The following is a 72,089-nucleotide window of genomic DNA, read 5'->3' as shown; positions in this document are numbered from 1 at the left end:
ACTATTTCATTCAATCCTCACCACAACCCTGGGAGGTAGGTGCTATTATCATCTCCACTTTATAGGTGAAGAAACTGAGGCAAATAAGGTTGATTGACTTACCCACAGTCACACAGCTAGTAAATGTCTGAAACTGGATTGGAACTCAAGGAGATGAGTCTTCCTGACTCCAGGCCCAGCACTCTATCCACTATACCATGGAGCTGCCCCTCTGAGGGGTGATACCCTCAGCTTAAAGTGTCCCCTAGCCCTAGGCCTCCTGCCCTGCAGCATGCCCAGCCATGGTTCCTCAGTCTTTTCTCCTTTCCATGTGTTAGCATGAGGGTCTACAGCACGTGCTATATATCTAACACAAGACCAGGAATAGACACAATAATTATCTGCAAGTATTTGAAGGACTGTCACATGGAAGAGGGATTAGATTTATTTTGTTTGTCCCCAAAGAACAGAAGCAGGAGCAAAGGGAGGTTGTCACAAAGAGACTACTTTAGGCTTAGGGCAAAGGGATAGAGGTTTATAGCTGGCAGGGACCTTCAGAGGCCATCTACATCCTTCCAACCTCCTCATTTTACAGATGAGGAAACTGAGGTCTAGATGGGTTAGATGACCTGCCCAAGGTCAAGCAGGGAGTAAGTGGCCAGATTGGGACTGACTTCAAGTCCAGTACATACGCTCTCCACTGTGCCGCACTGGGAAAACTTCTGAACAATTCAAGTTATCCAGATGCAGCCTGGGTGATCTGGAGAGCCGGCGGTCTCTCCCTCATTCGAGGTTTTCCAGCAAAGACTAGATGACTGGCCATTTATGGGAGATGGTATAGGGGGGTTGGACAAGACAGACAATGAGGGACCTTTCAATGTGGACGTCCTGTGATTCCGCCAATCAGGAGACCTCTGTTCTAAGCCAAGCTCTGCCGCTAACAGGCTGTAGGTGATTGGGTCACTGCCTCTCTCTGGGCCTCGTGTGTTTGTGTGTCTATGTATGTGAGAGACAGAGAGAGAAAGAGAAAGAGACAGAGAGAAAGAGGGAGACAGAGAATCCGCAAAGCTCAAGCCAAACGGTCTCAAGTCTGGCATCTGTTCTTTTGCAATGATTGAGGAAACAATAGGGTCTTCAGCAGATGAAGCTGGTCATTATTATTGGTGACCTACTATGCGCAAGGTAGGCAGCTAGATAGCACAGTGGACAGAGTGCCAGGCGTGAAGTCAGGAAGACCTGCGTTCAAATGTGGCCTCAGACACTAACTGTGTGACCCTGGACAGGTCACTTAACTTTCTTTGCCTCAGTTTTCTCATCTGTAAAATGAGCTGCAAAAGGCAATGACAAACCATTCCAGCTTCTTCGCCAACAAAACCCCAAATTGGGGTCAGGAAGAGTTGGACACAACTGAAATGACTAAACAACAACTATTTTAAGCTATAATCCGCATTAACATTTTGGAGATACATTGTATAACACAAAGTGCTTTATGAATATCATCTCATCTGATCTTCTCAACAATTCCATGTAAGTACTATTATTATCCCCATTTTATAGGTGAGGGAAGTGAGGCTGACAGAGGTTAAGTTCCTTGCCCAAAGTATCTGAGGTTGAATTTGAGCTCAGTTCTTCCTCACTCCAGATCCACTACTCCATCTCCCTCCTCTCTCTCTCTTCTCTCTCTCTCTCTCTTCTTCTCTCTCTCTCTCTCTCTGTCTCTCTCTCTCTCTGTGTCTCTCTCTGTCTCTCTCTCTCTGTCTCTCTCCCTCTCTCCCTCTCTCCCTCCTTCCCTTCCTCCCTCCCTATGCCATCTAAGAGGTACACCTTTATCACCCTCATTTTGCCATAAACATCTCCAGGGAAAATAACACAGAGCATCATGCGATGACTATTTTCCTGGGTCCAGACTAGAAGGAGCATTTTTAGTCCTGTCCTCTTTAAGAAAAAAAGTATTATGAACAATTCTGAATGATGCAATCAAATTTACTTTATAGCTATTTATGTTCAAATAAATGAAACATCCCATAAAATAGAATTCCGGCTAGTCACTTGTTCCTTCTCTAAGACTCCATTGGGATTTTTTGTCTATTCTTTCTCATCCATTTTTTCTATGATATGGTTTTAGTTACTATACTAACTGTCCCTTCGTTTCACTTTTACCTCTCTTTATTATTTCACTAAGAGTTTTAAATATTTCCTATTCGATTACATGAATAATGTATTTAGGCTTTGTTACACGAGTTACTATGTAACTGCAAGCTAGAGAATGCAACCATCTCTGTCTGAAGACTTGAGAACGACTATCCCCAAGGGTTAGTGGAGAGGCCCATGATGGGACTGAGGAGGCTGCCACGGAGAATGTGTTATGGGCATCTGGAGTTTTTCTACATGGAGGACACAGGACAGAGTCTTGATGAGGTATAAGGAAAATGCCTGAGAGAGATTGGTGGGAACATTCTGTAACTGATTCTGGTCTGAAGGGGATGGAGAGGAGGGACATTAAGCTTTCAATTTAGCTCTGTTCCTACATAGCATTTGTCCCTCCTAGTTTATGTCCAGATACAGCAAGACTGTTGGATAAATCCCACCACTGTTTCTGGAGTCTTAAAGATCCCTCCTGGAGATCACTGCTTGCTCCCCAGGACATCAATGCTTCCTTGGGTAAGACCTGGCATTTTCCTAATTGAGAAATGTCAAAGGATATGAATAGATCTTTTTCAGTGGAAGAAATCCAAACTCTCAATAGACACAAGCAAAAATATTCTAAATCACTAATACTTATAGAAATGCAATTTAAAAACTGAGGTTCTACTTCACATTCATCAGATTAGCAAAGTTGACAGAAAAGGAAAATGACAAATGCTGGAGAGGCTAGGGACAGCCAGGTACATTAATGTATTATTGGTGGAGCTGTGCAAATTAGAACAATACCCAAAACATTATTAAATTCTATATACCCTTTGACCTAGCGATAACACTACGAGGTCTGGTAGTCATCTAACCTTTGCCGGAAAACCTCCAATGAGGGAACCACCAGGTCTCCAGGTCACCCATTGTACCACAATGAGAATTTTTTAAAAAGAGGAAAAGAATCTATATGTACAAAATATTTATAGCAACTCTTTTTGTGGCATCAAAGTATTGGAAACTGAGGGGATGTCCATCAGTTGGGGAATGGCTGAACGTGTATATGAATGCAAGGAAATGAGAGAGGGGATGGTTTCAGAGAAACCCAGAAAAATTTGTGTGAACTGATGCACAGATAATTGAGCAAGACCAGGAGAACAATTTATATGATAACAACAAAACTGTAAAACAAACTACTTTGAAAGACTTAGGAACTCTGATCAACACAATTACCAACCACAGTTCCAGAGGACTCATGATGAAACATGTTACCCGCCACCTGACTGAGAGGTGATAGACTTAGAGTATAGATTGAGACATGATTTTTTTTGGACATGGCCAGTGGGGAAATTTGTTTTGCTTAACTATACACATTTGTAACTGGCATTTTGTTTTTCTTTCTGTCTCAGTGGAGGAGAGGGAAAGAAGGTGGGTCTTGCATGTTGTCTGCCCCATTTGACTGTGAGAGCCTCATGGGCAGACTATCTTTTGCCTTTCTTTGTATTCTCAGTGCTTAGCATAGTGCCTGGCACATAACAGGGACTAATAAATGTTTATTGACTGACTTACTGATTTTCCTCACAATTCTGTAAGGTAGGTAGCATGAGTATTATATATTCCATTTTACAGATGATAAAACAGAGGCTCGAAGAGTAAGTGACATCCTCAAGGTGACCCAAACAGCATCAAAGCTGAGACTCAAATCTAGCTCTACCGACTACAAATCTATAGGCTATACATATAATTAAGTTGATAGACTATAAACTCCTAGAGGCAGGTACTGCTTACTTTAAAATTATTTTTATTTTTGCATCTTCAGTCTTTGGCCCATAGCAGATGCTTAATAAATATTTGTTGAGGCAGTTTGGTGGCATGGTGAAGATAGAATGCGGGATGTGGAGGCAGGAAGACCTGAGTTCAAATCATGACTCAAACATTTACTAGCTATGTGACCATGAGTAAGTGACTCGACTTATCTGTGTCTCAATTTATTCATCTATAAAATGATACAATTGGACTCAGTTGTCTTTCAAGGTGCTTTCTGGTTCTAATTTCTGTTCCTTTGATCGCCATGTCCCTTCTCTGATCCAGACACTACAAATTATCAAAGAAATCCTAACTCTCTCAGAACATTGGTTGATGTCCTGGGCAATCTGACGCCACCCCACGATCCCAGTGTTATCTCACTCTATTCCCTTCACGCATCCTATGATGATAAATATTTGTCGAATTGAATTAGTCCTTGAAGCACAGTCTTTTTATCCTCCAGGCCTTGATGGTGGGCTTTAATTCAATCCAACCAACATTTATCAAGAGTCTACTGTGTACAAAGCAACTACAGAACCACAATGGACTATTTTATTTTTTATTTTTTTATTTTTTGGGTAGGGCAATTGGGGTAAAGTGATTTGCCCAAGGTTACACAGGTAGTAAGTGCGTCAAGTGTCTGAGGCCGGATTTGAACTCAGGTCCTCCTGACTCCAGGGCTGGTGCTCTACTCACTGGGCCACCTACCTGCCCCCAACAGTGGACTATTAACCATGGATTCCCCATCTCTGCCACGTCCTAACTCTAGAATGGCCCCCACTTGGATTGCTAACATTAAAATATCATCCTCAGGTTTGCAGGGCCCTTGACATATGGTATCTCGTCTGATCTTCTATAACTTATTGAAATTCTAAACATCCCCAGGCTCCAGTTGGAATGCTTCTCCCTCCAATTCTGCTAGGCAGTAATGATCCTTCTTTCCTCAGACCTCATATAACACTTTGTATTATACACTTATACACTCATGTTCTGTTCCATGTCATGGTTAGGGACATATGTCTCTTACAATATTTCCCCTATTAGACTCTAAGTTTTTATTGTTCAATTTTTTTTCAGTCGTGTCTGACTGTTTGTGACCCTGTTTGGGGTTTTCCTGGAAGAGACACTGGAGTGCTTTGCCATTTCCTTCTCTAGCTCATTTTACATATGAGGAAACTGAGGCAAACAGGGTTAAGTGACTTGCCTAAGGTCACACAGCTAGTAAATGTCTGAGGATGGATTTGAACTCAGGAAGATGAGTCTTCTGGACTTCAGGCCCAATACTCTGTGCACTATGACACCCCCCTAGCTTCCCCACTAGACTCTATGTACCTGGGGCCATGTATTAAGCTTGGTTCCTCCTTGTATCTTCCCCACAGTGCTCTGGATGCACTCCAGTGCATCAGGGACCCATGACTTCATTGGTGTGGGTGCACTCCCACTGATCCATCCTTTAGTCAGTGCTGGCATGAGAATTACTCTTGCTGAAAAAGAATTGTCCTCTGTCCAACTGTTGTAGGGATGAGCCCATCCAAATTCTCAAGTCTGGTCCTTGGAGCACACACACACACACACACACACACACACACACACACACACAATCTGTTGCTGTACTCTCAAAGGCTTTTTTAGCTTTGAAGAGCTGCTGGCACGGCCACTCTGCTGTCATAGCTTTGGAGGGCCAAGGTCACCTCCATGTGACAAGGAGGCCCTGGGAGGCTTCCTATTTCCATCTCAGGAAGCAATCTGGAGAAGAATATTGGTTTGGAGACAGAAGATCACAGATTCAGAGCAGGAAAGGATCTGAAAGACCCTCTAGTCCTACTCCCTGATTTCATAAGAGGGCCAGAGGAGAGAACAAGCATTTATTAAGTACCTCCTACGTGAGAGGCACAGGGCTAAGGGCTTTCCAAATATCTCATTTGATCCTCACAATAGAGGCCCAGAGAAGATGTCGCTTGCTCAAAGTCACATAGCTACTGAGTAGAAGAACTCACATTTGAACCCAGGGCCTTAGAGTACAAATTCGACATGCTTTCCAATGTATCAGGTCCTGGATTTGAGTCCAGGCTCAACACCTACAGGGCAGCTAGATGGTGTATTGGATAGACCCCTGGGCCTGAAATCAGGAAGACCTGAATTCAAATCTGGCCTCAGATACTTACTGGCTGTGTGACCCTGGGCAAGTCACTTAACCCTGTTTGCCTCAGTTTCCTCATCTGTCAAATGAGGTGGAGAAGGAAAGGGCCAACCACTCCAGTATCTTTGTCGAGAAAACCCCAAATGGGGTCACAGAGAGCTGGCATGACTGAAACAACTCAACAACAACAATCCGATACCTACCCACTGTGCGACTTTGGATAAGTCAAATGAAATGAGATGCCATGTGTCAATCAACCATCTCTTGTGAATTGCTTGCTTTGTGCTAGGCATTACACTGAAAAGTGATTTTGCAAATCTTAAAAGGCTATTAAAATGGTCGTTTTCATTTATTATTATTATCTTTTTTTACTTACTTATTCTGGCCCTCAGTTTCCTCATCTGAAAAAAATCAGATGATCTCCACTATCTCTTCAGGGTCTCCATGGTCGCACGGAGAAGGATTTTTAGCAGATCCTCTCTATACGATAGAAGCAGCTAGGTGCCTCAGTGGATAGAACACTGGGCTTGAAGTCAGGAGGATCTGAGTTCAAATGTGAGCTCAGACACTTGCTAGCTGTGTGACCCTGGGCAAGTCACTTCACCCTGTTTGCCTCAGTTTCCTCATCTGTAAAATGAGCTGGAGAAGGCAATGGTAAACCACTCAGTATCTTTGCCAAGAAAACTCCATGGACAGGATGGTCCACAGTTTCACAAAGAATCAGGCATGACTAAATGACTGAACAATGACCACCATGTGTGATAGATACCTGATAATGTTTATTGAATTTGCTCCAGAGGATGTAAGATGTACAATATGAAAACTGTAAGGCCAATTCGTTCCAGTTCACCAGCTATTAAGGGCCTACTATGTTCCCTGTGGTTTGGCAAGGCTGCCCAGGGTTCCTGGCAGTGGGGCATGCAGATGCCTGGTAGTTCCTGGCTCGGGCTCTGTCTAGCTGAATCACGGCCCTCAGCAGCCCCATCTCCTACCGAGCAGTACTAGAAGGCTGCTGACACTCATCAACACCCTCTCTTTAAAGGGTTTTAATTAACTTCCTGTTTCAATGGTGAAATAATGAGTTTTAAGCACCACATGATTCCAGTAAAGAGGTCAAACTAGCAGCAAGGATGTCAAAATAAATTAAGTTAGGAATTAGGAAGGGTTCCAAGGGAAGGGAAAAAAAATCATTAAAATAATCCTACTCTGAAAAATGGCTCTCTCTCTGCTCCTGCTTAGGACAATCTGGCGCTCACCCCAGCAGAGCTGGCTCCTTCCTTGCCTGTCCCTGCTGGAGCAGGTGGATGATATGGCGGGCTTGGCTTGGAGCAACTCCTGAATTCCAAGATCAGCTCTTCGGGGGTGACCTAATTTTAACTGGCCACAATCACGATGAGGAACAATGCCTGCCTTTAAATGGCTTTCATGGCATTGAGGAAAGGTACCAGTAATGCCCCTTGACCTCCAAGATCAAATATGAATTCCTTAACTTAGTGTTCAAGGCCCCCGGCAATCAGGTCCCAACTTCCTTTTTGGTCTCATCTTCTGCTTGGCCAAACACACCCTAAATGTTAGGCAATCTTAGTTTTGTTCTCTGCACAGAGAGTGCTAATGCCTCCCTCCATTTTCTTACTCATGCCTTCCAGTTCCTCTAGACCTAATCAGCTTCTCCCCATCCTTCAAGGCGTATCCCAGCTCTCATCTCAGCGCCACACTAGGCAGAGATATCTTCAGCCTACACACTCCTTGACCGTGCCATTCATAGAATGCAGACTACTAAGAACTTGATGGTTTTCTGACACTTATTGCATTGTGTGACTAGTTAGTGTGTCACCAAGCATCTATTAAGTACTTACAGTGTACCAGGCAATGTGCTAAGTGTTTACACAAAAAAAGAGACAAAAACCAAGGCCTGCCTTCAAGGAGCTTACGTTCTAAGGACATAGGTCAGTCACATGGCCTCATAACTCATCTGCTAATCTGGCTTCTGACCCTGTGTGACCTTGGATGAGGCACATCATTTTTCTGGCTCTCAGTTTCCTCGTTTGTCAAGTGAGTAATGTCCCAGTTTGATAGGGTATTCTAGAAGAAAAAGTGAGCTAAATACAGAAGGACTCTGAAACCATTTTATTTTATTTTTTTATAAATAAATTTATTTTTTATTTTTAGTTTATAACACTCAGTTCCACAATTTTTTGTGTTCCAAATTTTCTCTTCCTCCCTCTTCTCCCCCCTCGCCCCCCAAGACAGCATGTAATCCAATGTAGGTTCTACATATACCTTCACACTGAACTTACCGCAACCATTTTAAGAGTACTGTGTGAATGTGAATGTGACCTCCATAGAAGTCCTTCTCCAACGCCTCATTATAGAGTTCTTGAAGGCTATACCAAAAGAACAAAATCCCTGCTATGTGGGTTCTATCAAACTGGAAAAGGTCAGAATATAGTCCCAGTAATTGACTGTTGCCCAAGGACCAGCCTATGTACAGAGACAGAGACATCATTGGAAAGTCAGGGACCAGCTGGTAAACTCTTTGTCCACAACTATGCAAGAGCAGAAAAGAATACAAAAAGACCTTTGTTTCCTTGCACATACAAGGCATTGTTCTGATTCCTAAATGGTAAAGACACAGCAAGGTCACTTTTCCAAAAGGTCAGAGAATCAGAGGGCCAGGTGAACCCTTGTTGGTTCACATTGCTCTCCCTTCAGGCAAATCTACCCTTAAATTGTTCTGTACAGAGCTTTTCTCACAAAGTTCTGGAAACAGAGTTTTCTTTTGGTGTAGTGGATAGAGCATTGAGCCTAGAGTTAGGGAGACTTGAGTTCCAATCCAGCTTCAGACATTTACTTAGCTGTGTGACCTTGGGCAAGTCACTTAACCTCTGTTTGCCTCAATTTCCTCATCTGTAAAATGGGAATAATGATAGTACCTCCCTCCCAGAGTTGTTGTGGGGATCAAATGAGAGAATAATCATAAAATGCTTGGCACAAAGTAAGCGCGACATACACGTTAGCAATTGTTATTAGGTAGTCTGTTCTCTAGCAGTCCTCTTGGCCAGAAAGATTTTCTCAACAACCTACTAAAATCTTTTGCTGCGGTTCTCATCTAATTCAATTCAATTCAACTAGTATCTATAATGTGCCTACTATGTGCCAGGTAGGATGCTGGGTGCTGGCAAGACCTCGACAAAGAGCCGACTCACAGCCTGTCCTCGAGGAGCTTATATTCTACAGTTAACTTGCTCATGATCTTTCTAGTTTGTTAAAGGATTTTCAACAACCCAAGCGTTGGCTGTTGTGGAATCACTGCGTGATCAATAAGAAATTCAACCCCAAACTGTGATGTTGGCTGACCCTTCAACTATCTTACTTGTGTCGAGCGGGCTGAAAGTTGGACTGGATGACTTGGAAGTTCTCCTCCAGCCCTTGGATTCCAGACTTCTCTATTCTATAAGCTCAGTTTAGAAGTGCTGAGATCTATTTCTTTATACACCGGTAGATAGGAAAATCACAGTAAAAGAAATGGAAATATCCAGTGATTTTTCTAGATCTACCAGTCTACCAATCCATTGACAATTTTGTTTTTGGAGGTGGGAAGGCAGGGCAATTGGGGTTAAGTGACTTACCCAAGGTCATACAGCCAGTAACTATGTCAAGCGTCTGAGGCTAGATTTGAACTCAGGTCCTCTTGACTCCAGGGCCAGTGCTCTACTCACTGCACCACCGAGTTGAAGGCACTGTGCTAGATGATGGGGATACAGTGACAAAAGTGAAAGTCTCTTTCCCTGGAACTTGTGTTGTTATGTCAACCAAATCCTAGAACAGCCAATGGATCCTCTCGCTTTGCATGGAGATATTTGAGGTTGAGATGACATAGATGGAGGACAATTGTGGATTTTGCTTTAGAAGGAGTTTAAGTGTGGGATTAAATGAAAATGGGCTATATATGGTCCTATCCAAAGGCAGGAAGATGGACTAGACAAATCTGTCAAAGACATCATTTAGGGTTAATGACGTGTTTCTAATGAAACCCACATTTTCTGGCCTTTTAATACTTACAAAATACTTTCCTCTTAAAAAGCATGTGGGGTGGGTCATGCAAGTCTTATTAGACCCATTTAACAGACTAGGAAGCTGAAGGTCAAGAGGAATAAATGATTTGCCCAGGGTCAGAACCAGGATTTGAGTTTTTATCCTCTAGATGCCTGGATGAGTGGCCTTTTCACTGTGTCTCCATGCTTAGGCCTGAAAAGGGCATGTATCTTTGCCCAAATCTTTTTTTGGGGGGAGGGGGAGGCAATGATTAGGTAGAGATAAGTGCCCTGAAAGGGACCTTAGAACATGAAGTGTGGGGTCTGGAAGGGGCCTTAGAACGTAAAGTATCAGGTCTGGAAGGGGCCTTAGAACATGAAGTGTCGGGTCTGGAAGGGGCCTTAGAACATAAAATGCCAGAGCAGTAGAAACTTCAGAATGTTTAAATGATGGTGCTGGAAAAAGCCCTTAGAACATGGAGACTTTAGAACCTGGAATAGGTAAGCTGAATGGTAGCTTTAATGTAGTATATAAGACCTGGAAGAGACGTTAGAACCAAGAACATCAGAGCAGAAAGGGATTATAAAACCTAGAATGCTAGGACTGGAAAGGATCTTAGAACAAACACTATCAGAACTGAAAGGGGTCGCAGATATTGCTTTTTCCAACCCCACCTCATTTTACAGAGGAGGAAGGTAAAGCCCAGAGCAGTCAGAGGACCTACCCAAGGAGACTCGGCTGGCTAGGAACCAAGGCCTGATGAGAACCCAACTCTCCTGTGGCCCAGGAAAGTGCTTTATACAATGCCTCCCTGGGCCAGTGTTTTAAGCTCCCCTTGCTGATGGACTGAGTGAATGGAATTCTCCCTTCATCTAAGCTAACCATACCGCTGTTCTCAGAGACCAGAGCCCATCCCCAAAGCTCAGTCCTGTGGTCTGTCTACAATTTCCACTTTGGGTAGACTGGAGCACACACTATGCGAAAGTGCCCATGGCCTTGGGAAGGTTCACCACAAGGCCAGAGGGGCTGAGGTTAATGAAATAGTAATAGGTGACTTGCTTGTTCTATCTAGGGCAGAGACTCTGGAATGGGAGTGTATGCAGGGATTCCTAAAAGGGGGAAATCAGCAGTGGAGTTAGACTGGGGGGGGCAGGGATAGGATGGTGTGGTAGGCATTGGTGAAATCTTAGAATGCTAGAGTTCAAAAGGAAATATAGGAGCAGGAAGGGTCTTCAGAGGTCATCTGGTCCAATCCCCCTCTTTTTACAGGTGAGAAAACTGAGGCTGAGACTTCCCCAAAGTTGTACAGAGACTTAGTCAATAAGCATTTATTACATACCTACAGTATCCCAGGCCCTAGGCTAAGCACTGGGGATAAAGAAAAGCAAAAGACCATTATTTTCCTTGGGTCTGAGCCAGACCTAAAACCCAGGTTTCATGACTCCCATTTTCTTCCTTAGTAAAATGACAATTGAAAGGCCTTCAGGGTAGACTTCATGATAAATCCGTATCATTAGTAAATATTTAGCAGGCACCTCCCCCCTCAATTGGCAAAGGAATAATCTAAATATCTAATATAACTAAATAAATATTTATAAATAAATTTATTATTTATATATAAAATATATATATTTGTAAATACACAATATAACTAAACCACCAAATAAATAAATGAAGGAATAAACTAAATAATAAATAAAATAAAGGAATAAGCACACAGAAAGGAATTTCTCCAACGAGCAGGTGGCCAAAACAGGACCAGGACCTGGGATCCTGTCTTCCATTCCCGGGCTCCTCCCTGACGCCCGGGCTGTCTCTCAGAGTGAGCTTGAGAGGACATTCATTCCAGGCATACTCGAAATAGTAACAGCAAACATTGTTGTGTTTCAATTATTTTGCTGATACATTGTAACCACCCCCCACTGCAAAGGCTAGAGTCTTTCATCACTGGGCTGTTGCCCACATACAACAGTGCTCCGGTGAAAGTGACTGTCCCCTGCAACATCATTTTACCTAGTACTACGTTTGCCTGGAAACAATTAATGATGTTGTGGCCTGGGTCATTCCGAACTAACTTATGGTGCAGTTCTTTGGCATCCTTTAGGAGAGGCAGGGGAAAGAGTAATGGGTTGGGAGACATGGGAAATGGGTTTGAATCCCGGCCTCTGCCGTTCCTACCTCTGTGACCTTGAATCACAAGTCTACTGGGAGAGACTACATGAAAAGAACCAGCAACCACAAGATACGACAGGCTATGCTGGCAATAATAAAGACAGGAAAAGCATTAAGGGGAATGAGGAAAGACTTCTTGGAGAAAGTGGGCTTTTTGGTGGAACCTGAAGGAAGTCTAGAGGTGGAGATAATGATGGTGATGGAAAGAAATACAGGCATGGGGGGCAGTGTGCGTGCGTGCGTGCGTGTGTGTGTGTGTGTGATATACACAATATCTTTAGAGCTGAAAAACAATTTAAAATGCATTATGTCTTTTTATTTTTACAGCAGCCTTATGAGATTGGAATTAGAGATGGCATGACTCTTGCAACCATTGGAGAAATCAACAACACCGTTGGTGGTCCTGTCCCCAAGTGTTTCTGACCATGTGGAGGCTGCAACAGATCCTATAAGATGAATTTTCCAAAAGGACCCAGTCATAGAAATGATCCTTTTCATCGTGACAATTACGCAATACAAAGAGCTGGTGTCTGAACTCGGGTCCTTCTGGCTTCAACCTGAGTGGACTATACACTTCTTGGGGCTTCAATTTATTCATTTATGAAATGAGGCTTTTGGGATAGAATATGGATTTAGAGTAGGAAGGGATTTTAGAAGTTATCCAGTTCAGCCCTCTTGTTTCACAAATGTGGAAACTGAGGCTTCAGTTAAATGACTTGTCCATAGTCACACAGCTATTAAGAATCAGAAGAATGATTTGAACCCAGATCTTCCTGAATACAACACTGAATCCAATGACTTGGGCAAGGTCACACAGCTTTTTAAGGCCCAAACCTTAGAACATGAAGTGTCAGGTCTGTCATCTGCAGTCAAGTACTGTTTGAAGCAATAGTATGTTGATATAAGGAATACTGGATTTGGAATAAGAGGGGCAGCTAGATGGTTCAGTGGATAGAGCACCAGGCCTGGAGAAGACCTGAGTTCAAATCCAGTCTCAGACACTTACTAGCTGTGTGACCCTGGACAAGTTATTTAACCCTGTTTGCCTCAGTTTCCTTATCTGTAAAATGAGCTGGAGAAGGAAATGGCAAACCCCAAATTGGGTGACTTGAAACAACTGAACCAAAAAAATGTTGACATAAAGAGCACTGGATTTGGACTCAGAGGGACTGGATTTAACTCCAGCTCATCCAATTACTAGCTGATTGATTTTGGGTGAGTCATTTCAACTCTCTGAGTCTCAGTTTCCTCTTCTGTAAAAGGGGAAAATAATATTTGCACCACACATTTCACAGGGCTGTTGAGAGGCTTAAGTGAAAATGGACATGAAGCACCTCTTAGGCAATAAAGTGCCAAGCCTTTTATTATTTTCATCCTCATGGTACCAGGTCTGTAACATGCGGGTTCCTCCTGGGGTACAGAGTTTTCTATCATGAAATGAGAAACTGTAGGATCATAGGATAGGGAACTGGCAGGAACTAGAGGTCATCTGCTCCAGTTCCTCTCATTTTACAGATAAGAAAGCTGAGATCTAGAGAGGGAAAAGGACTTACTCAAGGTCACTCAGGCAGTAATTAGCAGAGCTGGGATATAAATCCTCTTCTGACTCCCAAGGTCCAGCGGTTTCCACTGATACCCTGCTGCCTGCCAGCCTGAAGAGGATGGCACACTACTAAGATGTTCCCAGTGGAGCTGCTAACACATGCCTTCACTTCTCCTCCCATCCCAACCTCAGACAAGCTGATCAGACAGCATGTCTGACTTTGGAATTGCTCACAGTGAATTCCAGGGACTGATCGGGCTGTCTAGATCCCAACTCAGATCAGTTAGTTCCAGGCAGAGGGAAGGCCATGACCCCACATCCTGCAGCCTTTCTTCTTCCTAGTTCCCTCATGGGAATATTGGTAACTGGATCAGAGAATATTTTGCTCATGGAAATCAGTTACCTCCCCCGAGACTGGGAAGCTGACTTTCACAGCTTATCATGTGGAGAGATGGGTCAGTAGTATCCATTGCTCATGCTCAGGTCAGGCAGGAGGCCTGCTATTTGAATTGATACTTGGTAGCTATCCTCCATTATATAAAGCAAAGGACCTCTAGAGATCATCTAGTTCTCTAGCTTCCAGACAGGCAAGTATAATAATCCCCATTCTACAGATAAGGCAACCAAAGCAATGGAACTAAATGATTTCATTCTACTCAATGGAGAGGCAATGTGAGTGCAACAAGAACACTGACTTAGGAGTGAGAGGATGTTACCAGTGTAACTTTGGGGCAGCTAGGTGGCACAGCAGATAGAGATGAGGCCTGGAGTCAGGAAGACCTGAGTTCAAATGTGACCTGAGACACTTAATAGCTGTGTGACCCTAGGCGAGTCTGTTTGCCTTAGTTTCCTAATCTGTCAAATGAGCTGGAGAAGGAAATGGCAAACCACTCCAGTATCTTTGCCAAGAAAACCTGAAACGGGGTCACAAAGAGTCAGACACAACTGAAAAAAGACCGAACAACAAAAAATGTAACCTTGGCCAACTGACTTAACTTGGTGTCCTTTTCCTCATCAGTAAAACAGGGTTGGATGAGATGCCCTAAAAGAGCCCCACCTAATATTATGATCTTTAACATTAGGAAGTGCATTCCCCTCCCCACACTGAATCTCTGGCTTCCTCCAAAGTCTCTAGTTCAGTTGGCACCTCCTAGAGCTGGCTTCTTCTGTTCCATCCCTTCTCCCACCCTCACTCCCATTACTTTGTATTTACTAGGCACTGGATCCCTCCCAGTAAAATGTAAGCTCTCTGAGGGGAAGGACCCTTTCATTTTTTGTCTCCATCTCCCCAGGGCTTGGGTAGAACAGATTGTTGCACATAGTAGCTACCTAAGACATGTAGGGTTTCAGTTTCCTCATCTATACAGGGTGGAGCTTGAACTTAATGCTCATTAAGGTCTAGTCTGTTCTGATAATGCTATCAATATGCTGGTAAAGTTTTTTTTTAAGTCATTTTATCCTTCAGGCTGATAGAGCACACTATCTACCCACAGCCTTCCGGGAGCTCCAGAGAAAGGCTCAGGGCCTTTCCAGTCAGGGAGGTCATTGTCATGCATTCCCCAAGGATGCTGGGGAAGAGAAAATCATCCAGGACTGAATATCATGAGGAAAGGCCATGGGGGTGCAGTGAAGAAAGTCCTCAGCTGAGAGTCAAGAGACAGGGCTGTAGTGTGGAGCTTCCATTTCTGGGGGTCTGAAAAGAATTTTTAAACATGTATCATCTCATTTGATTCTCACAATAACCCAGGGAAGCAGATGCCATTATTATCCCCGTTTTATAAATGAGGAAACCAAGGGGGCATCTCAGTGGTACAGTGAGTAGAGCACCGGCCCTGGAGTCGGGAGGACCTGAGTTCAAATCCGACCTCAGACACTTGACACACTTACTAGCTGTGTGACCTTGGGTGAGTCACTTAACCCCAATTGCCCTGCCTTCCCCCCTCCAAAAAAAAAGAGGAAACCAAGGCTGAGAGCCTCAGGTCATATGGCTGATAAGTGTTTGAGGCAGGATTCAAACACAGGTCTTTCTGTTTCCATGTCCAGCTCTCTGTTGCCTATACCAACCTGCCTTTGAGACTTCGAAGTGACCAATCTTGCAGAGGTCTCCAGGGGTTTAGTAAGCTGGGGTTGATGACAACTACCTTTCAACAATAATTGGTTTCACCTGTAACCCTGGGTATTTAATCTGTATACATTTAAAACCATTCCAAGAAGGGCTCCACAGCCTTCACCAGGTGCTAAAGGGTCTGTAACATACACAAGGTAAAGAACCCCCTGACCCAGTCCAATTGCCATAGTTTGTGGTGGAGAGTCCAAGGTCTAGAGAGATGACATGATCAGGGTCACATAGCTGGTAAGGAGCCTGGATACAAGCCCAGTTTCCTGAATCTAAACTCAGTGGTCTTCCCACAATACCACAGTACTCCTTGGGTTCTAGAGCTGATCTTGCTCTTTGTTAACTGGGTGACCCTGGGGCAAGCACCTTCACCTCTTGGGACTCAGTTTTCCAATCTGCAAAGTGGAGATAAAAAGAATAATGCCAGGGTTATTACAATGATCAGATAAGATAAAGCACATGAAATAGCACTTTGAAAAATATAAAATAATAATAGTAATAACTAACCATTATTAAACTAAATACAGTGCGTATTCTGTGCCAGACACTGTGCTTAACACTTTTTACAATGATTATCTCATTTGATCCTTACAACCACCTTGGGAGGTAGAAGCTATAAAATGCAAGGAATTATTATTATTAATATTTTGTCCTGGGACCCATTCCATTCTTCCCAGAGAAACATTCCAAAGCAGATTAAGAAGCAGTTTTTATGGAAAGAGCCCCAGATGTGTAGTCAGGGGGGACCTGGATTTGAATCCAAATTCTGTTACTCATGACCTAAGATCACAGGTCCACCGAGAGATTGTAAGACATCTCAGAGCTCAAAAGGACCTTAGAAATTGGCCACTTCAAGCCTTTCCCTTGCGAGAGGAAACTGAGGCACAGGGTGGCAGGATTCAGATGTTTCCAAGGCCAGCTCTCTATCGCCCATACCAAATTGCCTCTCAGACTTGGAGGTGACCATAGAGATCCCGTAAAGGTCTCCAGGGGTAAACCAGGGTTCATGATAATTACTTTTCAATATAATTAGTTTCATCTGTAACCCGGGGTATTTAATTTCTTACCATTCCAAGAAGGGCTCCACAGCCTTCACCAGGGTGCTAAAGGGGTCCAGAACCCCATGACCCTGTTCGATTACCATAGTTCATAGAGAAATCCAAAACCTAGAGAAATGAGGTGATCAAGGACTCATAGACCAAGTCCTTCCAGGGAGCAAAGAACCGCTGAGATTCGATCCAGAGTCATCGGGGAAAATCATTAGATTTTCCCAGGCCTTAGACTGGGACTAGAGGACCTCTCAGGCCTCTCTCTGCTCTAAAATCTTCCTTTCCCTCTGGAGCAGGGGGCTCCCTTCTGGAGCCCGGCTGTGGGCAGCCTGGCTTTGGGGAGGCAGGTTGGCCCAAGGACTGAATCGGGGGCTCGGTGTGGGGCTTTGAACTGCGTGCAGTGTGTGGTGCGGGATTGGTGGTTTCTCCCCATCCTTCTTTTCCTAACCGCCCCCCCCCCCCCCCCCGCTCAAGTCACCCCCTTCTCCCCCCACCCCTTGCCTGTTCAAGTCCTGTTTGCAGAGAGATTGTTATAATGTAACAGAATAAATAGACTGTTTTCCCGAGGAATGAATTAGATACCTGCAGTGCAGAGATAATATGCAAGCAGCCCGGTTCCCATTGTGCGCCGGTGACACCTTTTTTATAGAGCTGTGTACATTTGTATTAGTGCCAATTAATCTGCAGTGATATTATGGGGGTGTGTGTGAAAGAGGGAGGGAGCCAGGGGTGGGCAGGGCTGTGCCTCCTGGATGTGGAGGTAGCCTGAGGCAGAGAGGAGGGGGCAGGTGGGAGGGGGGTCTGGAGCCCAGGCTGGGCTGAGGACCAAAGGATGACTTTAAGGCTGAATTATAGAGGGTTAGGGAGCGAGACCCATGGTTCCTGTGGGAGGGAAGGCACTCCAAGTTGTAAGGCTGGTTTCTGGGCAATCATGGAAGACCATCTCTATGGGGCTCTATAATTCTAAGATATTTGATGATGATGATAAATTTACAAAGTGCTTTATGTATATTATCTCATTTGATGCTCACAACAACCTTATGAGGTAGGTGCAATTCTCCCCATTTTACAGATAAGGAAATGGAGGCAGACTGAGATTAAGTGACTTGTCCAGGGTCACACAGCTAGTAGATGTCTGAAGCAGGATTTAAACCCAGGTTTTCCTGACTTAAAACCCTGCATTCTGAACATTGTCAGTATTCAAAGACCTGGGGAGAATCTTAGAGGTCTTCCCATTTAACCGTCTCTCTTAACTGAGGAGGAAACTGAGGCAGTGAGGTAGCTGAATCAGAGGCGGAGATTCCAGGTCTGCCTGGGGAGGTTTGGAGCATCTCTCAGTGACTGGGCCCAATGGGAAAGGCCCTTAAGATGTGTTTTAAGGATCCCCCCTTTTTCTTTCTTTGTATCTCCAACACAGAACTTGGCACACAAACACAGTAAGTGCCCAATAAATGCTTGTTGGCTGACCCACTGTGTTTGTGTGAAAATGCCCTGTGTTCCTGCATGCCCTGCCCCCCCCCCCCCCCCCGCCCCGGCCTCTCCACTTAGGGGCAATGGTTGTTTTTATTTTTGTTTTTGCAAGCAGACTGTCAGGGAGGGAGTGAGCAGTATCCAGGAGAAGGAGGGAGGCTCAGGGTGCTGGAGCCTCAGGCAGCCCAGCTGAGGCGTTCTGGGGCCAATGCTGCCACCTGCCGCCCAGGCTGACTGGGGACAGGACAGGAGATTGCTTGCCCTGTGGGGTTTGGTTTTTTGGTTTTTTTAGTCCAGCCTGGAAGAAGAGATACTTGATCGAGGCCCTATGGGCACTATACGGAATATATTGCTGACCAGTTTGTTGTGTGCGTCATAGGCATGAGGTAGAGGGCTATGGTGGCACTGGCCTTGGGGTCAGAAGACCTGGGTTCGAATCAGCCCTCAGATATCTACTAGCTTCCTGTCCTCAGTTTCTTCATATGTAAAAAGGAGGAAGGTTGGACTTAGTGACTTGTAAGGTCATTTTCAACTCTAAATGGACGTTATAACCCAATGTCCTGAGTTTGATGCTCACTGCCTCTGTGACCTGGTCAAGTCACTCCTTTTGTTTTTTTTTTTAAATAATTAAAAGAATTCAGTTCCAAATTCTCTCTCTCTCTCTACCCCCTCACCCACCTATTGAGAAGGCAAGAGATACATTACTCATAGTGCATATAAGGTCAGGGGAAATGTAGTGCCAAGTCATTTTTCATCACTCGCTGAACCTCCATTGATAAAATGGAATGGCAAAGTTTTCATAATATATAGAGGTATTGTGTCATAAAGGCTAGCCAGGCAGGAAAGTCCCTAGACCCACCTCTAATACACACTGGCTATGTGACCTTGGGTAAGTCACTTAACTCCCATCTATTTCTTCCCCTCCCCAGAGGGCTAAGACTATAAATTACAGAGCAGGTGATCTGCACTGGTGGAGGGAGTTTCCTTAGTGGGAGTTCCAATGAAATCACAGGTTCAGCAAAAATGATCATGATAATGGATAATACTAATACTTTCAATCTTTCCTTTGGGAGCTCTTGTGAGGAAAATGCTTTGTAAATCTTAAAAGACTAAAGAAATGCATTATTAAAGCATTTCATTTACAAAGTCATCGGTGGAGGAAAAGCAAACTGTATGTCACAGAGACCTTCTGTTTCATGTGCAAATCTCTTTTTCTGCTTTGTTATGCATATGTAAGTGCCCATTTTATTTGCTGTTTGTTAAGCTAAAAATGAACTTAAGAATTTTCTTTGGGGGGTTGAACCTAGGGATATTTTTCAATTAATAGTAATTTTTAAAAAGCCATAGGCATGTGCAGAGGTGGGCCCTGTGTTTGGGCGCATTCTGAGGCATGCATTATACCACTGGTCCCTTCTCTTTCTCCTTGGAAAGGCTGACACCCTATGTAGCCCTAAACTGAAAACACTCTAGAAGCATGATTGTGTGGTTCTTGGGCAAGAGGGGGTTAACATCTGGAGTGAAGGAGACCCACTATGCTTCCTTCCTACCCTAGGTGCAGAATTCTCCTCTCAGGGAATCCCAGGCTATTCCTTCAGGTACCAGAGATTTCATTGATAAGGACCTTTCCTCTCCCACTATAGGCCTGACTGAGTAGACGGTCTTGGAAAGCTGCTTTGGCCATCAGCCCGTGACGTGCCTCGTGAAATTTAATTTGGCTGGGCCTCCGTCCCCAAGCCTTTCCAGCTTGGGAACACCTGCTAGACCTGTACTCACTTCCACATCATGATGAGGCTTTGGAGGAAGGCTATCTTGTAGACCAGCCAACTCTAATAGGATTTATAAGTCATATAGTTTATACTCTTCCAGATAGAATATTCTATGTTATGTTACAGCATAACTATAACTAGCAATTCTTAAAATTCTGGTTAAGTGAGGGGTGAGTAGTGGTAGCTGAGGTGAGGAAGGGAAAATGGAAGAAAACGAGCATTTGTGAAGGAATAGGTACTTTACAAATATCTCATTTGATTTTCATGATGAACCTGGGAGGTAGATGGTATTATTATCCCCATTTTACAGTTGTGGGGACTGAGGCAGAGGTGAAGTGACTAGCATAAGGCCACACAGCTAGTCAAGTGTCTAAGGTTAGACTTGAACTCTGGTCTTCCTGACTGCAGGCCCATCACTCTATTCACTGCACCAGTTAGTTCAGGAACAGAAAAGGAATGTTAAGGCGGTAGACCTACCCTAAGGGGTAGCAGACTGGGTCACAGTCTAGCTTCCTGGATGTGAGGCTGGATTACTGTCGAAAAAAGAGCCTGCTGTGCCTACCCCAACTTCCCCAAGTTAGTGCCTGCGGACAAAGTCCTTGCTGCTCCGCTGTAGTTAGAATTCTGATTCTATAAAACTACACCCAATTCTTCCCCCATCTCTTTTTTTTCCTTTTTTTAGAGGGGGGAAGGCAGGGCAATTGGGGTTGAATGACTTGCCCAAGGTCACACAGCTAGTAAGTGTGTCAAGTGTCTGAGGCTGGATTTGAATTCAGGTCCTCTTGACTACAGGGCTGGTGCTCACTGCGCCACCTAGCTGCCCCTTTCCCCCTGTCTCTTAACCAAATTCTCAGGGTTCCATGTGCTGGGCTTTCTGAGTAGGCAAGACCTGATCTAAGGCTCCCTAAGCTACTGAGAAAAAGAGCCAAAAAAGTCCCAGTGCCTTCTTTGCCTTTCCAGACCCCAGATATGTGTTTTCATCAGCACCTTTGGGACCCAGCACCCTTTCACTGTTGTGTAAGCCACAGTGACTGGTAAAGGTGGGAATTTCCAACTTTTAGTCTTTACTTTGTATGTTTAGTTAGTTGTTTGCCTTTGTTGATTTTTAAGTTTAAATAATAATTTAAAATTTATTCTTGTTCAGTTGTGTCTGACTCTTCGTGACCTCATTTGGGGTTTTCTTGGCTGGAGTGGTTTGCCATTTCCTTCTCCCCCTTATTTTACAGATAAGAAAATTGATGCAAACAAGGTTAAGTGACTTACCTAGGGTCATACAGCAAGTGTCTGAGGCTGGATTTGAACTCAGGTCTTCCTGACTTCAGGAAGCTGCCAAGCTGAAGGTAAGAAGTTCTACAATGGAATCTTAAGGAGGTATTGGGGACTAGGTAAATGGATGAAACATTTTTGGGGGAGTCAGGAGTTCCTTCTGGTATATCTGACATTATACCACATGTCCTGAATTTCTCTAGGGACGGAGAATAATGATGTAGGGAATGTAGTTAGCCAGATGGATGGTCTATAGCCAGAAAGCAGCAAAGTGGATGACCAGCGGATCAGACCCTCAACGATAGGGAGTCAAGGCCATTTGGGGTTGTAGAAAAAAACAGGGGGCGTGCATGCGTGTGTGCATGCATGTGTCCTATGGTCAAGTGACTAGAGATACCAGCTAGGGCTGTTCCAGGGCAGTATTGAGAAGGGAGGCCAAAGAATTAACATCCAAAGGGCCGGGCCCAGGAGACCAGAGGTCTTGTGGAAGAACCGATCCAAACAGCCATCCTTGGGCTACTGCTGCTTCTTAAGTTGAGGTGCCCAGCCACACCTAACTCCTCAGACCTGTTCTGTCTGGTGGACTACAAAGACTTAGCTTAAAGCAGCAGTTCTTAAAGCGTGGTCCAGGGACCCCTGGGAGCCCCTGAGACCCCGTCAAGGTGGTCCTAAAGTTTGAAATTATTTCCATAATAATTCTAAAATGTTTTCATAGCTAACATAGCAAATATTGATACACCATGCAGTAATATTGATAATGTTATCTGATAAATATTGTAACAATATTGATGGATCACATAAACAAAAATTCTTGGGGAGGGGGTCCTTAATAATTTTTAAGAGTGTAAAGGGGTCCTGAGATCAAAAAGTAGGAGAACTACTGGATTAAAGGGTCATCATCGACTCCATCACCAACATAAACTCCTCTGCATGTAAAGACAGCGACAACAACAACTAACATTTTTATGCTGTCTGCTGTGTGTCAGGCACTGGGCCATGTGCTTTACAATTCTTATCTCTCATTGGATCCTCATAGCAGCCTTGGGAGGTGGTAATAACGATAAATAGTAATAGTAATCATTAACATTTATGTAACACCTACTGTGTGCTAAGCACATAGTAAGCACCTTACGATTTTTTTTCACATGATACGACAATACTGGGAGATGAGTGTTAAATACTATGCTAAATCCTTTCACATACTCTTGACATTATAATGTCTCTGTAATCCCATTAGATGCAGCTAGGTGCTCTAAGGCAGAAGCCAGGAAGACAAGAGTTCAAATCCAGCCTCAAACACTTACTGGCTGTACCTGGATGAGTCACTTAACCTTTGTCTGCCTCAGTTTCTGTCAAATGGAGATGATCACAGCATCCACCTCTGAGGGTTGCTGTGAGGCTCAGGTGAGAGGATACTTGTAAACTACTTAGTGCAGTGCCTGGCACATAGTAGGTATTTAATAAATGTTTGTTCGCTCCCCTTCCCACTCCTTTACCCAGTGAAGCATATAACCCCATCATGTTTTTTCATACTGTGCAATTTTTTCCCCCAAGGCTTTTCTTAAAGCTGATCCTGCCTAGAGAAACTGCTCAATTAACTAGAGGTTTCTTCTGGCTCCATGGATAGACTGCTAGACTTGGAGTCAGGGAGACTCGAGTTCGAATTCCGGCTCAGACACTTTTTAAGCTATGTGATCTCAGACAAGTCGCATAACCTCTCTGGGTCTTGGCTTCCTTTTTCTCTAAAATCTCTCCCAGCCCTAACTCTTTGGTCCTATGACCAACTTTATGGACATGTTATTTTATAATTTATAACATTCTTAGTTCATTTTAACCCAATGTAACGAAGTATTATCATCCCCATTTTACAGAGAGAACACTGAAGTCAGAGCAGAAAAATGATTTTCTCACCACAATGATTCTGGTGGCTTGGCTAACATCTAGCCAGGACATCTCCCTTTTCCGAGAGGGGGAAGCACCTTCTTTGCCTATTGGGAATTATATAAATATTAACTATTTGGATGGGCTGGGCAAGGGGGAATGTTGTCACACATGTGAAATTCCATGGAGCTGTACGCTTTAGGGGGTGTAGGCCTGCTGAAGCAGGCCTTGGTAGCCCTGCAGAGAAGGCTGATTTTCCTGGTGGGTACAAGGAGGCTGAGCCTCCTACCGTCTGTGGGCTGGACCAGGGCAGAAGAGACATGTTGCTATCTTACACAACTGTTTTCAGGACGCAACTCCTTGTATGTTGTGTCTGCCTGACGAGATTGCCAGATATTTTGCCTCCTCCACAAAGCTGACTACTGGGGTTGTTTGTCCAAATCAAACCGAGTCAAACCAACCCCACCCACTCTGTTCTCCTCCAGTGGGGCAAAGGACAGAGGTGCGCAGAGCAGCTGAGCTCTCTCAGCCTGGCTGCCATGATTTGAATAGGAACAGCTCACATTCATATAGCACTTTGTTATGAAAACACTTTATAAACACTTAATCATTTCAGCCTCACCTCGACCTTGGGTGCTTTTGTTTATTCCCATATTGCAGATGAAAAAACCAAGACTCAGAGGAATTAAGCCAAGGACTGAAGCACAAGTGGGTAGCTAGGTGGCACCATAGTGCATAGAACACTGGGTTGTTGTTGTTTGTCCTTCGTTCTTGAAGAGGACCGTGACATAAGGAAGGTGATGCCATGACTTGCAAAGGAATTGGATTGAAGTGAGGGAGGGCTGTGCAAAGTCACCAGCCTCACTTTCTCCTCTGGAGCCATTTGGGTCCAGTGGCAAGATATAGATCAGGATGGCTGGAGATGGCCCTGTAGAGCATTGGGTCTGGATTCAGAAATACTCATCTTCATGAGTTCAAACCTGGCTCAGACACTTACTAGTTTTGTGACCCTGGCCAAGTCACTTCACCCTGTTTGCCTCAGTTTCTTCATCTGTCAAATGAGCTGGAGAAGGAGATGGCAAACCATTCCAGCATTTTTGCCGAGAAAACCCCAAATGGGGTCCCAAAGAATCAGACACGATTGAAAACTCAGCAACAACACAGCTTAGATTCGAAAGCAGACCTTTCTTCACTCCATGTCCAATGGCTGCAGACCTTTCTTCACTCCATGTCCAGTGGCTGCAGACCTTTCTTCACTCCATGTCCAATGGCTGCAGACCTTTCTTCACTCCATGTCCAATGGCTGCAGACCTTTCTTCACTCCATGTCCAATGGCTGCAGACCTTTCTTCACTCCATGTCCAATGGCTGATTTACACTACGCAACACTCTCCCAGCCCCGGGAAGGCCCCTTCCATGCCCTATGACATTTTCCTTAAGGTTGACACAATGCTGTCTCCATGATATCCTTGTGCAGTAGGCAGAGACAGGGACTGCACTTGGGTTCTCATGGGTGTTGTTGACCATTGTAGGCTGGCAATTTAGAGTCTTAATTGCCTAGACTACAACTAGCAACTCTTTTTTGGGGGGGAGGGCAGGGGAATTGGGGTTAAGTGACTTGCCCAAGGTCACACAGCTAGTACATGTGTCAAGTGTCTGAGGCCGGATTTGAACTCAAGGTCCTCCTGACTCCAGGGCCGGTGCTCTACTCACTGCGCCACCTATCTGTCCCCAGCTAGCAACTCTTGACTGAAACCTCAGTCTTCATTTTGTCCTCTTCAAATCCCTGACAAATCAAGGTGACAGCCAGCTCATTTGGTGACCTAATTCCCTCCTGCTTCTAGTCCTGCCACTAATTAGCTGCCTGTCTAATTTGGAGCACAGCACTTTCCCCTCTAACTTTCAGTTACCTCACTTCTAAAACAACTGGTTTAGACTCAGTGATCTCCAACATTCCTTCTGGCTTGACATGCTGTGTGCATGGTGTTTCCCAATTTTTTTTGTTTGTTTTTCCTTGAACCCTTTTCAACAATGACAAAAAATGTGTTGTGAACCCCCAAGGTAACTGAATGCACTACTCATGTCATTCTGTGCTTATTGAATGCTTAAGGCACTAGTAAAGAATTTTGGGAGGAATCCCTTATGGGAACCACCGTTCTAAGATCCCTTCCAGCTCTAAAGCTCCCTTCCAGCTCTGACATTCTTTTTGGAAGACCACACAATCAACATTTTCCACTCCATTAAGATTACAATAGCTGGAATGTATCAGGTCTTTTCTCAAGGATCACCATCTTCCTCTCCTCCTCAACTCCTGCCCTAAGACTAGGGAGCTTCCATATCCACATAGATGCTCCTTCAGTCTCCCTAGCCTCCTGTTTCCTCAACTTCCTTAAGTCTCATGACCTATTCCTTACCTTTACCTCAGCCACACATAGGGATGGTCACACACTTGGTCTAGTACAGCTGACAAATGTTCTGCTTCCCTAACCAGAAACTCTAACGTTCCCCATATTTGGCCTCCTATCATGCATCTTCTTCCTATGTTCTTCACGCTCCCTGATGTCTCCCGTTCCCTTCACCAACATGTCCTCAGATCATCGCCTCTGCTCTGATTTCACTTTGCTCCTCCAACCTCGACCCAGTATTTAGCCATTTCAATTCAGTGCCGGCTTCTGCTCTGGAATTCCTTGACCCCTTGTCATTGGGCTCCATCAGAAGGTAAGCTTCACGGGAGCAGGGATCGTCTTTCTTTCTGCTTGTACATGTATACTTTGTGCACGGTGCCTGGCACAAAGTAAGCTCTTAATCAATTCTTCTTCACTTGATTTGTTGTAGCATATCTCTTCTCTTGCAAGATCTAGATTGGTCTCAACATCTTTCTTCTCCCCTGAGGAAGTCCCGCAATGGTGCCGACTGGGTGTGTTACAGATTCATGCTATCCAGTCTCAAATGGGTCCTCACTACAGCAAGGCAGTTTTTTTGTCCCTCCCTAATTTATTCCCTATCTCATTCCCCACATCTTCTCTTCCTTTCTGAAGGAACCCTTCCCCTCCCCACCCCTACCTCCTCTTCTTCCTCCTCTCAGCTGAGGACCTTACCTCTTACTTTATTGGAAATTGAGGCCATTCAATGTGAACTCCCTAGTTTCCCTTTCTCTTCATCTCAACACCCCTTGACGTCCTCCCCAACCCTCTCCTCTTCCCCCCGAGTCTCTGACAAAGAGCCCAGTCCTTCTTGCCAAGGCCAACCTTTCTATATGAGCACTGGCCCCATCCCCTCTTCCTCGCAGATCGCATCTTCAGGTTACCAATGATGTTTTAATGGCCGAATCTTCTTGGTCCAAATCCTTTTTTCCCCATCTGTTGTATCTGACACTGTTGCCCACCTTCTCCTACTGGATACTCTCTCTTCTCTGCGTTTTCATAACATAGCTTTCTCCTTGTTCATCTCCTAGCTGTCTAGTGACTCCTCAGTCTGCTTTGCTGGCTCATTGTCATAATTCCTCCTAATTGTGGTTGTTCACAAGATTCTGTCCCTACTCTTATCTTTCGCCACTCTCAGTGGCTTCATCAGCTCCTGTGGATTTAGCTATCGTCACTCTGAAGATGACTTCCAGATCTCTACTTCCAGCCCCTGTCTCTCAGTTTCAATCCTGGATCATCAACTGCCTATTGGATATTTCAAACTGGATGTCTTAAACTCAACATTATAAAATTAACCCGTTATTGTTCTCCCTAAACCTTCCTGCCTTCCAAACTTCCCTATTGCCATTGAAGGCATCACCATCCTTCTAGGGCTTCAGGTCTGGAATCTCAGCATTATCCTGCATTCCTTGCTCCCCATAGCTAACCTGGCTGTTTCTACCTTCACATCTCCCATTGGACACATTCTCTACACTCACAAAGCTACTACTTTAGTTCAGGGCCTCATCTCTTCACCTAGATTCTTGCAACAACTTCCTAACTGGTCTCTCTGCCTCAAGTCTGTCCCTACTCCAGCTTATCCTATACATGGTCAAAGTAATTTTCCTCTGACCACGGGACTCCACTTACTCAACCAACTCCAGGGGCTTTTTGTTGCCTTCGTGATAAAATATAAACTTCTCTGTTTAGCTTTTAAGGCTCCACACAATCTGGTCCCAACTGAACTTTCCAGCCTTATTATACCCCCTCTGGTACTCTTTGAACCCACCAAACTGGTTTTCTTTCTGCTCTTTACAAATTACTTTCCAACTCTGGTCTCTGTATCTTTGCATTGGCCACCTCTCATTCCTGGAAGGTACCTACCCTTCCTTCCCTTCCCTTCAGAGTCCCCTCTGCCCTTAAAATCCAGCTCAAGAGTCATCTGCAAGAACCCTTTCCTGAGCCCTCTTTCCTCCACCCCAACCAATAGCTAATGCCCCACCTCCCAGACTACCTATATTTAACGATTGTGTATGCATATGTATTTATTAACCTTAGGCTCCATGTATTTTATATGTACTTGTCTCCAGCATTAGAATACAATCTCATTGTGAGCAGGCATTGTTACATTTTTTGTATCTCTAGCACCTAGCATATTGCTTGACCTATAGTAAGTGCTTAAGAAACATTTGTTGATTGAACTTGATAGCACTTTTCAGTGTGAGTCCTTTGGAATTGTCATTAACACTGTCTTCTAAGGTCTCTCCTAGCTCTGATCTTTAATGTTCTAAGGCAGAAGTTCCCAAACTTATTTGACCTATCCCCCACTTTTAAAAAATTACTCAGAGCCTCCTTTCTTTAACCCTTTAATGTTTTTTTAAAAATTTGCCTCATTTAAAAAATAAAATATTTTTTAAAAACATGTTGCATCTTAAATTTAATAATTTATTATAAATTTGTGTTTTTTTCCTGGCGTTGAAATTTTGATGACACAATACTGCATCATGTAACCATGTAGTATTGTATTATAAAGAAGTTGTCATGCACACATATTTCTGCCATGCATGCTGGACTTCCTGACAGTTCACGACAGGCTTGCCTGCCAACACTTGCTTGTTAAGACCTGTTGGTGGATTTGACAACTGATTGGTTATAACTTGAGTTTTCTGTGTTTATTTGGAAAATAACATAATCACTATGACTTTAACTCTGTTGCACAGCAGATGAAACATGTACGAATGAGTTTTCAAAATTTTCTTCTTTTCTTATGCTTCCACTGTCCCTTCATTTTTATTCAATGCTCCCCAGTTGCACATGAGGCTACTATCACTCCTCTGCATCATTCCAGTGCCCCCCCACCCAGGGGCCGTATCACCCACTTTGACAGCCTCTCTATAATCTAAGGTCTCTTTCAGCTCTGATCTTTTATGTTGTTTTAAGAACCGCCCCCGTTCAGACATTGGTGTTCTAAGGTCCCTCCTCGCTCTAACATTTTCTCTCCTAACATCTCTCCAAGCTCTGCCATTCTGTATTCTAAGGGCCCTCCCAGCTCTAACCATTTATGTTCTAAGGTTCCTCCAAGATCTGACATTCTGTGTTCTAAGATCCCTCCCCATTCTAACATTCTCCTTTCTCTCATTGCTCTCAGCTCTGACCTTTTGTGTTCTAAGGGCCTCTCAGTTTAGACTGTGAATCTTTGATTCTATAACCTAGGCTGATGGAAAACCCCATCCAAGGACTTGTTGTCAGGTCATGGGGGTTTTCACAGGGGCATCCAGAGGGCACAGAGTGAGAGGGACTGGGCCAGCCTCAAGCTCTGTTTCTTGTCCTTGCAAGAGTAATGCCCCTCTCTGCTGTCTGACATATCCTGCCACAATTTTGCCTTAAATTAAGCCATACTAATGACTTTCCATCAGCTTTATTTCCTCTGTGCAACACTCTAGGAGGTTACCCACCTACTGCAAGCGCTTTAAGCCTCCAGAAACAAAAGAGGGGGAACAACGATTCTATCGATTCATCAAATTAATTTGGTGGTTTTACTTACAAGCCCCCAAGTGGTAGGGATTCGAGCAGGGAGACCGAAAGCTCTCATGTTGACAGCATTGGAATGTTGTGATTGCTACGGTAATTAGAGACTATTACACAGTACCATGGTACCAGACTCCTGGCATTTCTCTTCTGTACTCTTGTAAGCAAAAGAATACCAGATCTAGGGGGCAAAGACCTGGGCCTTGAATCTCGGTTCTGATGCTTCTTGGCTGTGTGACCTTGGGCAAGTCACTTCCTTGACCCTCAATTTCTTTATCTATAAAATGGGAATTAAAATATTCACACCATCTATCTCACAAAGTTGTTGTGGGAAAAGTCCTGTAGAAGCGGGAGTTATTATTATGTCCCAAGCTCAAGAAGGAGAAGGCGACGTTGTCCTCTGAACCAAGAAAGCTCATAGGGCAAGAAAGCTTATCTTAGTTGTGGCCTACATAACGTGATGTGATTTGATGATGTGAAAAGTTTCCTCCCTTCCCCCCACCCCCTGCCCAGATGTCACATTATCTGAAATGTTACCATTGGAAAGCTATTCCCTTGGGTTAAACGTTCCCTGCCTTTTACCATTAAAAAGTCAATTAAGTCACTGACACTTTAGTATGAATGAGCCAATCCAGTTGCTGACCAAGAAAACAGAAGCCCCTGAATGTTTGGATGGTAAAGGGGTCTGAGAGCAGAGAGGTGGGTTCAAAGAGGTGTCTAAGGGCATCAGCGAGAACATTCACATTTTTACTGTACAACAACCCTGATTGCGAGCCACAAAAAAACCCAAACAACAAACAAACAAAACAAAACAAAACAAAAACCAGTTTCTAGGAGCAGTGCTAGGTCTTCAGTTAGAGGATGGGAAACTCAGAGGTGCCCAGGAATTACCTCTTGGCTAGGTTGCTGCAAGCACTTAGGAAAGAGGCTTAATTTTATTTTATAAGGTTTCTGTGGGTCAAAGAAAAAAAATGGGATGGGAGTGTGGCAAGAGGGGAGCAAGAAGGGGAGGAGAGGCAGGAAACAAAATGGAGTCTTCTGGTCTCAGTTACTCCTAATTCAAGTACCTTTCACGGCGTCTAGCAGGGTTCCTGGGAATTCTAGACAACCCTTTGCTTCACAGTCCCAGAATTCACTGGGGTCTTTCTTCAAGAGGGGCATGGGAGGGGAGTGAGGGAAGGTATCACCGCCTCCTTTTTTCTATCTCTGGGTACCCCCAATCAAATGGGAAAGCCCTTAGTTGTCAGGGTCTTGACAATGTTCCTCCTCATTTCCCTTCCCCAATGGAAGCAGGACCTTGACAGGTGTGGCCTTCCCTTCATGAAGATAGGGTTAAACCTGACCTAGCTTCACATTAGCTCTGATCATTTCCCCCCTTTATCAGCCTGAATGGAAGCCCTCTGATTCTCTTTCATGGAATGTGACAATTAAAAGGGACTTTCCCCGCTCTTCTGCTTTATTTTTTTTTATAACCCATGTTGTCCTCGGCTAGCCCTGATCTCCCCATTTACATCTCTAATAATGATGGCACATTTCTGTCCCTTTTGCTCTTTTTGGTCCAGAGGGTCCAGAGGTGACTCTAAGCACATTGCCATACGCCTGTTCTCATATGGTATGATTTTAAGGTCCTTCTCCATCCTGACTTTCTTCCTCAGGAGGCTCTCTTGTTTATTAATGTCCTTTCTAAAATGAGGCATTCAGAACCAAACACAGTGGTCTAGATGTGGCCTAATGAGGGCAGAGTCCAGGAGCTCAAGATCACAATAGGTTTTTTTGGTACTCATATCATACTATTAATTTATAATGAACTTATAGTGCCTCTGAAAACTTCAGATATTTTTAAGATAAATTGCTGTCTGACCACATCTTTTTACCTTGTACCTGTGAAATTGATTTTTTGAACTCGGGTGTAAGAATTTGCATTTATCCCCACTAAGATTCATTTTAGGAACCTTAGGAACATTCTAGCCTGTAAAGATCTTTTTAGTTGTGTTAGTTATCTCTCCTAGTTTTGTGTCATTAGACACTTTAGATAAACATTCTTGTCGTGTTGCCCTGTGGCAGTTGGTGTTGCTATTGGAATTACCTCTCTCGGCTTGTGTGTCCTAAATGGTGAGGTCCCCCCCCCCCATCCCTGGCCATCCCTGGGTCTTTGTGCATCACCGGGGCCATCTTCCTTCTGTGCCAACATGTACACTCTATCCTCTCTACTATTGCCCAGGGAACACTACCACTACTTCTGGAAAGGAGGCATCAAGCCCTATTCCACTGATTCTTCCTGAGATGTTCTCAGATCAAAACACTCTTCCCTACTGACCATTACTCTATATGTGGTGTCTTCTCCTACTAAAATGTAAGTCATCTGAGGGCAGGGATGTCCTCAGCACTTAACACAGTCCCTGGAATATGCTGTTGTTGAGTCATTTCGGTCTTGTTTTCTTGGCAAAGATACCGGAGTAATTTGCCATTTCCTTCTCCAGCTCATTTGATAGATGACGAAACTGAGGCAAACAGGGTTAAGTGACTTGCCCAGGGTCTTATAGCTAGTAAGTGTCTGAAACTGGTTTTGAACTGAAGTCTTCCTGACTTCAGGTCCAGTGCTCTATCTACCGTACCACCTAGCTGCCCCTATATGTATTCACATACACACAATAACTATAGGCCTATTCACTGAATGGGTGTTACCTCACTCAAAGTGAGAGCTTGAAAAGACCTTAGCTTAAAAGGGCCAGGGTCTCCTAATGCATCCTGGGCCATCTACAGTTATCTTGGTGAATATCAGGCCACTGGACCCAGAGAGCTCTGGAGGAGAAAGTGGGGCTGGTGACCTCACACAGCCCTCCCTCACTCAAATCAAAGTCAACTGCAAGTCACGTCATCATTTCCCTGATGTCATGGTCCTCCTCGAGAATGAAGGACAGACACAACCTGTGTGACAATTCTAGTTCTGTATGATCGTTTTCCTTTGTAATCCTATATATATTATTTTATGCCTTAAAAACTACTCTTGAGAAGAGATCTATAAGCTTCCCAGACTGCCAGAGGGATCCAGGACACAGGGGAAGGTCGGGAACCGCTGTAGGAGGAGACATAAGAAAGCAGCATTGTGCCAAGTTGAAGAGCAGGGAGTATCTAGGAGGTGGTCAGCAGATCTGGCAATTATGAGATTCTTGGAAATGTTGGGGAGAGAATCAAACCTCAAACCTCCATCAAAGCTGGAAGTTCTTGCCACAGCCATGCTGGCCCCTTGCGAGTGCTTCCCGTTCCAGATGCTCACTAACCATTTCTTTAAAAACAGGCTCTAGAATTTTGCCAGTAATTGAACTCAAGCTTACAGATTGCAGTTTCTATCTACTTTCCCTATTAGAAAACTGGAACAACAGACATCCTTCTCCTACCTAGAGTTCAGCTTCTGAGAAATTGTTCATTCTACTTCCTTTTTTCCTACCAACACTATCCCTCTCCTAGCCCATTCTGCACCCCGCCCCTTTAATCCTAGATCACTTAGCAAGCCAGTGCTCTCACATCATCCAGAGTTACTATTCTTAGAAATCTGGGCAAGGTCATCGCTCCCTGAGAGGCAGCCCTCATTTCAGATCTTTCTCCTGCTCTTTCTCCTCATTAAAACTTACCTGTGTTGCTTTCCATTCCTTTGTGGACTTTCTAGGTAACAATCTGAGAAACAGGGTGCTAAGAACCCTTGTTCTGCTAGATGGGGGGGGGTTGGTGATGCCAGGTTATAATACCTGTTCCCTCCACACTGCCAACCAGAGATTAATTGCAGCTAATAAGCTCTTTCAAAATGCAAAGTCTTCAGGGAGGGATAAGTCTTTGGGCCACTTATGAATAATGAAATGCCTAATGAGATGATCAGATTGTATTTTTTGTAGTTATGAGAATGGAAGGTTTGGGTGGAGGGAGGAGAGAGGGGAAATATTGGAATGGGTGGAGACTGGCGTGGGTAGGGTGTTTCAATAGGGAGCTTTGTGTAGCTGTGGGCAGAAGGGCACTGAGGCCTGGGCAGGGGAGGGGTCATATAAAGGGAGGTGGATGGGTAGTGAATGAGACTGGCTAGGTGGTACAGTGGAAAGAAGGTTGGGTTTGAAGCCAGAGAGAACTGATTTGCAATCATCAGACTTGACGGAGGGCTCTCACTGGTTGTACGATCCATGGGCAAATAATTTAACTTCTTTGGGTCTTGTCAGTTTCCTCATCTGTGAAAATGAAGGAGTTAGACTTAATGGCCTTGAGGGTCCCTCCAGGCTCCAACTCTGTGAGCCTATGATCTTTAAAGTGAAGGGATTGAACTCCATGGTCTCTAAAGTCTCTAATATGGCTCATTTCAGCTAAGGTGGGAATGGCTGACAGTGGCTTCACAGGTTTCCATTTTTAAGAAAGGAGTGTCCAATACCTTCGCCACAGGGTCTGAGGAATTGTGGGTATTTTAGATACCCTAAATGAAGGAAAGAGTTTTAGTCACAGGGGCATTCATAGAATCACAGAATAGTAGAACCAGCAGAGACCTTAGACTATTCTCATTTGACAAATGAGGAAACTGAGGTCTAGGTGATTTTGCAGACATGAAACTAGCGCTGGCTTTCTACATTTGAGCTTGTGAAACACCTACCTCTGTGATTGGGGACATTGGGGGAAAGTCTGGTACTTCCTGCTTTTTCCTTTTCCGAAAAGTACCAGCTGTCTAACCAACTGGTACTCCCCCCTTCCTGGGGCTATAACCCTTCAGGTAAGTCAATTGCCACTGGCCACTGTTGCTCTTCTGACTCCATGTTCCCACCCTCACAATAGAGTGTGACTTTGGGCAATCACTTAACCTCAATTTTCTCATCTCTAAAATGGAATAATAATAACACCTGCCTCACAAATTTGTTGTGAAGATTAAATAAGAGGACATATATAAAGTGCTTTGAAAACTTAAAAACCCTATTACTGTTATCACTTGCATATATATACATACTTATGTACATTTTTTTGGAGGGGAGAGGGCAAGGCAATTGGGGTTAAGTGACTTGCCCAAGGTCACACAGCTAGTAAGTGTCTGAGGCTGAATTTGAACGCAGGTCCTCTTGACTCCAGGGCCTACTCACTGCACCACCTAGCTGCCCCTCACTTGCATATATTTCTTATGCTCCCACTCTACCCCATTAGATCATAAGGTCTTTGATGGCAGGGACTTGGAGATTTGTTACTTATTTCTATAGCTCCTGTAGTGCCTAACATAAAGCCTTAGAGAAGTGAATTTAATACGTTTGTTAAAATGAATTTTATTTCTCCGCTTTTCCCCCAGTGTGCAATAAAATTCTATTTTGGTTGCTACTGAATCTGCCCACAGGAGTTGCCTAGTTCTCATTTCCTGATTGCCTTCCTAGAAGCTCTCTTCCTGACAGCCTAACCCTCTCTCTTTCGTGGGAGTGGCTAAGTCCCAACAAGGTAGGAGGCTTTGCCCTCAAAGAAGGGAGGGACCTAATCTTTGGCTTCAGTCCTCAACAGAAGCCCTAACTGGGTAACACAAGCAGTGCTATCACCTTTCCCTTTTCAAAGGCCTTCAAGCTCTTTTGACCTGTCCCGGCCATTGGAACTTTGTGAATGGAGCCAGGTGAGGTGCAGGGTGAGTCATTTAGCATGTGATGTGCCATTTAAAAGCCAGGATTGGGGGTGACTGTATGCCAGGGGCTTGGGATGAGAGACATTGGTACCCTTGTTCCAAATGTAGACCAGAGCAGAGTGCCTTAGACCTGGAGGTTCCACTGGAAGTTTGGCCTCTGTGAGTTGGCCCAGCCCATTTGTTTACAGGCAGGGTTGAGAGATTGGAGGTGTGCCAATTTATGTTGATCATAATGGCATATATTTAGGTGGTACCTGGGCTCTATGCCCTGCAGTCTGTCCAACTACTTCACCCTTAGGATTTCTAGGCCTGTCTGCCCTGGTCATGGACTTTAAATCTTGTCTGCTCCAAATAGTGTATAAGTTCTTTGGGAGCAGCCATTGTCCCACTTTTTCTATTTATATCCCCAGTGCTTAGCACAGAATAAGTGCTCAGACATGTTTATAATTGGGAAAGATAAAACTATAGTATTACAAAGGAAACCAGATATATTGAAAATTCTAAAAATAATCATTAAAAAACATGATGGATCCCAGTTTAAGATCTGCTGCTTTAGGTAAAGGGCTTTGATTGAGACCAGGGCCCAGGACCAGACAATTGCTTGTTACCTGGTGAAATCTGACAGGCCTCCTCCTTGGACCACACTCCAGTATCTTGGACAGATCAATTAATTGTGATTACCACATCCCTTCTCACAATAATGACCCCCATCCCCACCTAGGAGAGAGAGTAGGAAAGCTAGAGGAGAGAAATCTACGGCTCATCCTGCTTGTTACTTACCAGCTCCGCTAAGGTTATCTTACTCATGGGCAAATATTATATGGGGACCACCCATATGGAAGCTTCTCTTTTGGTTTTAGGGACAGGAAGTCACTGATCAAAAATATCTTCTCCTAACTGCCAGTATCCCTCCAATTTGCCATACTGAAATTCCCACTAACAGGACTCATGCCTTTCCATTGTGGCATTGTGATTCTTGGAGCTCCTGTTAAGGTACAAATTTGTCTGGGATGAGAGGGACAATGTACTGGTCCATTATCAACTATTAACACCAATATGGACATAATAGATATTATCCTGCAAAGCAGGTATCCAGGTCCTGAGAGAAGAGGACTCTAGGTGGGGAAGTTTTGATTCAATACAATATTAATTGAATAGCTCCTCTGGGAGGAGAAGTGTGTTTGTTGAAGTACAATGTTGAAGAGAAGGAAAGAATTTGATTTCAATATTGGGGAACTTTTCAGGGAGAATGTCTGGACTGGGGGGTAAAGCCTGAGGACTGTGGGTACTGAGAGTTTAGCAGAGGGCAGAAAAAGAGGAATGGATGCGAAACATAAACTTTCTTTAGTTTTCAGTTTTGCCATGGGCCATCAGGTCTAGCAAAAGAGGAAGTTGAAATTATTGGCCATAGTGAATTTTGGGCTGACTACATGTGAATGTCACTGATGAGTATTTCTAATCCACTGAAAATTCATCATCTTTTCCTCGGTCATGTGGGTATCAGTGCCACCACATGGGCAAGATGGTTTCTAGAGTCTGGGAGGGGGGTAGTTTACAAGGACCTCACTAGATTCCTTATAAAAAGATGAGTCATTTTGGTTTCCACCAGTATTGTAGGATGTCTTGGTAGAGAACAATTTCTCTGACTAGCCTGGAGAATGGATGGAGGGATGATGGGGAATGACAAGGAGAAAGGCAGCTCAAAAAAAAAGCAAATTGAGGAGTTTCTATGAAAATAGTGGCATACATTTGCAGGTTGAAAGCTATTGATTTTGTTTTTTGGTGTGTGTGTGTGTGTGTGTGTTTTCCAGGACAACCTCCTAGTTCCATCTCATACTTTATTTAACAATATTAAACAGGCACTTTTGATAGCACACATACAACATCATAAAAGGCAACTTTTTCTCAGTTTGCTCTCTTTGACAAAATATCAAAATAAACACTTTTGACGTAGACATTGCACCCAAGGTAAATTTTTTTAATACATTACAATGAATCTTAAAGATACACATGAACAGAATAAAGCTTCTTTTTTCCCCTTCTCTTTTTAAATCTTTAAAAAGGCCAGGCGCCAACTACTCTGTATTGTGTCAGTGCATAAATACACCTCCTTGATCTGGGAACTCAGGAAACGCACTCCCTAGGTCTAGTCATTTCTTTCATGGGCTGCTTTGCACCTGAGTTTTTCTTTCGGACTGCAGAGTCTGGGTGTATCCTCTGCAAAATATGACAGAACCTTAAGTGATCATGATATGGTGGAGAGACCAGTACAAAGGGACATTATCTGGAATCTCATTGGTCTCTCTCATTTCCCTTCACAACAGGCCAAAGTTGTGTCCCACTAGTCACTCTTGGATCCCACCTCCTCCCTACCACTTTCTTTTTTTCTCTTTTTTTTTTTTTAAACCAAGGAAGTCTGTATTCACATTTAAAAAATGACAACAGTACCAGGAACTGCATGGTCAGAGAGCTGATGCTTAGAGCTGCTAACTATACAGTGAGAGAGGTTCAAACTGGTGCTTTCAGGGACTGTGGAGACAGCACCAGGCAGTGGTGGCAAGTGAGCCCAGTCCTCTCCATTTTCCACATGGAAAAAAGTTCATCACAAATTTCAAGGTGCGGTTTTAGTCAACTGGCATTTCTCATCTATTGGCAGCATTTACAGTGGTCAAATAATGGTACTGCTGTCAGAAATGAGAGGGCCCACACAATGTCAAGGCTAGATTGGGATAACTTTGCTATGCAGAGAAGGAATCCCTTGGGAATGACTGTTTGAAACAGAAAGCTCTGCACCCTCCCTCCAATTTCATTTACAGGGTGGGGGTGTTGTTTTAATAACAATGACAATAATAACAATGATAAAAATGTACTGCTTTGTCAGTTTCTAATTAGATGACTCGTACAGGATAATTTGTGCAAAATCGTTGAACATTTGCTTTCTACAGTGTACTGCACCTTACGAATAAGACGCACATGGAATGAAGTTCATCTCTTTTAAGTACTTTGTATAAAGATAACACAGACACAGTCTCCAAGGGAGCCAAGATTGGCCTGTACCCTTGTAACCTCAGCACTTCTGCAAAAAAGGAATTGCTCTTGACAATTCAGGCTGCCCAAAGCGATTGCAATTTTAGTTCATGAAAATCATCAGAGACATCAAAGTCCCAGCATTTGCATGATAAATCAGGTGAATTTTTTTTTAAAAAGATTAGTAGACACAAAGCAAACTATTTCACAGAGATAGCAGTGCAAGTTCATTTAAGCTAGACAGAAACCATGCTACACGAATGAATGTAATGCTTTGATCATTTTTCCCCTCACCAGCCCTGCGATGGCAGCTGAGGATCGGCACAAGTCACTTTCATAAATTACTCAGAAGTATCTCTTCTTAAAGGAATTTTAAAGCTAGTTAATTTTTGGCCAAACAGTTGGCTTAGAAGATTGTTCTGGGATTCAACTGTTCTATACTTGTGAGTTTCAGCAGGTTTAGCACCTTGGACAGTTCTACCCCTCTTTACAGTGCTGTGGAGGGATGAGGGAGCTCCTTTGGGTACCACTTCCCGGAAAGATTTCCCCAAGATCCCTTTCTTGCATTTGGCATTCCTTTTGTGGTGGTGAGTTTCTATTTTCTTCTGATTGTAAGGGTCAGGCACAGTTTTCTTGAGCTGGCTGCTTGTCCCTGAAGGTCTGGGTTTGGAGACTCTGTTGTTCTGAGTCCCACGCCTCCTAGAGGACGGTATGGAGCTATTATTACTTGTCCACTCTGCTTTTTTTAAGTCCCTTGGGCCTTCACACCTACTCATCTCTGGAGCTTTCTTCTTCTTCCCATCACCCTTGATGTTCTCTCTGGAGCCTAAGCTTCCTTTGTGCCCCAAGTCCCTGTGTTCTTTTTGTCTCTTGGAGAATGCTTTGGTGGAGATGCTCAAAGCTGGCTTGTCAGGGGATATGCCAAGATCTTTGTGGTCTGGCTTAGTTGAGATCATTGCTGTCTCACTTTTGAGATGAGTGCTGGTGGACTTTGACTGACTACCAGCTCCTTCTTTGACATTGCTCCCAACACTGTCTTTAGACCGAGGACTCTGGTTGGGTTTGGTTTTTAGGGTGGTGGGTCTTGGTACATCCTCAGCACAGGGTGCACTGGAGGCTGCCTCTTTGGGAACATGGTTGATTGTTGTTTTCTGCTGGGGGGCTGAGTCCTTGGTGGCTCTATTTAGAATTGGTGATGCTGTTCGATCCTTGAGAGGCTGTGCAGGATGGGGAATCTTAGTAGAACCAAGTTTGGAGGAACTTTCTTTCTGGGATACTGTGGTTCCACTTCCTGGGGCCTTCTGGGTTTCTTTGGGCCATGGAGCCTCCGTCTTGTTGCTGTGTGATATGGGGATTTTCTTCCCTGTTCTGACCAAGTGGGTCTCAGTTGTTGTATGTCCTGGGGAACTGGGATAGTCAAGTGTCTCTTTGTCAGCATTCACTGCTGGTTTATTTTGAGTATTTGTGTGTCTGCTTTGCATTGGAGCCAGGCGAAGTGTAAGATTTTCATCAACTTCTTGACTCCTCCCAACTGGAAGTATAGGCAAGTCTTGTTCCAGCTTGCTTGTTTCTAGAAAAGGAGCAGGGCTCCTTGAAGAGAGATCATCTTTTGCCTCCTCTATATATAGTAGTGCCATACTATTACTCTCCTTGCATTCTTCTGGGGTATCTGAGAGAGGAGTGTCTGAGAGAGGGGATAGGCATGGTGGAGGTAACTGTAAGAGCTCAAGGGGATAACCCTCTATTTTGTCCAAGTGGTCAGAGAAGCAGCCCATCAGGTCCTTGGGTTTTTCTTCACTGGACAGTCTTGCTGGGGAGCTGGGTGCTTCTTCTAAGAAGGGCTTGTATAGAATTGGGGGAGATTTGTCACCCAAGGTAGGATTGTTGCCAACATTGTGATCTGGTGGGCCTGATGTCCCCTCAGCATCTGGCCCTGGAAGGCTGTTGGGGAGTGCCACTTTTCTCTTTTTGTTAGGTGGCATGCTCTCCTGGGAACTGACTTCCTTTTTCTTCCTCTCCTTTCCCTCCCTTGCCCCAGCACCTGGTCTCATCACCCCCCTGAATTTGAAAGTCCGGTTCCCTTCTGCTAGGTGCTTCTCCATGTGCCGTTCATATTGCTCCTTCTTGGAGAAAGTATAGTTGCACGTGCTGCAGATAAAGGACTTTTTGATGACATGCATTACATCAGCACAGAGCTCACATGCATACAGCGTGGTGTGCTTGATTTCTGGCTTTTCCTTCACACCATGCTCCTGGCTCAGGTGACCACGGAGCTCTCGGGTCTCCTTGTAGAACTTGGGACATCGGGTACACATGTAGATCTTCTCAAGGCTGTGCACCACCAGGTGGCGCTGGAGTTTGAAGGGCTTGGGGAATTGCTTTCCACAGTGGTGGCAATCCCTAGAAGGGTCTTTGCACTGGGGGTGCATGGGGACCACTTTGGAAGGTTGCTCGCCACTAGGTCCAGGATCAGGAGACCCTACTTTGGAAGAACTGGATGGAGCAGTGGTCATGGTGGGGAAGCTGCTGTTGGCAGGAGTGTTGGTTTGAGCCAGGGGCTTGCTCTTACCGCTGCCTTCCATGATATCTTGACTTCCTTTGGACTCTTGCACTTTGGGATCTTTGCTCCCCTTACTAGCAGAGCGCTTGCCTCGGGAGGATCTGGCCTTCCGATTCATGATGGTGTTCAGGAACTGAGTAACTGCATTGTCCTCTCCAAAGCAGGTGGGCAACCCTGTCATGCATTTCTGAACTTGACCTTTCCGAGCAAACTTTGCAGCATGCTCTCGTAAGTGTTCGTTGTACATCCAGACATCTGAGATCTCCTTCAGGCACATGCCACAGGCCCAAAGGCCTACCTTGTTCTTGGCATGTTTCCCTTTTAAATGCTCCTTCAGTTGTTCCCTAGAACTGAATTTCCTCTGGACACACATGTAGCATGTTGGGGGAGGGGATGGGTTGTGTGTGAGTTTATGAAAATCCAACTCCCCCAGGGTGAGGAACCACTGGAAGCATACCTTACACTTGTAGTGCTTTTCCCTGGTCTTGATGGTCATGTCACTCCGACTTCTCCCCCTTTTCCCTTCCTCTTCTTTTGGTTTGTTAGGTTGGATGTGTTCATTCACCTTCTTCTTAAAACTTAAAGTGCTTGGGTCAGACTGGCCTGAACAGTCTTCACAAGTGCTAAAGAAATGCATGTCTCTCATTTCAAACTTTGTGCTCAGCAGCTCAAGGTCAATGGGATGAAGTTCTGGGGAGTCTGGGTTCTCGGGGATATGGCCAGCAGCATAGGTTTCTACCTCCAGCTCTGGAGGCTCAGGACTTACTTCTCCCAAAGAATACTCATTCTTAGCTTCTAAAGGTGACTTGAAAGACATTTCATTACAATGATCCAGAACGTCCAGGTCATTCCAAACAGCTGGTGATATGTGCAAGCTGGGGATGGCTTCCAACCGATTGTTTGGGCAGAGATAAGTCAACATTTCATCATCATCCAGGTTGAGGCCCATCTTGTTGTCACTGTCTGTTTCACTCTCTGGCTTATGAGTCCCTATACCAGGACTCAGAGACCAGGCGTCATTCCCATGACACATGTCCAGCGTGAAGGCATCATGGAAAGACATGGACTCGTAATTACAGGGGTCTTCCTGGGTGACACAGAAAGAGTCAGTGTCACTGAGATCAGATGGCAGGCGGATGGAGAACATTTCTGTGGACCCTACCATCTGGCTGCTGGTCTCTATAACTGGTTTGGGTTTCTTGGGCCCTTTCCCATAAACACGGGTGCACTTCCTCCGGGAGAAGTGATCATCCCTTGGGAAGAGAAGAGAAAATGTGGCATCATCATCAAATAAGTGCTGGAGGTCCACTTTGGCCTGATCTTTGGCAAAGGACTCTTTGCTCTGCTCTCCTTTGTTCCCTTCCTGGGCTTCTGAGTCCATCACGGTGTCCTCTGAGAAGACCCGTGGTAGACTGTTGGTTGTTATGGTTTTTCTTTTTTCTGGATCTGAAGCTCCTAAGGGCAGGTCTGGCTTAGTGGGACTTAAGGGTGCCTTCTTCAGGGGCAAAACATGCTTTCCCAATGTGCCTTCTTCTAACTTCTTTCTTTCCATCACATATTCCTCTACATTTGTACCATGAGTATCTTCATGCATCTCATTGTAAATGCTACACAGCCCTTCCTCTCCAGGCCTCAGGAAATTGTTTTCCCAGGCTTCCTCCAAAACCTGGACCTGATCTCTTGTAGATGGGCTTTCCAACCTCCCTTGACCATTCATCAAATTGTTGATGGTCTTTTGGCCAAGTGTCTCTTCTGTGAATAGTATCTGACTGCCCATTTCATCCAAATCCTTGAAAGTCTCATGGACTGGTCTGGCACTGAGAGATGACTGGACTGAATGAGTCCAGTCCTTTCCCGGTGGTAAGAGGGAACTATCTGACTGCCCAGGATAATTGGTAATGGTAGATGATGAACTTGAGTCAGGTCTATCTAAACTCATGTCAGGAGAAACTTCTGGGATATTCTTCTCCAAGTCAGAAACCTCAATGCATGCATTTTTCCTTGGGAATCTTTTCACTTGCTTTTTTCTCACTCCTCTAATTAATTTCCCTTCTGAATCACTGTTTAAATCTGCAGGTTCTTTGCTTTGGCGCTTCCTACCTTTTCGCCTCCTGTCTAATTTTTTAGGACTAGGCTTCCTCCCATGTGACTTGTGTGATTTCCCAGGCTCCAAGGACTGAGGTTGCATCTTTGCTTTGCCATTCGCCAAGTCTGAGTGAAGGAGCTCATGGGTCAGTGGAGGAGCCGTAACCCTGAGGCCACTTAGCCCTGGACTGACCTCCTCATGTTCTTGGGTGCTGGGCTCATTCTCCAGAGGTGGTCCAGGAGTAGGGCTGCTGTTGATTAGGGAATCACATGCCTTTTCTTTCATGGCCCTTAGGCTTTTCTTAGAGTGGTGTCTTGATATTTTTGGTTCCTTCTCCAAAGGAGCAGAGCTAGATCTGGTTGCCTTATTTGGCAATGGGGGGCCATTATTCCTTATCCGATGTTTCACAGCTTTGTGTCTCATCAAGCCAGGTTTGGATTTGAAGGACAAGGAGCAGACATCACATGTGACTTGTAGCTCATTTGCCTCGGGGGGGCTTCTTTTCCACTGGCCATTCCTCAAAGATGGTGGCTTCTTTTTAAATCGACTCTTTTCCTGGATGGGATCCAGGTGGCTTTGCACATCATCAATGGAAGATTCTGGCAGATAATTTCTGTGGCTTTTAGAAGGACTGATTCTTAAATTGGCCTTTCCTGGGTCCACACTTGGAGAGACAGAATTGAAAGAGCTCACCTCTGTTGCAGCCAAAAGGTGGACATCCTCTGGGTCCCCAGTGTTGGCATCAGGCATCTTTGTAAGTTTAGGGCCCAAAGCTACAGAATAGATCTCCTCTTCATTGTTTCTAGCTTCTTTTTCTTGTTGAGAACTCAGGTCTTTCTCTACTTTAGCTTCCCTGCTAATCAGATAGTCCCCGGGATCCTCTGGGTAAGCTTTGCTTTTCTCTTGGGAGTGGATATTGAGAGTCACATCTGGGAGGGATCTTGGTTGGTTTTCCATGTGGTGGGGGCATGCCAACTCTATGCAGGTGCATTTCATGGGCATCCTTCTGACAACATCATTCTGGCCTAAGTGTGGAATGTTGGAAATAGTGGAGTCATGTATTGCTGTTTTCTGGGAGGCATCTTCTACCAGGGGAGACAATGTAGCTTGGCTGAGGTCAAAGGCAGTAGGAGACCTCCTTGGTTCTTCTTCTCTAGACTCCACTTGGCTATTTAAAATGTCCTTCTCTAGGCAGAATCTGCCATTGCCACTGACGTTCTGGTCCTGAAATACTGGCTGAGTTGAAAGAACATCTTCACCAGTGTGCTTTTCTACTGGGCTCTGTGTAGGGCAACACTTTCGACTTTTTTCAGGATCATAGATGCTTTTCTCCAAAGACAAAGGAGTTGACTTCCTCTCTGGATTGTGCAGTAGGACACTGTATTCATCTTTTTCATCTTGAGTATCCACAGTAGTCAGGAGGCTTTCAGCTCCATCACCCTGTAGACATTCCTGGCCAGAAGCTGTCATCTGCAAAGGGAGACCAAGGGCTGATTCTTCTCCTGAGGGAGGGTTCTGAAGGCACTGCCTTGGAGAGACACTGGCTTCTGCAAGTGATACTGAAGTTGCTTGGTTTTTCCAGTGGTCCTTCTCCAGGAGGTGCTTGGGGCTTGGGGGATAAGCAGGCAGCACTGTTGGCCTATCAGGGGATTTTTCAGGGGTTCTTTTGCTTTTCTCAGCAGAGGGCAACTGCTTCTCCTCCTTCCCCCAGGCACTGCCTTTGTTTTGTGTTTCTGTTATTGTGTCTCCCAATTCCTCTTTCTCAAGAGAGACAGGGCTTAATGAGGATTGTTGATGCTTTTTAAATGGCCAGGTTTCTATGTTGTGGTCTTGCTGTAGCTCACTGTTGTTTTGATCTTCCCTTTTTGTCAATTTGGCCCCTGGGGAGTCAGATATGTTACTGAATGGGGAGGGATTGGGGTCTTGTGAGATACCATCTGGGCAGATCTGAAGGTCACCCAGTTCTGGTCTCTGGTGTAGCTGGGATACATGATTTTGTGCCTTGGGGCTCCCCACTTTGGGTTGCTTTGCAGGGAATGATTCTGTTTCACTGAGTGAATCTAGATTTCCATCTGTCTCTGGGAATAGCTGAATTCCTACTGTGGTGGAAAGAGGTGTTGTTTGCCCACCTTCCATGACTCCATCATCATTGTTGTGGCCACAAGCCATGTGCTCATCTTCCTGACTTTTCCCTTTCAGCTCAGAAGGGCTGGTGTTTGGGAGCTGGAGACTGACAGATAGTAGGTCTGTGAGGCAAGAGGGCATTTTTTCTTCCTCGTTATTTTGGACTGTCCTGGCTACAAAGAGCTGGAGTTCTTGTAGGGGATTTGCCATTGAACCATGGGATGCCGGTGCTATTTCATCATCACAAACTGGGTCTTTGGCCAAACTCAGCACCTCAAATAATGAGGCTTTCTTGTTGCCAGTCTTCTCACAGATTGGCATTGGTGGATAAGAGATTGAAGCCACAGCTTCCTCGTTCCCCTCCAGTATAGGCTCCTCTTCACTTTGGTGGGAGATGACTGCACTCTTAAGAGTTTCTGTCCTATTTGCTTTCTTGAGGGCTTTTTCCTCTGAAGTGTTGAAATCTCTGGCATCAGAAGATGAGGTGGTATCCAGGACTGCAACTCCATCATCCTGAAAACCCATTTCAGATTTCAAATGGGTTACTGGATTGCCAAATACTTCCAGCTTGGGTGGCTCACTGAGGGTTTGAGCCATCTCGTGTGGTTCTGGAAACATGTCTTCTCTGGTTTTTCTTGGGAGAAGGTGCAGAGGATCTTGTTTAGCCACTTTGCTAGCCTCCCTATTTTTAGAACTCATAGATTCTCTGATGGGACTGCTCTTTGTCAAGCTCTCTGCAGAGGCTAAGAGCTCTAATTTTTCAGACACATTGGGAAGGGAGGGGTCAGCACTAATGAGGGATTCATTTTCTATCTCAGAGCAGCTGGTCTGCTTTGAAATATCAGCTTCCTGGAGCTCAAGCTGAAACTCGTCACAGGTTAATGGGGAGCCAAAAGGATCTATATTGACGGTATCTTCAGGTGCATTTGGGGGCATGCTTGTTGTCAGTGGGTCAAATGATATGGCACATGACCAGCTTTCCTGATGACTTCCATAGTCTCCATCCATGCTGGCCACTTCTTCTTTCTCCTCGCCTGAGTCTGGTCCACTATGACCCTTGGGTGCTATAAGATTTGTGTTCTCAAGATTGGTGAGCTCATGGGCTAAGAACAAATGCTTTTCATGCTCAGGTTCTTGCCCGAGAGGTGAAGGTGAGAACTGTTTCGTTGTTTCAGGTGCATCTAAAGCAATAAAATGCTCAGGAGAGTGTAGGGCCCCAGGGGCAGCATCATCAAGTTTGCTGGTTTGAAGCTCACTTTCCAATTCTGTGACTAGTCTCTTGATTTCTAGCTCATCCTCTGACATGTTATTCATAAAAGGTACATTATAGTCTCCTATCTTGACTGGCAATGGGATTTGGCTGGGAGTCACAGTTCCTTCATCAGGAAATTTCTTACCTAATGATTTTTCCACTGAAAGGCCATGAAAATGGCTCATGTCATCAGACAGGACTGGAGACACCTCTCCCAGAGTCCAGGCCTTTTCATGGAGAAATGGTGGGTACTGTTGCTCAAGTTCAGTAGGTTTGCTTGATGAGGTGCTCTCGCAGGCAAAAGGAATGTAGCTGACCTTGCTGGGGGACATGCTGCCATAGAGAGGAGTATCAAATCCAGCGACAGGAAGGCCACCGAATATAGATGATGAATCAAAGCTCAGTGGGGGAGAGACTTTGCCTGGTTCAGGTTCTGTTGTGTAGGGTGGAATCTTGGAGGGTCTGGGCTCAAAGGTATTAGGGCTGGTGCTGTCCTGGCCCAGATATATGTTCTCCACATGGGATGACCCTAGGACCAAAGGTTTTGAATATAGGTTGGCATCATAATGATCCTTTAAATCCTTTTGCCCGGGGGATGTTTCATTAGTGCTGCTCTCATAAGAATTATGCCCTTTGCTAGAAAGCATAATCCTGATGGGATCCCCATTATAACAGCCAGTGGGTATGGCAAAGTCTTTAGGCTCTGCATCGGGGTCATGGTTCTTTAAGTATTCCATGCTGGCTTCTGTGTAGCTGATATCCATAGAGTTTGAAACCTGGGATGGATTAATTAATTCTCCAGTTTGGTACTTCAGGGTGTCCTCATTGAAAGGAGAAAATGAAGGCTCAATATTATGGGTGGTATCTTGCAAAGTGGATGGAACTGGACTTTCAGAGACTTCCCGTGGCACCATATCAACATGGGTTTCTCCCATCTTGGACTTTGAGGCTGCCGTTTCTTTGCTGCCCATCTGGCTGGGCTTGTAGGTTACACTTTCTTTGCTCTGCATTGTTTTTTCTTGGGTCATAGTGCTTCCATTTTCATTTGCGTAATTGGTCAGTGGAAAATTGGACTTGCTACTTGGTAGGAGATTGGTTCTGGCTGACGATGCTTTGGCCGATCCTGATCTCTTGCTCTCCTTGGAAAAGTCTTCTAGCAATGGGTAGTTTTCTGGTGAAGTTTCCTCCTTGTTGGGAAGCTGTGGAAGTCCCGTTGGAAGAGGGAAAGTGTGGTCAGAGTCACTTGGGCTCCTTATCTCAGGGATGCTTTCCTTTTCATTGTCAGAATCTCCCTTATCAGTGCTTTGGGACTGCTTCTCTATCTGGCTGGCTGGATTAGTGCTTTGATCATCACCAGGGGAAGGCTGACAAACCTTCTCTGGGCTCAGGGACACACTCTCTTTCTTATTCCCTGCTTCATCACATGGATCCTCCTGGGAATCCTGATATCTCTTTCCTCCCTGTTTCTGGCCTGGTTCCTTGTCTCCTCGGTTTCGTCTTAAAAAGTTGTGTCTGGGCCTGCCATTGATGGTGGAACTTTCTGGCTGTCTTTTCCTGGGTGCACCCAGAGAACATCCTCTTCCTTCCTCATCAGAATCAGAGATGTAATCATATTCCCCAAATTGCCCGCTTTTGGTTATGGGGACAGGCTTTGGGGTCACCAGGGAGAACTGCATGATTCGGCTGTTTTTGACTTGTAGTTTATGTGGTTTATTTTTCTGCTGTACAATTTTATGAATAAGTTCTTTGCTCCAGGTACCATTTCGTGCCTTCCTCCTCTTCCCTTCCTTCTTGGAGAACCTGTGCCTCTTAGGACTCCTGGGCCCAGGATGTGTGTTAACTGTTCCATCCTGGACCTGGCCATCAGGGTCTGAATCAGGGCTGCTTCTTCGGGGTTGTTTTCTTAGTTCCCTTGAACTGGGCCTCGTTGTAAGGGTTGGGGTAGAGGACGCCTTACTGAACTTCCTCCTTGGCCTCCCTCGGCTTGCTTTCCCCACCTTGTTATTCCCTCCTGTCCCCAGGGGATCACTGGGAGTCAGTTCTTTTTTGTACAGACTGACTCTCTTCCCCCTGCCCCGTTCCCTTGTTTTGCTCGTCTGTTCTTTCTCAGGGGGTGGTTTGTCCGAAAGTCTGCTTTGGCTCCTGCGCCTGGTCAGGTAACCTTCTTCACAGTGACTGGCTGTTGGGGGTGGAGGCCCCTGTCCCCCATCTGGGGCCACATGCTTGGGCTTGCTCTCAGGTCCTGCTCCTTCCTTGGTCTTGTAAGACTGACTACTGCCTAGACCTTTGGTGGCGGAGAGTTCCTCATCAGTGAAAACATCGATAAAGCTGCTGTCAATCTCCGGGTTGTCTGATTGGTACTCAAGGCCGTTCAGCGCCTCTGTGATCAGGCTATCTAGCTTGGCATCCTCTATCTCCAAGTCAGAAGCCATAAGAGACAAAGAATTCGTAAAGAAGTGTCCTTTTAAGGGGTCTTCTTTGCTTTCTCCCTTACCCTCCCCATCTAACATGAAGTCCGTAGACTTGTTGGGGCTGAGCAAATGTGAGTGAGGATCAGAAGGTCCCTTGGGCCCTGTGAGCCCGGACCCAGGCTGGGGAGCCCGCAGCAGGTCTGGAGGGCGCTTTCGGCCCTCAGCCAGTCTTGAGCCATCTCGCATCTCGGCCAGGAATGCTGAGTGTAAACCGCAATACTGCCGGTGTTCCAGGAAGGAGGTGAGGTTACTATAGTTCTGATCACATTGTCTGCAGGTCAGCAACACGTCCAGTTGGTCTAGGCTAGCGCTGCTGATCGAGTTAGCTAGGAAGTGATGGGAGGAATAAGGGGGCAGCTCGCCTTCAAAGCTGTCCAGACCTCCTTTGCTCACATCAGTGACTGCTCTGGGAAACGGACTCTCCTGTAGGCATTTAAAGAGGTTCTCGTCCTTTGGTCCATCTGCAGGGAAATGAAATGCCTTCATGGTCTCAGCTTGATAAGGAATGGATAAGTCACTGGATGGGTCTGGAGATTGGAAAGTCTTGTTCTCCTTTGGGTGAATGGGGGGCTGGAAATAGGAGGAAGGGGCAAGTGGGACTGAGAGCTGGCTCTCTTCTGAGCTGTGATGAACAGGACTGGCAGACAGAGGTGACAGAGGAGAACAAGTGCTATTGCTCGTGGGATTGGGGATGGGTGAGGGCAAAGGGGATTTGACCGGAGAAGTTGCTACTAATCCTGGTGGGGAGAGGGCCACAGTCAGCTTGGAGGCTCTTCTGGGTGAGGCCTGAGGCTGGCTTATCCCAAAGAACAAGGGCTTGGTCCGGGAATCACAGGAAGGAGAGCTGGCTTCCTTCACCCCTTCATAGGGATAAACACCCGTAGGGCCCCCATTCAGCTGGATGGGTTCACTTCTCTGGGCTGTGATCTTTTCCCCTGGCCCATGAATCTTCCCAGGATAGCCTGGAGGGCTGGGCAGGTGGGCTGTCTTTGGCATCTTGCCCACTCCTTGCCATTCAGATGTGCCTGGAGGGAAGGAAAGCTTTTGGCTGTTCAACTGTCTTGAGGGTTCAATTCTGTTTGGATTAGGCAGGGCAGAGGTGAGATGAATCTGCTGCCATGTTACCCGGGCACCCTTTTGAACATGGGGCCTCTGCTCAGAACTAGTCTGGCATTCAAAAGAGAACTGATTCCCGATTCCGGGAGCAGCAGCAGCAGCAGCAGCAGCAGCAGTGGTGGAATAAAGTGCTGAATCTGGGTCTATGGTAGTAAATGTCTTATTGCCTCCATCCCATGGCTGGGCCACCTTGGAGTGACCCTCGGTTACCACGGAACCATCCTTATCCAAAGGCATGGATGCTGGGCTCATGCCATTGGCTGGGGAACCTCCAAAGACTTTGTTTGGAAAGTGCACTTGGGGGAGTGAGTTCTGTGGTATGTTCCTTCTAAGAGCGTTACTTAGAGTTGGCATCCTCAGACTTGGGACGCTGTGTTTTGCTGAGGATTGCCTCTTTGTGACAGCTTTGGGCATGCTACCATGTAAACTTGTTGAGAAAATGCCTTGGCCTTCTAAGAATGGAGTTGGGTTTTGGTCGTTAGCACCAGAGGAAGAGATAGCACCATTCACGTCAGGGGGAGGGTCTCCATGCCCCTTGTAGCATGGCAGAGGTGATGGAAGCTGAGCTCCTTGAGTCTGTGGATGCAGAAATGGAGCTGACTGCAAAGGGAGTGAATAGGCCCGGCCTTCTTGGGACAAACTGTCAAAGGAACCCTTGTTCAAGGGGTCTTCCTGCCAGTCCCTCGAAGAAGAGTGGAAAACAAATGCCCCGTGGTGAGCTGCCAGGGAAGTACCCACATATTCTTGACTGGTAGCTTCAACAGGGAAAGGCTCGGACACCTGGAATGGATATTGAAATGGCACAAAACAGTGGGCGCTGGATTTGCTGCCCTCGGGGAAGGGGCATGGCTTGGCAGGGGTGACTTCATAGTTAGCACCTGGGAAGCTCTTCTCAGGGGAAGGCCAGGAGTCAGTCCTGTTTGCCTGGAACTCCAAATAGTGTGGTGGCCTGCCCAGGCTGGGGCTGTCCTGTGGAGGGCCCGCTTGCTGCTGGTCCTTCCTGCTGTGATGTGGGGGTGTGGTGGTTGGGGCCTGTGAGGTATAGTTGGTGGAGGTAAGGCTAGAGGGAGCCTCCTGGAAGTACCTGTTGAAGCCGACCTCTTCTTGCTGGAGCTCAGCCTCACGCTCTGGGATGCTGGGGACATTGAACCGGTAGCTTCCTGATGCAGGTCTCTTGCTGGCCTCTAACTTTTTTGGTGGGGTAACTTTCTGTTGTGGGTAAGCAATGCCAATAGTGGGGTTGGCCCGGGAGTTGGCGATGGTGAGCCTGTAGAGCTGCTGATGGCCCCGTTCCCCTTTCCCAGCCCGTCGGGTTTTATCCCGGACCCTGCTCTTCCCTGTGGGAGACTGGAGAGTCCCCTTCCCAGCACTCCATGGGCCATTACTTAGCAATTTTGGCCTATTGTGAAGTGACTTGAAGTCGATCTTCCCAGCCTGTTGTGGCCTGATCACAGCCTCCCTCTGGCTGTGAGGCTCCTTGTCCTTGATGCTAAAGGGGGGGGTTGCCTTGGGCAGTCCATCAGACTGGGGACTGTTGAGCTCCCCTCCTTCCAAATTACCATGGCATTCAAAGTCCTTGTCTTGCTCTTTGGAGCTGGGCTCAGGATCCTTGATGGAATAGACATGCTGTGTCTCTCCCTTCATGGTACTGGGGAGGAGCAGGGCTAGAAGGGAATGGCAGCCCTGGGATCCTCAGGAATGGATTCTCTTGCTCCAGGCATGGTCCCTCAGTTTCAAGTATTTCAGAGGAGGCTCCTGACCAAGAGTAACTGGGAGCTGTCCCTGCTTATATTCTCACCACTCCAAAAACATGGGCCGGCAATTGTGACAAAGGCTGTTCTCATACTTCCAGAGAGAGAGCCTGAAACGAGAGGATAGCACCAGTTAGTATGGGGAATACAGAAACAAGCAGGTTGGCTAGGTGGGGACACAGAAGAGCGAGCATTTCTGTAACCCTTTAAAGGACGGCAAAATGCTTTACATTTGGTTTGTTCATTGGATCCTCTAAACAATCCTGGGAAGTAAGGGATATTACTGTGTAACTGAGGCTGAGGGGGGAATTAAGTGATTTGCCTGGGTTCACACAACAAGTAAATATCTGTGGCTGGGCTTGAGTGTGGGTCTTCCTGACTCCAGGCCCAGTGTTCTACTCAGCATCACCCAGCTGTTTATATCCAACTATATAACTATTCAATGAAACCAAACCATCCAGCAGACTGGGAAGCTGGACAGTCCCAGCTCTTTCACTTGCTGGTTCTGTTTCCCACTGCAAGTCAACTAACCTAGTTGGACTCTAGATGGTATTGGACTAGTTGCTGTCCAAGGTCTTTTCCAACCATTGCAATCTACTACACGAGATCAGAGATACCTAGAAAGGACCCCAGCGACCATCTAATTCAACCCTGTTATTTTATAGAAGAAGAAAGGAAGGTTAAGTGACTTACTTTTTCAAGGTCATACAGTTAGTATTAGAGACAAGATTTGAACCCGTGCAACTTAAATCCAGATTTAGGGCACTTTTTAGAGGCAGCTAGGTGGTACAGTAGATAGAATTCTGGACTTGAAGTCAGGAAGAACCGAGTGCAATCTGGCCTCAGATGCTTACCAGCTGTGCGATTACAGTCAAGTCAAAGCCTCTGTGAGGCTCAGTTACAATGGGGAATAAGATGTTTACAAGCACCCAGTGAGCTCACATACGTAAAGTCCTTTACAAACCATAAAGCGCTATACAATAAAGCTGGCTATTGTTACTTTGACTGCAGCAAACCAATTCTCCATTAAGTGGGAAGAGTTATTCGCAGTGATCTCTCACATTTCTAGAATTCTTTTAACTTTTCAAAGCCCATTCACATTCACTACTTCGTTTAATTCTTATGGAAGGCCTGTGAGGCAGATGGGATATCTGTCAGCTTCTTCATTCTATAGATTCGTCAAACAGTTTGGTCAAAGTCACACAGCCAGTTGATAGCAGAGTTGGGGGTCTAGAAAATATGGGCCTCCTGACTCCCACCCAATGCACTGCCCACCACACTATGCTGCCTCTTGGGTCCAGTCTTTAGACATCTTACTCTGAAAATAGAAGCTGGAGGCAAAACTAGCATGGTGGTGTGTTATGTTGTGTTGTAGGTATATGTGTATGTTGTGTGTATGTGTGTGTGGTGTGTGTATGTATGGTATGTGTGGTGTGGGTGTATTGTGGTGTGTGTGGTGTGTATATGTGTGTATTGTGGTATGTGTGTGTGTGTGTGTATTTGTGTGGTATTTGTATGTGGTGTGTGTATATGCATGAGCCATGGGGGCCTGCAACTTTAGGCTGGGAACTAATACCTGGCTTCTTTCCTTTAGTATGAGGTGGAGGGAGGATACTTTCCTAGACCTACCCTGACACATACTTTAGGGAGAGGCGAGCTCCCTCACCTGGATCCTGGGTTGCCACCCCTTCAGACCTAATGGCTCTTTCCCAGGACTTGCCTTGCCTGGAACTTATTGTCCCTAACTTGCTGCCTGGTTTGGGTGCCTGCCTGAGGATCAGCTGGGGGGTTAGTGGTGATGAAGGATCTCCCCCGCAACTGTAGGCTCAGCTTTAGTTCCATCCATTCCCTCCTCCACCCTTTTCACTATGCTCTCTAGAACCCTTGTCCATTGTTAACAAACTCCCTTCATCTTAGAAGAATTCTCTCTCTCTCTCTCTCTCTCTCTCTCTCTCTCTCTCTCTCTCTCTCCTCCCTTTCTTTCCTTCTTCCTTCCTTCCTTTCTTTCCTTCTTTCTTTCTTTCCTTCCTTCCTTCTTTTTTTTCTTTCTTTCCTTTCTTTCCTTCTTCCTTTCTTCCTTCCTTCCTTCCTTTCTTTCTTTCCTTCCTTCCTTCCTTCTTTCTTTTTTCTCTTTCCTTCTTCCTTCCTTCCTTCCTTTCATTCTTTTTCTTTCTTTCCTTCCTCCCTCTTTTTCTCCCTTCCTCCCTCCCTTCCTTCCTTCCAAGGATCAGGAGCATCCTTTGATGCCCAATGCCACTTTCAGACCTTCCTTAGACCTTTCACTCAACAGCCACCTCTCCTTTTCTCAAGTTCACTTCCACTGTAGACCAATGGTTTCCAAAATCAAGTGCTCGTAACTTCTGAGGTGAGACTGTCCATAGAGGTGTGCCAATCAGAGGGTGGAAAGATAGAACGTAACCAACCCTCACCACAACAACCCAACATTTTTTTCTCTACTTCCACTCCTGGCTAGAAGCACTTAGTGAGAACTCCCAGTATTTCCTCTATTGCACCAGAACACACACACAGAAATACCACACACACGTATACACACATATACACACCACACACACATACAAATACCACACACACATACACATACACACATAGCACACACATACCACACACACCACAATACACACACACATACCACATGCACACACACATACCACACACACACACACATACACACATAGCACACACATACCACACACACCACAATACACACACACACATACCACATGCACACACACATACCACACACACACATACACACATACCACACACATACCACACACACCACAATACACACACATACCACATGCACACACACACCACACACACACACACTTACACATAGCACACACATACCACACACACCACAATACACACACACACCACAATACACACACACACACACACACACACACAAATTTAAAATAAGAGAGAAGCCATGGCTGCTTCTGAGGCCGCTGCTCCCACCGAGCCTGGGCCAAGACTGTAGGTTGCCCACTTGGCCCTGGGGCAAGAAGAGTAGGACTCAGCCCCCAATAGTAGGCAAGGCTAGTGAGGGCAGTAGCAGAGTGCAGGGTGCAAAGGAGGGGAGGTGACTTGGGCCATGCTGGACATCACTATCCCATGACTGGGTAGTGGATCCAGCAAGCCATCATCACCGCCCCACCCCACCCCCTTCAAGGCCCAACAGATGTCCACTAAATGACCAAGTCACTTCATCTCTGTCCACTTCAGGTTTCTCGTCTGTATCCTTTTCAACCTCACTTCTTAAAAGTTGTGCAACTTAATGCAGGTATTTAAAAATACATTTTTTTTTCAAAGAGTATTTTCTCTGGTACTTTTTAAAAAAAGAGTTATTTTTATTTATTTTCTTTTATGTCTTTCAAACATGGTGGTATGGTATGGTATGATGTGGTGTGTGTGTGTGTGTGTGTGTGTGTGTGTGTGTGTGTATGTTGACTCAACAAATGTGTATCAGGTATCTACTATGAGTTAATATACTTTGCTAAATCCTGAGAATACCAAGGGGAGGAAATATTGAGCAGATGGAAGATTGAGGGAGGGAATCATTACTAGAGAATCCCACTGTCCATGACATGTAGATATTTATTTTTAGCAAGTGGAATGAAAGGTCCCTGAGGAAAGGGGGTGTCTCACTTTTACATTTGATAACTGTTTGTTGAGTGGAACTGAGTTAGAAGGAAGGATCTCTTGTAGCTGGGGTAAAGGTTTCATGAAGGAAGTTCTAGATCAGGGATTCTTAACCTTCTTTACATCCTGGTCCCCTTTGGCCACAGTCTGGGGGGGGGTGGTCTAGGGACCCTTTCTCAGAATCCTGTTTCTAAGCGCATCAAAGAAGATACCTAGGATTACAAATGCAGACTTCCATATATATAGGCATATATATGTATGTGTGTATATGTGCGTATGTACAATGTGTGTATGTATATACACATACACATGTACATATAGGCACGCATATGTTATACATAGATATACATATGTGCATATATAAGCATACATATATAGACATGTAGAACCTGTTATATTGCAATGTTGTTATCAAAATATTGAATTCCTCCCCCCCACCTGCCCCAAGTTCACAGACTTTCCTGCTGCATCGTAGGATAGACTGATAATAGAGGGAAACTCAGAGGTAGTTAGTACTACTCCCTTCTTTTCCAGACGAGGAACCCCAGGGTCATAGGGGTGACTCTCCTAAGGTCAATAGTAGCGCTTGGATTGGACCTTGAAGAACAGAGTGAGAAGCTTGGGAGGCAGGCAGTGACACCATCAGGGAGATGATTGTGCCTGTTTCAGCTTCCAGCATTCCTGGTGGGATCTCACTCTACTTCAGCCCATTTCTTAGATGCATTTTGTTCACTGCTGAGTCCCACTCCTTCTTGTTCAGTTAAATTGACCAAGTGTTTCTTATTGTTAAGATTTTTTTCCACCTCAAGAAACTGCTTAAAATTTCCTAGTCCATCAGTTTTTAGGGGAGGGAGGGGTGGTGTCGATTGAGATGGTCCTGTTTTGTTGAAGAGGAGGGGAGTATGGAATTGACTATCAACTGCCCTTTTAAGTTTTCTAATATAGTTTTTTCATGCAATCATTACTACCTACTGGTGTATTTACATTTATAAAACTTAATACCATAAAGGGCCCAGCTATGCGCTGCACACAAAGTGGCTTCTTATCTTGCCAAGTCTTAGTTCCAGCTCAGTTGAGAAGAAACAACAAAGGTATTAAAAAGTATGGAAATGAATGGGTTTACAGATTATAGTTTCTTGAGCCAAGCTATTGCAAAGAGCTAGGTGGTGTAGTGGGCCTAGAGTTGGGAAGACATGAATTCAAATCTAGCCTCAGATAGGTCCTGGCTATGTGACCTTAGACAAGTCATTTAACCTCTGCCATATTTTTCCCATCTGTAAAATAGGAATGATAATAATAGCATCTACCTCCCAGGGATGCTGTGAGGATCAAGTGAGATAATACTTATAAAGTGCTCAGCATAGTGCTTGGCATATAGTAGGTCCTTAATAAATGTTTCCTTCCTTCTTCCCTTCCTTTCGTATTTCATTTCTCCTCCCTCTTTCCCTTCCTTCCTTCCTTCCTTCCTTCCTTCTTTCCTTCCTTCCTTCTTTCCTTCCTTCCTTCCTTCCTTCCTTCCTTCCTTCCTTCCTTCCTTCCTTCTTCCCTTCCTTCTTTCCTTCCTACTTTCCTTCCTTCCTCCCTTTCTGCCTCCCTTCCTCCCTCCCTTCCTTCCTTTCTTCTTCCCTCTCTTCCTCTTTTCTTTCTTTCTTCCTCCCTCCCTTTCTCTTTCTCCCTCTTTTTCTCCATTCCTTCCTTCCTTCCTTCCTTCCTTCCTTCCTTCCTTCCTTCCTTCCTCCCTTTCTGCCTCCCTTCCTCCCTCCCTTCCTTCCTTTCTTCTTCCCTCTCTTCCTCCTTTCTTTCTTTCCTTCCTCCCTCCCTTTCTCCCTCTTTTTCTCCATTCCTTCCTTCCTTCCTTCTTTCCTTCCTTCCTTCCTTCCTTCCTTCCTTCCTTCCTTCCTTCCTTCCTCCCTTTCTGCCTCCCTTCCTCCCTCCCTTCCTTCCTTTCTTCTTCCCTCTCTTCCTCCTTTCTTTCTTTCCTTCCTCCCTCCCTTTCTCCCTCTTTTCCTCCATTCCTTCCTTCCTCCCTTCTTTCCTTCCTTCCTTCCCTCCTATTGAGAGTTGCAGCTTACTCATATCCATCACATGAGGTTAGCCTATATAACCTATATAACCAATATAACCAATGAGGAACTCTGAAGAGGAAAAAGAGTAATGATAAATCAAGGCAATAGGAAGAAAAGAAAGGCTGGTGGAGTCTGAGTGGAGTGCTCCACTGAAACCACCTTGCTATTAGGAGAAAATAAGGAAGGCCTCAGCTTATTGGATAGATTCCTTATGATGTATTTATGGGGGTGGAGAGGACATGGACAAAAGTCTTAGAGGATGGGCAGGCATGGAAGGGTCACAAACTATATCATTGGTGGAAACTTGCAAATCAGTGAGTTCACTAGTGCATTTCAGCCTTTTTGAGGCTGAAATAAAAAATATTTCACTCAGAGGGTCAATTGATCAATAACTTTGGTGACTCCTAATTTAGACCACTGGCCCATCCCCAATTAATTTATTCTAGGTGCAAGAATTCCTAGTTATGGCTCTGGCTGCAGGATCTTTCAAATGTCCAATGAAAAAGAGTAGAGAAAACATTCCACTCCAAAGTGACAGGGCAGGGCTTCTTAATCTGGAGTCCATGAACCCCCAAGGTATGAGAAAACAGATTTTGGGAGCCTATGAATGTGTTTTTAAATATTTTGATAATTGTATTTTAATATAATTGATTTCCTTTGTAATGCTATGCATTGAAATCATTATTCCGAGAGGGGGCTCATAGAGTGCCCAAGCGATACAAGATACAAAACAGGTTAAGAGCCTTTTTAGAGAGAGATCTATAGGCCTAATAATGCTATAGTCAAATTCTACCATCTGCACCTAGAGACACACACATACAGATGTACATACATACATACATGCGTGCAAGCAAATATAAGCTTCTTTAATTGACCGCAAGTTCCTCAAGGGCAGGAAACATTGCATTTTTGTCTTTGTAACCCCAGTACCTAGCATCAGTACCTATACTCAGTACCTGTCATTCAGGTACTTAATAAATGCTTATTGAATGAATGAATTAATGATTGAGCACTGGTGGCTGACTAGCCTAGTGGAAGGGGCCACATTGTTCCTAGCTCCAGATGTCTGACCTTGAACCAATTACTTCCCCTTGCCTAGTCTTGTTGTTCTCACCTGCCAAATGAGGGCAAATCTTCTCTAAACTCTCTTCTGGCTTTAACAGCCTAGGCCTCCTCTGGCCTGCCATGGACAAAGGGCCATTGTGCTGCAGGGCTCCAGCCAGTTGTCCTGGCATAGTCTGTACCATCAAGTACAGGGAAAGCAAGGGGCTGCCCATTGAAGCTTTCTCCCAGCTTTCCCATTCCAAGGGCTCTGTTTGCCTCCCAGTTTCCTTTTTATTCCACTTGCTGACCAGTAGAGGGGCTTCTTCCTCTACGCAGCACGCGGCTATGAAGGAGTGGGGCTGTTGTGGGTTTCAGAAGCTGCTTGAGCCCAATGCCCTGCAGCAGCCTCTTCATCCTTTTGGTGGTGGTGTCAGAGTGGGGGAAGAGCCCAGCTTCCTGTTCCATCAAAGGGCAGGCCTTTAGCAGCCACGGATGGGGAAGTCTTAAACTTCAGCTCTCTAGACCCTTCCTCCTGTACCTTCCTCTTCCATTTACAGACCTCCAGCAGTGCTCTTCCCCCCATGCCTCCCCTTACGAGTAGCTCTCCATGCTTCAGATGTCCCCTAACAACTAATCACCATCATCTTTTGTACAGGAAAGGCCAATGGGTTTGGAATCAGAAGACCAGGGCTCAAATCCTGTCTACCACTTCTTTACATCCCGAGCAATCATGCACATGTGCTTCTTCTCTCTGGGCTTCAGTTTCTCTACCTGTAAAACGAGGAGCTTGAACTAGATAATGTCTAAGGTCCCTGACAGATTTCAATCTTACTCTCCTTACATCGACCAGATGGGCCTTTCGCGTTTACAAAACACTTTTCTACACACTGCTTCGTTGGAGCACAAGAACTGTAATAACTCTTTTCTCGAGCATATTATGCTTTACAAAATGCTGTCCTCCAAACAGCCGAGTGAGGTGCATGGTGCAAGAATGGCTATTTTCATTTTATGCGGGAGGGGACTACAGTTTACACAGCTAGTTAACGGGTGGAGCCAAGACTCAAGGCTCATGTCTTCTGACTCATATCAGCACTCTCTAAGGTATGGGGTCAGGCCATTGAAGGCAGAGTAGCTAACCAAATTGCTGCATGTGAATATAACAGAATAAGATTGTGTTGTAAAAAAAGTAATGAGTTATTTATGAATTAGAATAATAGGTAGCATTTATAAAGTACTGTATGGGTTATGAAGTGCTTTATATAAGTTATCTCATTTGATATATGTGAATACAGGGAGGCATGGGAAGACTTGCATGAACTGATGCAGAGTGAAGTAAGTCAAAGCAGGAAGCCAATATATACATAATGACCATAATAGAAATGGGAAGAAGACTACAACAAATGGAAGCTTTAATTATAAAGATTGAGTGTTACTCAGAGATATAAGAACGAACGTCCCCTCCTTCTTTTCAGAGATGGGAGACTATAGGTATGGAATATTTTTTATACTGTCAGACTTCATTGAAAATGTTGGTTAGTTTCCCTGAATTGCTTTTTTTTTCCCTCTCTCTCTCTCTTTTAAAACCTTTGTTATAGAGGATAGGTAGCTAGGTGGCGCTGCAGTGGTTAGAGCACTAGGGTTGGAATCAGGAAGACTCATCTTTCTGAGTTCAAATTCAGCCTCAGACACTTAGTAGCTGTTTGCCTTACTTTCCTCATCTGTCAAAGGAGGAGGAAATGGCAAACCTTTCCATTATCCTTGCCAAGAAAACCCCAAATAGGGTCACAAAGAGTCAGACATGACTAAAAATATGACTGATTGAACAGAGAATGGATCTCTGGACAAGAGGAAAGGGATGGTAGTATTGAGAAGTGAAATGGTATAAAAACTACAGCTATGAATAAATTAAAAAAAGATTGGAAGCTAGGCTAGATCAGTGTTTCTCAAACTAATCTGGTCATCTACTTGTCATCTTGAAAGTTACTGGCAGGACCCATAAATGATGCTCTGGCGAATTCAGGAGCAAATAATACCTCCCAGATCATTTAAAGGGAAGAAAGAGTAAACCATGTCTATTTTCATACTAAAAGGGCTGCATATAATAAGTACTTCTGACAGAGAATTTCATATTTAATATTTTTAAAGGAAAGTATTATAATTATTGGCATTTTGTTATGGAACTCTAATTCACATCTTGTGGGACATTCTTTGGGGAATGCAGGTGTAAACAATCTTTAAGGTCATCACATTCTGTTGCTATCCTCTCTGCAGCTACCAGAGGGCTCCCACCATTTCTCCTTCTCATCTCTTCACCCTTCTTGCCCACATCAACCACAGGAGACACAGTGTGGATGGAGTAGGGGAAAGAGCACTGGACTTAGAGTTATAAGAACTGGGTTCAAGTCCAGACACCACTTGCATGATATGAGCCAGTCAATTTGCTTCTATCAATGTGGATGGATGGTATAGTGGAAACATTCTGGATTTGGAGCCAGAGGACCTGAGTTCAAATTTTGTCTGCTACACACTGCTTGTGTTACCTTGGGCTAGTCACTTAACTTTTCTAGGCACCATTTTTCCTCTTCTGCCAACTGAAGGGGTTGGATTAAATGAACTCGAAGGTCTCTACCAGCTCTAAGTCTGTGAGCCCAGAATCTATAAAATGGGCATAGTCATGGTTTGAACATCTGCCTCTTAGAGTCACTGTTCAGAAGATGCTCCGTTAACCTTCAAAGACTATAGATCCCTAGCGTTATCGTCGTCACTTCTAAACTTACCACCGAGGAAAGTGTGAGCACTGCCCTTTGGAAACATGGGTCTCATTAAGGCTGTGGGAGCTGATACCAATTCCCCCTTGAGACCTATGCTTCTAGTTTCCTTATGTAATTGTGGTGGTTAGAGGTCCAGAACATTAGAGCTTGGAGATAATTGGAGAGAGATGACCTGGTGTTTTGGAAGGAACACTAGACTTGGAGACAGAAGACCTAGATTTCAGTTCCAGGCTCCTAGCTGGGTGAAATGGGGGCAAGTCAGAGCTTCTCTGAGACTCAGTTTTCTCATCTATAAAATGGGGAGAACATTATTGGCACAGCCCATCCTCACAGGTGGTAGGTGCAAGGCAATACCATTTAATCCTGGGGAGCATTCTATAAAGGTACAGTTTGATGGGCTTCATATAGTTCCATTGTCCTCTGATCCTTACCATTTTATAGGTGAGGAAATGAACCAAAGACTTGACAACTCCCTCTCCCCTCCTGTAACTATTCCTTAGTGAATTAGCAGAGCCTTGATCCAATAAGTTGGTTATATAACATTAATCTTGTGATTCCTTGGTTGATCTCCTGAGACTGAATACTCTCAAGCTTTTCAGGGACTGCCTGGGCTTGAAACAGCTCTGGGGACAATCGGAAACTTCTTATCTTGAGCATTCAATCCTCCTGCTAGCTGTGTGACCTCTGGTAGAGTAGAAAGAGCATTAGATCTATATTCACATGACCTGGGCTCAAACCCCAGTTTTGCCACTTGTGACCTCAAGCTATCATCTTCTCTCTCTGACACTCAGTTCTCTCATCTATAAAATGAAAGAGTTGGATGTGATGATCTCTGTGGCCCCTGGCATGTCTAAATCTTATGATCTGAGGTCATGCATTCCAAATCTCCATTGGCTCCTCTGAAAAAAGGGCATGATAACAGTTGCACAATCTACCCTCTGGAGTTGCCATGAGAAAAGGATGAGGCCTGGATCTATGATTTCATTGGCAGAGGGAGCTCATGAAGGAGGGAACTTCCTCTACAAATGAGGGTCAGCACTCTGAGTTCCTGGTGCATGGAGAGGCCTCATGGCTTGCCCAGGGACACAATGGCTAGTATGTGACTGAAGTCCGACTTGAATTCAGGTCTTTGGGGCTCTGGGGCCCGCCCTATAGCCACTATGCCAAGACTGCCTTTTGTATTATGAGGAAAGGGGTCTGGAAACCTTAAATCACCCTATGACTGAGCCATGTCGGCCTTTCAAGCTTCAGGACTCCTTGTGGCAGCCTGGAGGAGAGAGCCCTGCCTACTACCTACTTTCAACCCCTTTCATGTGAGTGGCCATCCTCTAGACAAAGCCATTTCCCCTGAAAACCCAGCCCGTGGCTCATTATCCCTCCCTTCAAAACCAGCTCAAGTGAGAGAGCAATAATATCTTAATACCAACATTTGGCCAAATGTTGACACCTGTGTGCGGAGGCAGTTGAGGGGGAGGGGGAAGGATCTCGGGCAGTGTGATCGATGGGTTGGGCTGGAGAAACACTGCCTTGGACAGAAACCCTCTGGCTCCAATGGGAACCAGAGCCCAAATCAAAGCCATCATGAAAAAGAAAACCCCATTTCCTTCACACCTCCATTGTGCTTGTACAGCACATGAGAACTACCACTGTGTGCAGATGTTTTGATTTCTAGAGCCATTACTTGAAGCCATTGGCTGGAGATCTGGAGCCATTGACTGACGGACTGTATTTGTTCTAAGTACGCAAACTCTAAGTCTGTGGCTACTGATTGTGTTGGTCTCTAGCTCTTTGTTTAATAGCTCCCCCACACGGCATTTGAGGTCACAGTTCTCATGAGCCATTCTGTATTAGGATTATTGGTATTTCTGTCTTATCTTCCTAGATAGACTGGAAGCTCCATAAAGGCAGGGGCTTTGTTCTAAGTAAACCCTGTGTTTTCTGTAGCCCTAAGCATATAGGGCCCTATAACCAACAAATTCTTAAAGAATATTTCTTGGATGGATGGATGGGTGGATAGATGGATGGAGGGGGGAAGGGATGGATGGATGGGGTGGAGACAATCTGACCTCACAAATGAGATGCCTCAAATTGCCAGGGGATAAGGCCAATCAATTAATCAATGAGCATTTATTAAGTGCCTACTATGTGCCAGGCACTGTACTAGGCATCAGGAAATACAAGGACAAAAATGAAACTGTCTCAGTCTTCAAGGACCTTATGTTGTATCTGAGGAGATGAGATGTACATGGAAAAACAGATATAAAATGAATCTCTCTCTGTCACATGTATTGACACACATTCCCCTCAGCCTCCATACAGTCACATTGGTCTTATGGGTGGTGTCCTGGCCTTCAGTCTCTCCATACTCCTATCCATCCTCTGCTCATCTGCCAAAGTGATCTTCCTAAAGTTCAGGTTTGACCACGTCCCTCCCTCAATAACCTCTAATGGCTCCCTATTACCTTTATTATTAAGTAATTAATACTCGATATTTAATTATTATTATAAAATATAAAATGCACTGTTTGGCAAGCAAAGACCTTTATAACCTGCCCCCTCCCAAGTTTCCAGCCTTCTTATGCTTTATTCTCCTCCAAGTACCCTGTGATCCAGTGATTGCCACTTCTTGCACGAAATAGCCCATCTCTTGATTCCATACGTGACTTTGCACTGTCTGTCCACCATGCCTGGCCTGCTCTCCCTCCTCATCTCTCCTGGCTACTGTCAAGACTCAGCTCAAATCTGATCTTCTCTAGGAGGCCTTTCCCAGGCCCTCCTTCCCAGCTAGGTCCTCCCTCTGAGATTTCCTTCCTCTTGTATGAACATAGTTATGTTCACGTTGTTTCCCTCCCCACCCCCCTCCGCAATTAGAATGTGAGCCCCTCGAAGGCAGGGATCACTTTGTAATCCACAGGAAGTGCCTGGTAAATGTAGAATGACTTATACCCCCAGCCATCCCAGATCAGCTCAGTCACTAAGACTGCACTGTTCACTGCAGGCCAGTCTTTTGACATTTTTTTATTTTTCATTCTTTATACACTCTCGACAATCGCTCCATATCCTGTCACACAGGCTTCTGAGAACTGGCTTCAAACCCTTCCTGTTCCAGGTATTCCCAACATCGGTAGAATGTCCCAACTTTCCTTTATAGCCCAGGGGAATAAGTTACAACTAAGAATATTTATAAGCAGCTAGTAAGTTTCTGAGGCTGATTTGTACTCAGCATCTCCTGACTCCGGGGCTGGGGTTCTATCCATTGCACTACCCAGCCTCCTGCAGCAGCTGAGCCTTAATCAAATTGGGCCCAAATTCAATTGCTTGCTTACTACTTCCTACTTAGCTTACCGCTGCTTGCTCAGGGTCAATGAACTAAGATGCAAACACATGCCTGGTGACTTAGGACAGTGAATACCCTTTTACCCCACTGGGTTGCCCCTGTATTCGGAATGCACACTTACCTATTATCTTAAAGCACTTTCAGTGCTATCATTTAAATGGCACTTTCCAAATATCATCTCATTTGATGCTCACAACAACCCTAGGATGTAGGTGGTATTATCCCCATTTTACAGATAAGGAAACTGAGGCAGGCAGAAATTAATGTCTGAGGCCAAATTTGAACTCAGGTCTTCCTGACTCCAGGCCCAGAGCTCTTTCTACTTTTATCACTTAGCTGTCTCATGTTTTTGTTTTCTTATTTCAGTTTTTTTTGGAGGGAGGAAGGCAGGACAATTGGGGTTAAGTGACTTGCCCAAGGTCACACAGCTAGTAAGTGTGTCAAGTGTCTGAGGTCGGATTTGAACTCAGGTCCTCCTGACTCCAGGGCTGGTGCTCTACTCACTGTGCCACCTAGCTGCCCCATGCCACATGTTTTTGGACCTCAGTTTCCATCTCTGCAAAATAAGGAGGTTGAGCTAGGTGACCTTTCAAGTGCCTTCCAGCTCTGGCTCTATCTGCACACTGGGGAAATCGCAGGGCAGGGTCCCTTCAGGAGACCCGGGCAGTGTCTCGTTTCTCTCAGGCTGCGTTTGAACATCGGGGCGCAGCCGTGGCTTGATTGGCCCATTTATCTGGCTGCCTCTCCAATCCGCGGGCCAGTTTGGGCTGACATTCTAGAATTCCTCTGTGGCTTCACAACTCTGCTCAATGAAATGAGCCTCCGACTGATACCAGCCTCTGTCTCTCCAGCCAAAATGAACACACACAGCTCTTTGGCATTCATGGCCTGCCCTTGGACAACAATGAGTCATTTATGCTGACTCAAGCCCCGACTGTAAGGCCTGTTTACCGCTGCTTAAATGGGAAAGGGTTCTTTGCCAAAATAATATAAGCCAGGCCAAAGGCAGCTACATTATCACAGCCATACTCATTAGGCCACATAAAGAAGCCCTTTTTTTAGGTCAGTCTCTCTCACCACTCGGGTGGGAAACGCTTCCGCGCTCCCATCGCAAAGGCCGTCTTGACTGCTGCATTATTACTCTGATCAGAGGAAATAGCTACCCAGCCTCTGGACTGGGGACCCAGGCTCAGAGGCCTAGCCGCCAGGAAGAACTCAAAGGGCATGTGTGAGAAGACTCAGGAAAATGGCACCCTGTCCTCTGCATGAGCTCATCTGTGCATGGACAAGGAGACAGGTGCAGAGTAGTGTGGGAAAAAGAGCCCAGAGCTGAGAGCTGGTTGGAAGATCTGGGTTCAAATTTCAGTCATGCTACTGACTTGGAGAGTGGCTTTGGGCAGGTCACTCCCCATCTGTGCCTCAGTTTCTTTACCTATAAAATGGGGAGGCTGAAGGAGAAACATGTCTAAGCTCCCTTCTGGCTTTAACATTCGAGGATTCTCTGAAGAGATCATTGGCCGCTCTGGTAATGGAGGGATCTATTGTTATCATCTTCCTTATGTAGCCTCATCCCTGTTTCCATCTTTGCTGTTTAATCGATAGATTACTGTATGCTATATGCCAGGCACTGTGTTAAGTGCTAGGGATACAAAAAGAGACAAAAAAAAAATAGTCCCACCCCCATGGAATCTGATGGGGGAGATAACATGCAAGCAAATCTATAGCTTTGTACAGGCCTAGAGTCAGGAAGACCCGAGTTCAAATGTGACCTCAGACACCAGCTGTGTGACCCTGGGCAAGCCATTTAATTTCTGTCTGCCTCAGTTTCCTTATCTGTAAAATGAGAGTAATCATGCCCCCTCTATCCCAGGGTTGCTGTGAGAATCGAATGAGATAATATTCGGAAAGTACTTAGTAATCTTTAAAGTGCCATTTCAGGATAAACGGGAAATAATTAACAGAGGCAAGGCACTGGAATTAGGAGGGGCTGGAGAAGGCTTCCTGTAGAAGCCTGCTGGAACAAAGGGAGTCCTTGAGAAGTGGCAAAGTGCACCATGTTAGACCTGGAGTCAAGAAGACAATTCAAATACTGCCTCAGATAGTCATCAGCGGACAAAAGTTAGGTGACTTGCCCAGGATCACAAGTCTCAGGTTGGATTTGAACTCAGATCTTCCTGACCCTAAGCCTTGCTGTCACCAGCTGCAAGACTATCTCAGTGATATCAGTGTTGACAGAAGTAGAAGAGAAAGAGGTCTCTTCTCCCTCTCCAATGAGGTTTGGCCCCAGCCATCTCTGTTTCTGGGTCTTAGAGTCAGTCAGCTAACAAACATTTATTAAGCACTTACTATGTGCAGGCACCATGCTTGGTGCTGAGGGAATAAAGAAAGGCAAAAACAGTCCCTTCCCTCAGGGAGTTCACAGTCTAATTAATGCACATTCTTCTAGGCTCCCCCCTCCCCCCATAGAACTAGGCATGATTAAGAGTATTAAGATAGTTCTTCAGAAGCTATGGAATAAAACGTTAGAACTGGAAAGAACCTTAGAACGCAGGTCAGCCTTGGACCTTGGGGAGCAGCTGGTTTGACCCTCTGATTTTACAGAGCAGGAAAATCAGACCCAAAGAAAGAGGAGTTATCTGACTCATTGAGTTTTGAGATAAGCGACTTGTTCATGGTCACAAAGCCAGTCTTCTAATTCTGAAGAGCAGATTGAAATGCTTAGCTGAAAGACACTTGGATGTCCTCTCTTTGTTTCAGGTCTCCATGAGTTCCCTAGCTAGCAAGTAGGAGAGCTCATCAGCTGGGTGACGCCAGAGTCAGGAAGACCCGAGTTAGAATCCAGGTATTTACTAGCTACATCACCTTGGGCAAACCTCCTAATCCCTCAGACTCAGTTTTTCCTCTGTAAAATCTCTGCTATTGTGGGGATCAAACGAGATCATATCTGTGAAGCGCTTTACAAACTTTAAAATGATATGTAAATGCTAGCTATTATTATAGCATATTTCGAGGGAAATGAATTGGATCGATAAGATCTAGCTTTGAATGCCAGCCCCGTGTAAATTAGCCGGGTGACCTTGTGTGAGTCATTGTCCATCCTGAGTCTCTGTAGATTATAATGACAAGGTGGAATTTGAGGAGGGTGTCAGGCAGAAGTGTGAAACTCTGACTGAAGGTCTCCAGAGAACCAGATTAAAATGCAATTGGGAAATGTTTAAGGAAATAAAATTTTGAAATACAATACAACATAGGTAATGTTAATTTGTGGTTTTCTAAGTCAATGTGAGGCTGTGGGGAATGTTCCTATTTGGGTTTGATATCACTGCTCTAAAGTCCCTTGCCAGTTCTAAAAAGTCCACGATGCTATGATTAATATACAGCAGCAGACCTGGGTTCATATTCCAGTTTAAATACCTCCTACCAATGTGAACTGGAGCAAACTGTTTCAAGTCTTTTTGCAGATGAGTTTCCTCATCTGTAAAATGGGGTGATTCACCTGCATGCTATCTGTCTCATAGGATTGAAGTAGGGAAGCCTTGTGCATGATACGAATGGGAGATTTTGTCATTAGTATAAGGCCAAGTCCAGTGCCCTTTACACCATCCCAGGCCTCCCCTTTGGGTGAGAAAAAAGTACTAGAACATTGAGTGCCTGTCTCAAGAAGGCTTAAAAAGTTCAAAGACCAAAAGCATGAGTGATTTCCAAGTCATGGAGTTGAAATAAGGAGAGTTTTGTGGTCTTGCAGTCATAGGATTTAGAGCTGGAAGGGACTTTAGAAATGTCTGTACCAAACCCCTCATATTTTGCCACTCAATGTACCCATTTCCTTCAGGTGCTGATGTCCCTGGGAAGTGGCTTTGGCCCACCTGAAGGAATGATGACTTTGCCTGTGGCTAGACTCCCAGTAGAGAGGCCTCTGTGCTTTTTCTCATGTCTTGGCCCATGTAGCTCTAGCCTAGGGGCTGAGTAATGATATAGAGTAAAGCTACCAAATGGGGTCCCTGGAAGGAGCACAAATATCCTACCCCTTCCATTTTCTTTTTTTCAACTGAGGCGATGAGGGTTAAGTGACTTGCCCAGGGTCACACAGCCAGTAAGTGTCAGGTACCTGAGGTCAAATTTGAACTCAGGACCTCTCGACTCCAGGGTTGGTACTCTATCCACTGCACCACCTGGCTGTCTCCTTTTCCTCCCCTCTATTTTCCATGTTGTTTCCATCACCCATCCTCCACTCTCTCGTACTCCAAATGAAAGGTGATTTCAAGCCAAAAAACAAACACCCACCCCAAAGGTACCAAAACACGCTGGGGGGAACCATCAAACAAATCCCCGCTGAAATTTGCCTTTGTAGAGACAGTTACTCCAAGCCCCAATCAGGTTATTGCTACCATGACAATGGGGGCTTTTCCTCCTGCCCCTGTGGAAAATTCCCATTCCAAACTCACTGAGATCTGGTTGTGTGAGCAGCCCTGACTCACACCTGGCTTTCCAGTGCCCACTTGGCTCCACCAGCTTGAGGAACTGGCCCATCCGATCTAGTGTCTTCTATCCAGCATCCTGGACCAGACATCCTGCTTCCAGCAGTGGCCCAGGCCTCATATTTCAAAGGACAGTCAAAAAAACAACAAAGTACACAAGTGACTAATTGTGCAAGGCTTCCCACTAGGGGAAAATTCCTTCCTGACCCCTACAGAAGTTGTTTTTTTTTTCACCCTGCTGCCCCAGGCTGGATGACCCTTATCTCGGCTGGCATGGTCACTAATAACATTAGCCATGCCCGAGATAGGTTTCTGCAGCTTTCCCTGCGAAAGCAGGGATGGTGACCTCAGAAGAAACCCATGAGCAGAGGAGGCAAGCTGGTGGGGAACTGAATAGCCTGTTTTCATGTAAATGAGCCTCCTAATGAGGCAGTGGGAAGGGGAGGAGAAAAGGAGAGATAAGCAGAAGGGCTGAGCTCCTCCGATGTCTGCTAAGAGGCAGTGAAGGGGGCAGCCTTCTCCCCTCGTCCTAGAAGGGCGATAGCAGATAGGGTCCTCACAGAAAGAATCAGGCTACATTGAGCACGCTTCAAAAAGGGGGAGAAAAAGGAAGGCTCTTGGAAAAAGAAATCTTGTTTGTTGGTTTTAAGCAAGTTCTGCCCAGAGGGGTTTTTCAGTTAAACAAACTGGTCCATTATGACTGGGGCATGTGTACAGAAAGTTAATTTAGCCAGCTGCTTCAGGACTGCGATTCAGGATAACATTTGGGCAGGTTCAACAGAAGTCTCAGAATTGAAGCCTTTGGCTGGGCTGTGAAAAAAATCACTTCACTCCATGAGTTGGCTGGCCCCTTCTCAAAGCTTGGACTGTCTGAATGGTTGGGCCTTGTGTTGATGAGCAGAGGCTAAGTGTAAAGCATTCTCCTGGGGAGGCAGCTGGCAGCTCCAATTAGCTTAGGCCAGAGAGACAGCCCAGGAAGCTAAGGAGGGTGGCTGAGGAAGGGAGGCCAAAGAGAGGATGAAGTTCCACCCTTCCTAACCTTCCTCTTTCCTCTCTTCCTGAGTCCCCAGCTCACAATTCTTTAAGGGGCATCTCTGGGCAGAAGGTTGGTGAGCCTTGCCAACTTCCACAGACAACCCTCAAATTCCAGCGGGCTGGCTCAACCTACCTTCAGAAATTGGGTTGTTCCTCAGCTGGGTCTCAGTTTCACTTCCTGCAAAATGTGAATTTCTTGGCTGCAAAGAAAATGGAAAATGTGTCATCGATGTGGGGCTTGCTTCGGATGGGTGCAGATCACAGATGGTGAACATGAAGAAGAGGGCTGGATGGGGTGGGAGGGAATGGGAACACTGCTCTCTGGGGGGGAGAGCAGATGGGACCAATCTATTGTCCTTATAGCCGAGGAAGCCTCAGTGATTCTGGCCCCTGTTTTAGGATCTTCATTCTGTACGGTCTGGGGGAACTGTCATTCTCATTCTGACTTCCCTCGAGAAAATCGAGATGGTCCAAGACATTCTGATCCAAATGGAGAGGGATGATAGGATTTTTTGAATTGAAAGGGCCTCAGGAAATTACCTGATTCAAGCCCCTCATCTTAGAGATGAGGAAACTGTGCAAGTAAGTCATAGAGGCAGAATTTGAACCCAGTTCTCCCAGTCCAAGCAACATTCCTTCTGTCATATCATACTGCCGCCACCACGTTTTTGTTAATCACTTAGTAGGCAACTTCACTTGCTCTACAACTTGTGGCTGACAGTGGGCTCCAGTCCCCTGGCCCCAGCCTCCATCCTTACTGAAATCACCTAATTTCTGACTTCAGGGATCTCTTAGGTACCAAGGTTATGAAGACCAAGGAGGTTCTGCAGCTGAGTGATGTGAATAAGTGCAAAGCAGAATTATCAGAGTCCTTCCCTGAAATCTATTCTTCCTTGCTGTAGAATCACAAGTTTGCAAAGTCTTCTTTCCCCTTCTCTCAGCATCCTCCCAGGGGGGGACGTATCCCTGGCGTATTTAGCCTGGCATTCCAGGCTTTCCATCCTCTGGCTTCAGGCTTCTTCAATCTTCTCTCTCCCTACTTTCCAGCTAGAAGCTTCCCCTCCAGTATCTTCTTGCTTCTCTTCTTTTCTTGGCCATCCTCTCCCCACTGGGGTCCTTTTAAGTGCCTTGCCACACCTTCCTTCATTTTGGTGTTCTAACCCTTGGGGAGGGAGAGACATCAGGTGATGGGTGTGTAAGGGGTGGGGGGCAGGATGGAGAGAGGAGGGAAGAGTACGGGCCACAACGTTCTCATATTCTTGCTTCTCTGCCTGGCTACCTAAAAGAGAACTTGGAAAAATCCCCATTACCCCACACTTGTATAGGTTTCAGCAGGCCTTGCTTTTGCACTTTGAAGTTCTTGGAGATCAGTTACACCTAATCTACAGGTAACTTTGGGGAGCCCCCAAGGGAGAAAGGCCCTCTCATTTTCTCTCTCTTGCCTTTTCTTTTAGGAAACAGTAACTGGCCCCTTTTCATAAAACCAGTCTTATTCCTAGGTTTGCGCAAAACTGTGATCAGGAGCTATAATGCCCTTGGGTTCTGGGGAAAGTGGGATCTCCGATGAGGGGCTTAGAGTCCCTTTTCACATGCCACAGTGTGTATTTATCGCCCTCTCCCATGTGTCCCATTTATTTATATCCTTGTTATCTCCTCCAATGGGAAGGGAGGCATGGCATGGTGGACAGAATGAAGGACCTGGAGTCAGGAAGAGCTGGGTTCCAGTTCTGCTCTCTCAGACTCAGTTTCCCCATCTGAAGTCTATACCCTACATCTCAGGGTAGCTAACATATATAAAGCATTTGTAAACTATAAGGCCATCAATCAGTAAGCATTTATCAAATGCATATTATGTGCCAAGCATTATGCTGAGTCCCAAGGACACAAAAACAGGCAAAAGACAGTCCCTGCTCCCGAGGAACTCACATTCTAACAGGGGAGACAATACATGTGGAAGGCTTTGGCTGCAAGTCAGATGAAAAAGGCCCATGATCCTTAGGGGGCAGAAGCAAAACAGATGTTAATACCTCTTCCTTTCTGTCGATAAAAACCATATCTGTTTCTGAGGTTGAGCCATTTGACAGTGCCAAGTGAGAATTTGCTGTTTTGGAGCTTCAGGAATTGTGGCTCCCATGGCGAGGGGGCTGTATTGCCTGTAGTGGCAGCTGGCAGGTACCTTTTCCACAGGGGTTGCTCCCCTTCATAATGGCCATGGGGGGTGGGAGTAGCAGAGGTGGTGGCCTGAGGGGCACTGCAATTTCCAGGGTTCTTGGACTCTGGGTCCTGAGCTGTCTCCATCAGGGGCCAAAGGAAGTGATGGTCAAGGTGGTAGCGATGTTTTGACCTACCTTGCACAATCCACCTCCTGTCAGTTCCTCGTGATGCCTTGTTGCTTCATCTAGG

The 72,089-nt window shown here is 45.3% G+C and overlaps 1 protein-coding gene across 1 annotated transcript; it reads right to left on the bottom strand.

Moving 5' to 3' along the window:
• Positions 1-38,270: 38,270 nt before the first annotated feature.
• Positions 38,271-51,197, bottom strand: ZNF469 (zinc finger protein 469). Its single transcript, XM_036752282.1, has one exon. The coding sequence runs from the start codon at positions 51,180-51,182 to the stop codon at positions 38,271-38,273; it is 12,912 nt and encodes a 4,303-aa protein (XP_036608177.1). The 5' UTR covers positions 51,183-51,197.
• Between the last annotated feature and the right edge of the window lie 20,892 nt (positions 51,198-72,089).

This window comes from Trichosurus vulpecula, chromosome 3, assembly GCF_011100635.1.
Source record: "Trichosurus vulpecula isolate mTriVul1 chromosome 3, mTriVul1.pri, whole genome shotgun sequence".
In the NCBI taxonomy this organism is placed as follows: domain Eukaryota; kingdom Metazoa; phylum Chordata; class Mammalia; order Diprotodontia; family Phalangeridae; genus Trichosurus; species Trichosurus vulpecula.
This window is presented reverse-complemented; position numbering and strand designations above follow the sequence as displayed.

Excerpts from the sequence above, each read along its gene's own strand:
- ZNF469 (XM_036752282.1), bottom strand. The coding sequence starts at position 51,182 with ATGAAGGGAGAGACACAGCATGTCTATTCCATCAAGGATCCTGAGCCC.